This window comes from Lissotriton vulgaris, chromosome 7, assembly GCF_964263255.1.
Source record: "Lissotriton vulgaris chromosome 7, aLisVul1.2, whole genome shotgun sequence".
In the NCBI taxonomy this organism is placed as follows: Eukaryota; Metazoa; Chordata; class Amphibia; order Caudata; family Salamandridae; genus Lissotriton; species Lissotriton vulgaris.
This window is the reverse complement of record NC_141695.1, coordinates 990,142,853-990,214,941: the sequence shown is the minus strand read 5'-3', so window position 1 is coordinate 990,214,941 and position 72,089 is coordinate 990,142,853.

The window sequence follows — 72,089 nt, the reverse complement described above, 5'->3', positions numbered from 1 at the left end:
TTTGGGGCCCCCACCATTGGCCCAAGGATATGCGACCCACCCCTCAGCCCACTACCGTAGTACGCAATCTCGGGTTTCTCATCGATGAGAAACTCACAATGAGACAGCAGGCCGTGAAGGTGGCCTCCATTTGTTTTGCCAGCTTAAGATGGCTTCAAAAAATCCTTTGGATGTTGCCCTCCTCCACTCAAAGAACTGTAGTCCAGGCGTTGGTTGTGTCCTGCCTGGATTACGGCAACGTCCTTTATCTTGGAGCCGACCTGTCAACCATAAAAAAACTCCAGGTAGTCCAGAATGCGGCTGCCCGGCTTCTCTGCAATGTTCCCAGGAGAACATCTGCCTCTCCCGCACTTTGTGACCTTTACTGGCTCAAAATCCCGAGCCGAATTAAATTCAAAGCCCTCTGTCATGTCTTCAAAATTAAACAAGGCATAGCCCCCAAATGTCTCCAGGGCCTCATCCAGGCCTATAAACCAAGCCGAACTCTTCGATCATCTGGGAATGGCGATTTTTCCATTCCCAGATTTAGGCTAGCAAAGATGGTAGGCCGCTCTTTTGGCCATTTGGGTCCTAAATTTTGGAATGTCCTTCCTGTGACCCTGAAGACAGAAACCAATCTTTTTCGTTTCCGCAAGGAACTTAAAACTTGGCTTTTTCAGCAGTGATTTGTGGTTCTCTTTCAGTAAAGTTAGCATGCAAGTTCTTCTTCTTTAGTCTGTCCCTGAGCGCCGGGAAACCCACTGTGGGTAGCTGCGCGCTTTACAAGTTTAAATAAATAAATAAAATAGTTGACCTAAGATTAAAATGTAATCAGTCAAAACAGAGTTCCTTCAGAAGTCGTTCTCTACAACCTGAGAAAGAATTTTGCTGGCCAGATGATATTGAGGGTTCCACTAACTTTACTTGTAAAAGGAGCTTCTGAAACACTCCATAAAATCGAGGTCAGATGTAGAACCAATTCAACACTGAAAAGGAAACCACTGCACAGGGGCTGCTCAGAAGCTTAGCAGGTATCAGAATGCAGCATGCCACTATGAATTTCCTACTAATTAAACCAACTACATTGCATTTAAGAAATCATTAAAAAATGACTCTGCAATTTCAGTAGATGTTCTAATCTTTTGACCACTACATTTTACAAAGTACCCCACATGATGATTTTTCCACTACACTAATCCTTAGAGCTATTGCTTTTTGGGGCAACTGAACATATTATTGTATTTCCAAAGTTGATGGTGATACTTTTGCCTCTGCCTGCGGTATAGTTTTTAAAGAATACTTTCTAGACCTGACATTCTTCTTTGTGTTGTCTTCCCCCAAACCTTTAACCTTCTTCCTCCATCTTTGTTGATTTTGTTTCTTTAGGCTTTAGAACTCTGTGCACTTTACTGCTGCTACCCAGTGCTAAAGGACTTTTGCTCTCTCCTTCCACCACGGTACAATCGGCCTACACCTAATTGGCATAAATAATTTAACTTGATACATGGGTCTCCAACCTTTTCCATAGTGAGAGCTACTTCTGATCACTGAAAATCATTGTGAGCTGCTGAAAGGCTAAACAACTCATGCATTGTTACCAGATTCCCCCATGCCCACCTTAATTGACTTTACAGCTAATGTCCATAGAGCCAGATACTATTATTTGAAAAAATGATTTGATTAGGGCCACTACGACTGGGCTGCCAAGTGTGTCAGTGAGAGTATGGTCTTTGGAGATTTATGAACATTTGTGCATATGAATGGGATATATGTGTATGAGTGACTGAGAGCCTGCGTCTTATGTACTTGTGGCACAGAACATACCTTTTGCATATGTGGCACAGTTACAAATTTAACATAAACAGAGCCATTGTTTAAAATGAGAGAAATTTAAAAGTGCAGAAAAATGTTCTGAAAAAATATTCCAAATATGGAACATTCTTCAGCACTTTAAATTTCTCCCAGAAATGACTGTATTATCCAGTTCTTAGTATGACACACTGCTTACCAGCAATTAGAAGCAAGAGCCCTGCTATATGTAAATCGGACATTTAGAACTGGGAGATCATTAAAATCAATAGTCAACTTACTCATTAAGACAACTTTTCATTTTAGTTTTCTCCCATTTAAAAGCATTACAAACATTGTTTTGTTCCCACGCTCCAATATTGAGTTGACAAGGACTTTTATTTAAGAGTTAAATACCTCAGTGCTTCAGTTCTTCACCTCTATCCCCCAACCTGAGTCATAAATCTGACTGAGCACTGCTCATTATCAGGCCTTGCTATCTGCAGCCTGATGACAATAATGTAAACTAAATGTGATCTTCCCTTAACTGTAAAAGGAAAATGTGACCCTGTACTTATTTTATTAATTAACCAAAGGCTGCAAAATACTCTGAAGGTGTCTCAGAGCTACTAGTAGCTCGTGATTGACTCGTTGGAGACACCTTCCCTAGTATATGGAACTACATTTTCCCAAGGCCAGTAAATAAATGCTACTAGTGAGCATTCAGAACTCGTGCAACCCACTAACGTAGCCTTTTAAAACATGACTTAGGCTTCCAACCATAGCCTGTAGTGCAGTTTTAGACTGCCACTTTGGTCAGGCATAAGAAACCTTTTTCCAGGCCTAAACCTTACTTTTCAATACATATAAGTAACTCCTAAGGTACTCCCTAAAAACTTGCAAGACAGTCTGCATTGTATTAAAAAAATAGGACATTTGTGTTTAGGAATTTTTCACTACCTGCACTACAATCATGTCGTTCACAGGTCGCGGCAGCCTTCCCAGACAACACCGAGGTGAAGCCACATGAACTGGTCCCGGGGGACGTTGTAGTCGTCCGGAATTTCGACAGATCGAGCCCTTTGGAGCCCCGCTGGAAGGAGCCGAAGATCGTTTTGTTAACAACCAGGACTGCTGTAAAATTGGAGGGGCGGAAGGGTTGGGTGCACTCCAGTCACGTAAAAAGATTCCATGGACTTCCGCCAAAAACTTATTCCCAGAACTCTCACATACCAGTGACTGATACCAAACTCCCCCTTCTAGAGAAAACTCCCCAAGAGGAGTACCGACAGAAATTGAGGTCTAGTAAGACAGACAGTTTAATTGTGTAAGTCCCCCTCGGGTGAAGCGGTTAGGCAGTTTCTGACAATGTACAAGTTAGACCCAAATAGAGAGAGAGATAGACAGGAGACCAAGAAACAAAAATATCGTAAAAGTCTCCGGAGCAGATGCGTCTGCACATTGCTTATTATGTTTTTTCTGAGTCTTACGATTATTGCTATGAGTTGGATGTTATATATGAATTTTCCTCTTGCACATTCTTTTTCTAATGACACTGTCGAGCACACGTTTAGTGCTCTTCCTCCACATGAATTGTCTTATCGACTTGCGCTGCGCAACAATACATTTATTCGTATGTTACACCATTCTCACCATATCAATAATGCTACTAATTGTTGGATATGTGGCCGACTCCCTCCCTATCAGAACTACAAGGGAGCTCTGCCCCTCTTTCCCTACCCGTTTACACATAATGGTTCCTGTGGTGCATGGTTTAGTTTAATATCCTCTGTAGACACCGACTCTAGGGTTTCCCAAGACAATTGGATATGGGGAAATCTGAACACAGTCATGAACAAAGCATGTTTCCCAGACGAGGAGGGTCTTCCACAAATGACAGGGACAGATCTAGAAAATGAAGTGTATGGATTAGGCAATTTTACACTTAACCTCATGATTCTAAATGTTCAGTCAGAAACCAGTCCAGACTTACCATCCATATCAGTTCTACCAGCGAAAGGTGTATTGTGTGTCAGAAAGAATGGTTCAGTACATCTAGGTCACAGTGACTGTACTACTGTGGTCGAATTCAGTGATAAAGGCAAGTCTACATTCAAAGCTTCCCGACACTCCTACTTTATTTGTGGTTAGACAGCTTATGTCCGTTTACCTCCAGACTGGGATGGTACCTGTTTCATTGCGTTCTTATTGCCACCTGTATTCCTAGCCCCATCTGACTATCACAGGAATTCCCGCCTTAATATTGTTAGACACAAGAGAAACCTCCCAATAGTTGATCAGACTGAAACTACATGGGAACAATATACAGATTTCAATAAAGGATTCTTTCCCTATCTAGGCACTGTCTCCAATAGTAAACTGATACGCAAATTAACCAGAATACTTGAAGCCGTAGTGAATGAGACTACTTCTACTTTGGGCAACTTAACAGAGGAGCAGTCTGCTATGAGACTTGTTGTTCTTCAGAACCGCCTTGTCCTTGACGTCATCCTGGCCGATAGGGGCGGAGCTTGTAGAGTCATCGGATCCAGTTGCTGCGTGTTTATTCCAAATAACGCGCCATCAGTCTATAAAGCCATTACCCGACTTCACGAAATTGCCCATCTGATACACCAGAATCCAGGCTCCTGGACTTGGTCCGGTTGGCTCTGGAGTGTAATCACAGCCTGGGGATGGAAGCTACTGTCATTCCTACGAATCATATTGGCCATAGTATTCAGTTGTTGTCTTTGTCTGCTATGTGGGCCAGCGATTTGCGGCTTGTGCGCCACAGCTTGTGTTCCCCATCCAAGTTCACGTTCCCATTCCCGAAGAAAGAAAGAAGAGCAGATGATGTTATATGAACAGATTGATGGTCTCATGAAAATCGATATATCTTGAAGGGTCCGTAGGGGACAAGGAGGGAATGAGGTAATTGAAATTTTTTATGGTCAATTGTGTCCCCTAACGTGTACCCCAACGGCTCCATGTACGAGTTTCAAGTACATGTAATTTCCCTCCACAACCGAATCTGAAGACGCAAATACATTTGCGTCCAACGTTAACATGTCCTCTATCAGATCCACCATGAATGGATCGATAATTCAGTTCCTAAGTATGCCGTGCCACCGTCTTTACATGGTGCACTTTCATGTTTTTCCTGGCTCTGCCGAGCTAGGCCCTGATTTCTGTTTTCAAGCCACGTCTGTCTCTGCCTCTGAAAGCTGCAGCATGGAGATGCATCCCTGACCTCTGCCTTACTTCCTGCCAAGCGAGCGGTGCCCGGCTCGGCCTGGTCTGCCTGCCAAAATACAGTATTTTACCTTCAAGTTATCAGCGTAGCCAGCTCAGCTCCTCGAAAACACATTCCTGTCTAGTGATTTAGGTAAACATATCCCCAGCTGCAGAGCAAAGAGCAAGTCTTCCTGTCTCCGTGCAAGTAATTTACAGTTCCCGTTGCCAGAGTAGGCCCATGGCCCCGCACGTAGACACGCAGACACCTATGCACGCACTAACATTCAGTATAGAGTAGCCTCTGCCCAAGAGACCTTTTACTCTAGATTAAACATCCTCCAAATACTAGATATCAGATATGTTATAGGGACAGGTCGATCTGACATGCCAGACTTCTGTCTCCTCTACTAGTGCTAAAAGTCAGACCCTTAGCTTCCTCCAGATGTACGTCAATCACACGTCATATTAGCTGCGCGCGCATTCAGGCCACAGGTTTCAGCTGACTCTGCAAGAATTCTCTAAGCATCCACCCACTTGTGACACTTTTCTGTGACGTTTCTAATACACGCCTCTGTGCACACCCTTGTTCACGCCTTTTTGCTACGCACATGTGTTCTTATCATATACATTTCACTTGTCACGCCTACTGCATTCAATGCTACTGTGTCATTTTACTATATATGTCATGTACTGTTAATAAATCGTTGACATCTTTCCTGCCATCATTGCATACCCGAACCCTTGTATTGATGGAATAGATATCCATGACTTGAGTCATCATTTATGATTAAAGCCCTTATGACTCAGACACCACGGACTCTGCCTCTCATTTGATTGAGCTATTTCTTACTTGTCCGAAATTATATGGCAAACTTGTATACGGTAAAATATTTACCACACAAGACATATAATTTTTTACTAGTATAAGGCCTATTTTCCCTATTGACTAATATGGGGCTATGAAGATAAAGCACCCAGTTCACCCAGGTGGCGAGCAGAGGAAATGGCCACTAAAAAGAAGGTCTCAAAGGACAAAATATGCAGGTCCACAGAAAGCAGAGGTTCAAAGAGAGGTAACATCAAAGCATCCAAGACAAGAGACAGATCCTAGGTGGGAAAATGCCGCCGAGGGGCAGGAAGAACATTACCCAGACCCTTAAAAAGCAAGCCATCATGATCCGAGAGATTGCCCCAAGAATTCCAGAAAGCCTTAATTGCAGCCCACTGCAAACGAAGGAAAGAAACCTTCAAGCCTAACACAGCACCATCCTGGAGAAACAACAGCACCTCAAAAAAAGAAGAGGAATCAGGATACAGGTTTGTGTCACAACACCACCGACGGAAAGAACACCAGTGCCTCAGATAAGACTTGTTGGTCGGAGGGAGCCTAGCCGCTAGCAGAGTAGAGGTCAAACCAGCCAGAACCCCTTCACGCAGCAAACCTAAGCATTCAACCTTCATGCCGTCAAGCGCATCCTGGCCAGAACATCCTGCTGCAACACAGGGAACACCAAAGGGGATGGAGACAGAGGCAGGAGCCACTCTAACTCCGACCTCATCTCCTCCAGGAGAGGAAACCAGGAGGCACGAGACCAAGTCGGAGCCACCAGAGGAATCTGAGAAGAAGGGGAAATAGAGGAAAAGCATACAGACGCACGCAAGGCCAAGGGCATGAGAGAGCATCCACTGCCCAGGCCGAACACTCCCGACAGCGGGAGACAAACCGGGCCACCTTGGCATTGCCAACACTCGCAAAGAGGTCCACCACCGGTACACCCCAGCGCATCATCGGATTCACAAACAACTCCTGACGGAGGCAGAAATCCACTGAGGACAGAATGGCCCTGCTGAGAGCATCCACCAGGGAATTGGACACCCCCGAATATGAATCACCAAGAGTGCGGCCAGATGGGATTCTGCCCAACTGAACAACTGCACTGCCGCCAGAGACAAAGACCAGGTCCTCCCGCCTGTTCACATAAGCCATGACAATGACGTTGTCCGTCCTGACTGGAAAAACGGAACCCCGCAAAAACTGGGAGAACGCCCTCAGAGCCAAACGGACCTCCTCCAACTGCCTCCAATTTGATGACTTCCTGCTTAGCGCGAGGGACCCGAAGCCCTTGGTCTGATGAACCCCCAACCAGGCCCCCAACCCCGAGAGGCTGGCGTCTGTGGTGACCACCAAGGAGGCCGGCGGAGAGAGAAAGACCCCCTGCAGTGGGTGGCCTCAAACCAGCCACCAACCCAGAGCCTCCCTGATCTGAGGGGACATTGGAATCGTAGAAGAGAAGGGGAGACAATGGGGAGACCAATGCGCCAGAACATGAGCCATCAGCTTGCGTAAATGAAACCGGGCCCACGGAACCAAAAAAAACCATGGCAGCCATATCTCCCTGCACCTGGAGCCACAAGCCACCACCTGAACCAGGCTGGACAGAAGAGACAGAACGTAAGATTGTATCTTGTCCTCCAGAACCTCGGGCAAAGTGACCATCCCCAAAACTGTACAAAATCGAGCCTCAATAAAGAGATGATCTTGGGAGGGAACAAGGAAGGACTTGCTCACATTGATAAGAAAGCAGTGCCCCCTCAAAAAGGCCAGAACCACCTCAGTGTGACTGAGAGCCAACTGGAACGAGGGAGCATGAACCAACCAATCGTCCAGGTAAGGATGGAGAAATATCCCCTGATTGTGAACCAAGGCCATCAATGGAGCCAGAAGCTTAGTGAAGACCCGAGGAGCGACCTTCAGCCCAAACGGCAAAACCACAAACTGGAAGTGGCAGTCGCGTATCGCAAAATGCAGAAATGTCTGCTGATGCTCCCGAGCAAATTTTACATGCAGATAAGCATCCTGCAGATCAATAGACGTCATGAAGTCCCGGACCACTACCAACGGAATGACAGACTGCAAAGTCACTATCTTGAAGTGAACAGTCCAAACCCAACCATTCACCCTCTTGAGGTCCAGAACCGGCTGGAGCCCCCCGGACAACTTCTGGACCGGAAACAAAACAGAATAGCAACCTTGTCCCTTTTGCGCCAGGGGGACAGGCATGTTCACCTTCTTCGACAGAAGATCTTGAACCCCCTCCAGAAGAGGCTTCCGCTTCGTCGGGCCTTGGAGACAGGAGTACGGATGGTGCCCCAGCTGGGAGGAAGAGCGACAAAGTCAATAGGACAACTGCTCCTGATAACACTCAAAGCCCAGAGATCCCTCACATCCAGAATCCAAGCCTCTTGAAAAAACAACAGCCTCCCATCCACAGGCCTTGAGGCCTCCTCGCCATCGTTGTCAGGACGTACGTTTGAAGGCATCCGATTGACCCTTGGGACCCGCCATGGCAGACACCTTCTTGAGCTGGAACTTGGGCCTTTGGTCCAAAAAGGGTTTTGAGGACTGTTGGGAAGACTGGAAAGAAGAAGCGGAGGAATGTGACGGATTCCAGAAGCGACTAGAGTGAGAAGTAGACGCCTTACCCTTGTAAGGCAGAGAATGTTTATGGTCTTTGAAGGCCTTCATGATCATACTGTCCAGCTGCTAACCAAACAGCATTTTGCCATCAAAGGGGATCTTAAGGAGAGAAGACGTCTCTGAAGAATCTGCCTTCCAGTCATGTATCCACAGATTCCTAAGAGCCAGGACCAAGGAACCAGAAGCCATGGCAGAAGACCGAAGCACATCCGAAGAGACTTTAACCAAGAGCTTGGCCTGCTGCTCCATGTGGACAAGCAAGCCAGAGCAGTCCGTCTCCTCCTGAATAGCCGCGACCGTTTCTCAAAGTCAGACACCAACGACTGCGCTACATATACAGAGTAAATGTCAGCAGGCATTGACAAGTTATTAGCAGAGAAGGCTTTATTCAGCGCCCCATCCACTTTCTTATCAGTTCCATCAAAAGGAGAATAATCCTCCGGATTGATCACCGTATGACCAATCTGAGTGGCCAACATGGTATCTACTTTGACAGAGTGAGGAAGAGAGACTCCCCCCCCCCTTTCAGGATGTACAGCTTTTGCAAAAAAAAGGAACCGATGAGCGCTCCAGATCGCGCCATTCCCCAGAAATCAAGTCCTTGATACGACCATGAAGAGGCATAGGGAGCACAGGGGGTTTAACATACTGTGGAAACATGTCATCCGACCCCTCGAGAGCAGAGAAATGTGAAAACCCCAAGTTTTCCCTAATGTGCTGGAGAATCTCTGGAACATCCTCCCGATGAACAAACTTCCCAGAAGAGGTAGAAGGCCAGGCAGCCCCCATAGCCAAAGAGTCCTCAGAGGGCGAAGTCACTGGACCCACCGCAGAACGAGAAACTTTGCGATTGGCCAGAACCCTGGCAGCCAGAGTGTGATCCACAGCAGCCTCAATCATGACCTGCACCTCAGAAGCCGCCAGCAGGGCAGAAGAATCCCTTGGATCCTTGGACCTACTCCGTCGAGCCGGTATTGACTCATCATCTTCAGAAGCGGAGGACAACACAATTCTGCGCTTGTTAGCATGCTTCACCATAATGACACATCAACAGAAGAACAGCAGGCAGAAGTTCAAATAGGGATGCACCAAAATCCATGGATCAACCAAAATGGGGCAAAAAACTGGGAGGATAAAACACAACCCAATCAGCAATGAACATGAGTGAAACAGAAAAGATTAAAAAAAAAAAGGCCTCACATGAGGCTCTTACTGAAAGCAGGACCGTCCCCACTGCTGCCACTTCCCCTTCCGGCCTCCAACCTGGAAAGATAGCCCCAGCAAAACAGGGCCGGTGACTCCGTCATCTGGACCCCTCCCGCTCTGCTGCCCAGAGTGCACTGCGACTCCAGACACAGTGAGGGAAGGCACCGCGCTGCCCAGGCTGTTAGCTCCAGGGCCTGCAGGTATAAAACAACGGGGGAAAGACCCCCATGAATACATCCGACGATGAAGAAGACCGCAGCACCGCAAACGGCCAGCGCCTGGTACGCGCATCTCAACAGGCGAGACAAAGAAAAAACAGGAGGTTGGTGGGGGGGATACTTATAGTCCCCACGTAAAGAATCACGTGGTATGGGTGCCTGGTGAGGCAGGGATACCTCATAGTGTAAGAAATGGAAGCGAGGGAAGGACGAGGAGGTAATGCTTTTAGGCCGTATATCTACCTACAACTTTAAAATAGACTATCACCATTTTGTTCTTTTGGTTCCATTTTATTTATTACAATTTTCTCTATTTTTATAAAACGGTTGGCATTTTTCTTGTGTAGTGTTTTCACTTTATTACTGTTTATGTGCTGCCTAAATACTTAACACTTTTCCTCTAAGTTAAGAACAGGTCAATTTCCTGACTTTTGTGGTTCACCCTGACAAGGATTGTGGTAGTTGCTTGAGTAGGGCTTATACTCCCCTTCAACTAATAACCACATTTCTTACATGGTTAAGCCAATTTTTTTTATAGTAACCGATATTGTTTTGTCATGCAGTGATAACTACTTTTTTGGTCTTGATTAATTCTTGCCATTAAATTGCGGGGACTTGCTGTGTTGAGATATTACAGACTGGTACTAGTTACCCGCACATGTGGAAATTAGGGCCTCCACATCAATGAATATTGACTACTGTCCTGGGTAGTTTTATTGTGGTGACCTGTATGGCATCAACCTTCGCTTTTTGCTGTGGGTTGGTTAGAAAGTCATTCCTTTTTGTCGATGTGATGAATGCAATTTCACGGTTCATGTGCAGTAATGTCATCAGTTGCCTTAGAAATGGCTAACATTGTTAAATGTGCTAGGAAATTGGTGGCACTTTTAAGTCTTGACATTCTTTAAGCCTCTTGAGATTGTGTTTCCTTTACTATATCTTTCCTTACTGTTTCCTTTCTTGATGAATTTATATATAATGGAGTGTGTCAGATATGTATATGATTTGCCACATCTTTGGAGGGGCTGTCGTTGCATAGGGCACATTGAATTGTCATGTGGTTATTAGTCTTTACTCAACTCATGCTTGTTGAATTGGAGCTTTTGTGAAGAGCTGGTATCATGCGAAAGTAAATGCTAAGGTTTTAAAAAGAGAAGAAGCCGGAAGTGCATTATGGACAGATGGGATGGTTTCCAACCTCTAGGTGATCAGAGCAGAGGAGTTCACGTAGGATGCCAAAATCTAGACTGCTGTAAATGTAGGTGTCTTTAGAGACAACCAGGTGAAAAATAAGGGGCATTCCCAAGGGAAAATGTAAAAAGTGCTGGGTCGGAAAGAAATGACATACAGCTTTTCACTTTTGTCCCTGGATGAAAACTTCCTTTCGCGAGATCTTTCGCTTGCAGCCGAACAATATACACACATTTTCTAACTCTACAATGAAGTTAATTTCCGTGATCACATGAATGCAAACCTAAACTCAACTGGGAGATGGTAGCTCTCAATAGAACGATGTTGGATGCTTGCTTTAATTATGCAGTAAATATATCTGAACCCTTACCAGGAAAATACATTACAACTGATCTGGTACTTAAAATATGCTTGCTCGTGAAATTATGAAAGATGAATTTTCATATCATGATCTGCATGCAATATATTTTTTATTTTTTATAGCAGCTGAATTGCTATGCGCTCCAAACTGGATTAAAGAATTAGTTTTTAGGTCATACTAGATTGCTGGCTTCTAGGGTTGCATTAATTAAGGTGTGTGACTCCTGCCCAGTACTTTAGCGGTATCTTATCTGAGGTGCTGGCTTCATTCCTAGAATCATGTTAGGAAAAAAATACCTAGTAAGATGACTCAATTAGCAAAGCTTTCAGAGTGAGTCGAATGTAAGGCTATATGATATTTACTGAAAGAGAAAACCTTTTCATTGCATTTATCAGCTTAGATTGATTTTAGGGTAAAACTAAAATGAATTTAATTGGTTTATCCTAATTGATGGAATAATACTCTTTATGGTGGTCAGCTTGCCCACGTGGCATTTTTGGACAAGGAATAATTATAGGTATAAGAAAGAGTCTTTAATGATATTGGAATCTTTAGCGCCATTACAGAGAATGCAATTAACTAGCAACATAAACACAATCGAGAAAGTCACAGCACAGCCAATTCAACCAATAAAAAGACTGCTGCATGCAAGCTCTATGTTTTTCAGCACTTTACTTGATTTTCATTTGTTTTCAGCACTTCTCTCTTTGGTGAATGCATATTATGTGCATCTAATACAAAGATTCAGCAATCTAATGTCAACAACATGTGAGACTCATACAGAAGTAGAAACGAAAGATGAACCCTAGAGAAAGTTTAAAAATGGCATATTTTTTGTGATGCTCATTTCTCCATATGTTTATTTGGTGAGTTAATGCCAGTTCAGTGGTTTGGTAAACGTGCTTCGCTCAACGTACATAACGTATATTAGACAAAGAACACTAGGCATGGGCAAGCAGAATCTATCAATACCCGGATGGCACGAAATTCTGTCACAAGAAAGTTAGGGCCATATTATCAAGAACGGTGATAACATTATTGCCGCTTTAGCGCCAGGAAACTGCCACTAAAGCGGCGATAAGGGGCTTGATAATATGCCCTTGTAATTACATTTGCATTAGCAGTTCCAGTTAACTTAATGTCTCCAACACGCAATCTGCAACAGAGAATTAAATCTCATCAGGAAATCTCTGGTTGTCCCCTTTGGTACACATACCCTATCTTTTGTAATTCCAAAAGGATTTGTGCATAGCTGAAAAACAGCACGAAAGACTTTTCAAATACTCTAAATGGAATTATAAAATTACCACATTGTGTTTTATTTGTGAAGTAGATAAGGCAGGAAACGGAACAATGCCATGTAGAGAACAACAAAAACCAAACTGCTAGATTTTAATACTCGCAATATCAGAACATATTTAATGTTCAAGAACTGATTATTTAATCAACTGATAATTATTCCTTGCATAGTGATGAACAGTAAGACATGAGTTTTCTAAGATAAACTTACAACATCCGTGATTGGATGTGCTGGTTGGCTTTGAATGACGACTCAGTAGAAAAATATGCTCACTGGAATCGAAGTAAGGCATCATTTACTGCTGAGTGCTTTGTTGCAGTGTCCAATAGTGAACTTGGGCATCTAGCATTTAAATAAATACTGGGATGGCTTCCACCATTAGTCCGCTTCAGCTCTGAGAGTCACCCAACACCGTCCATCATACCATTCTTGTTTTTTTCTGTACTCCATGCGCCATAACAACGAATGCCCTACTCACGAAACAGTAAACAGGATGCAATGAAAACAATTGCCTGACTCATAATTACATGGCGTGACCAGGGTCTAGCTCAGGTTTCCATTGCTCCGCTTTACGTGGGGGTTAGGATAACCTCTAAAAGGTTACCCCTGATGCTAGATATGCGGATGCGGATGGTGAGGTGGCCAATCCAAGTTGGGAGAGAGGCCACATTCCCTTCTATTACTAGTTACAGATGCAAGCACCAGCTTGTCTAAATTCCATTACTTCAATTAGATGGAATGCTTAAAAGATACACAAAAGCACAATAATATGAAACGTGGATATACACTATAAATAAGCAAAAACCATTGTAGTATTTTAGGATATACTCACCCAACAAAGATATTGTTAAACCTATTCGAAAAGCATACACACTTTACATATCAAATCAAAAAAGCACATCATATTTTGTAAAATAGAATTACTAAATTGTTTCTGGGATGCCCCTATTTGTGACATATTAGATTTTGATGACTTTGGACTGACTATATCTGGAGGACATCGAAATAATATAGATGAAATTGTGAGGGAAAGAAAAAACACCTCTGAAACTTAGAATACGGCCCACAACATCCCAGCCGCTGATTTGAAAAGAGAACATTTTAGTTGGTTGTTTGCATATTTGGTGGCTAGTGTCACGACAGAATTGATATGGACCCTTAGCCCTAGAGGTTTTCACATATAATGCTCAGAGAGCAAGTTATGTCATTGACAAGATCATTGTGAAAATTGACGATTTGCAAACAGCTAAAAGTTAATGACACAGATTAAACATGATCCCTTTCCTCTATCAAAAGTCGTTGAAGCGAATTGCAGATTTCATCTAGGAACTATCATTAAGTACCAACGCGAGTGGGAAATTGCCTGCACTGTGAGAGTATGGTAGGGACCTGAACTTAACGAGGAAATAACTGTTTTGGTCATAAAATCCTGAAATCTAAAGTTCTTTACATAACCTGTGTTTCTAGGAGTAGAGGAAATTATACTGAAAACGAAATGTCACTGATCTTGCTAAAATTGTATACAGTTCCTCTGGAGGCAATACAGCAATGGAGATTGAAGGAGAAATTTCCAATGAAAATATTCATAGCTCCTGACACAAAGGCAGTGCATTTATAGGACAAGAGAAGAAGAAAATGTGCCATACCACAATTCATCAAAAGATGAGTTCTCCTGCACCCCGTGGTAAAAACATGAGATTCTCCAAATGAATAACTAATTATTGAAAAGGATATACAACTATTAGAAAAAGAAACATCTACAATAGACCTTATGGAGAAGGACTATAGATACAAATGTGGCAAATGTTTCTGATTATTGACTAGCAAGAAAAGGATCCTGAACTAAATCCCAGATGTTCTAATTCCTAGATCCCTATGCACTTTTTCGATCACAATTGGTACCTCCTACCCTAATTTAATGAGGTGCCTTCTCTTCTTCCAGCATCAAAAATTGTTTTCCCTCCTGCTTGGTATGTGACCAGAAAGTCTGGGATGACTCTAGGAATAAATGGGAGCAGATCCTGATAGCCTTATTTGGCATTTCCAAGTGAAAACAGGAAGTGTAAAGTCTGTCCATCGTTTTGCCAACTGTTTCTGCTCACCTCTCAAATTACTTAACCCTGTTAAAGGGCAAGTTGTTGCCAACAAATCTGTGTTAATGGGCCCAGAGGCAGAGCCATTGGCCTCTGGCAGCTTGTCAAACAATTAATCAGTTAATGAATCAATCACTAGATTTGTACAGTGCTACTTGTCAGCTATGAGGGTATCCAGGTGAGGGCAGGATCCAGTTGATAAGCCTCATAGATCTTCAAGAACTTTCTGAACTTTGGAAGAGATGGGAAGGTCAGTGGATGAAGAATAAGTGACCTCTGCATCTTCTTCATTGGATGCGGGGGTTGAGGGTTAGAGAAAGAGATACGGAGCAGAGGTGTATAGTTGGTTGATGAAAGTTCAAGGATTGGTTCAGGTTGGCATGTATGATGTTGTGTTGGGCCTTATATGCATTGGTTGGGAGCTTGAACTAGCATGTTTTCTGTACAGGTAGCCAGTGGAGTTCCTTGAGGTGGGGGAGTAGGGTTCATCTAGGGAAATCCAGGTTGAGTCTAGCTATGGTATTCTGTATGGTCTGCAGTCGTTGGAGGAGATGAGCTACAATCCCTACATTAAAAGTGTTGCCATAGTCCAGTCAACTGGAGGTGAGGGCCTGGGAGATGGTGCATCTTGATCTTTCGGGTAGCCCTTTGAATATATTACAAAGCATGCAGAGAATGAAGAAGGAGGAGGAGGAGACAGAATTGACCTGAGTCGTCATGGTTATCTAGTTGTCCAGAATGATACCTAATTTCCTAGCCTGGTCATGGGGCTAGGAGTATTTACATGTTCTGACAGCCACCAGGATTCATCCAATGGGTAGTTCTTGTTTCTGCAAATTAGTACCTCTGTCTTGTCTGTGTTGACCTTCAGGCAGTTGTCCTTTATCCAGCTGGTGACATCTGCCATACACTTGTGGAAGTTGGTCTTGGTGCAGTCTTCAGAGACGGTGGGGATGTGTTGTGTGTCATCAGCGTAGGAAATTGTGCTTTGTGATTTGGCGATGCTGGTCAAAGATATCATATGTGTTTAAGAGGGTGGGGCTGAGCAAGCGTCCTTCGGGTACTCCACAGATGACTTATTTGGGTTCTGAGGTGAGAGGGAAAGGCAGACTTTTTGCATTATTATGGTGAGGAAAGAGGATCCATCTAAGAGCGGCTCCTTGGATGCCAATGTTGTGCAGCATGGTGATGAGTGTTAGGTGGGAGACCATATGGAAGGCTGCTGAGAGGTCTAGGAGGTTCATAGCCTCAGTCTCTTTGGTTGAGTAGAGCTCGGATGTCACCAGTAGCCGCAATGAGGGCTGTGTTGGTGCAGTGGTTGTTGCAGAATCCCGATTGGGAGGGTTCTACTAGGAAGTTCCATTCCAGATGTGATCAGAGTTGTTGGCTGATGGCTTTTTCTAATGTTTTGCCCAGGAACAGGAGCAGTGAGATCTGTCAGTAGTTGTTGAGTTTTCTGGGGTCTGCAGATGGTTTCTGTAGAAAAACATTGAGTTCTGCATATTTCCAGTCTTCAAGGAAGGTGGCCGTGGAAGTTGAGATGTTGAACAATGTGGTGAGTACATGGCTGATTCTGGCTTCAGCCAGGTTGAAGATGTGGTGTGGGCATGGTTCTGTTGGGGCCCCTGAGTGGATCGAGTTCATGATGGATGATGTGTCCTATAGGGCGAACTGTCTCCATTCGGTTAGTCAGATGTTTGTGGTGATAGTGGGGTTATTGTGTTGCTTTAAGAACTTGGTGGCCTTAGGCGGGGTATCAAGTTTCTGCAGATGTTGGTGATCTTGTTGTAGAAGAAGTTTGTAAGGTTGTAGGAGAATTCCTGCAACCAGGAGTAATGTAGTTTGTTGCAGCTAAGGGGTTGGAGAATTCTTAATCGATGTTGAAGAGTTCTTTGCTGTCAATGAAGTTTAATTTGATGTATGATGCTAAGGCCTTTTTCTTCCATTCTCTCAATGGTCTGTGGTAGAAGTTGAGGGATGTCTTGAAGGCATTCTTTTGGGTTCTGTCTTTGCTGGTGCGCTATCCACTTTCCAGTTATTTACAGTGTCATTTAGCGGTTCTGAGGTCTTCAATGTACCAGCTAGCCTACATGGTGAATCTTCTGTGGGTGTTGTTGCCCATGGAAGTGCCGGTGTCAGCACAGAGGAAGTCGTATGTGAGGGTGGAGATCAGTGGTGGCTAGTGACATTTGAAAGCGGTGAGGCGTAAATGTAGGGCACAACTTTTATATAGCGAGTGATATGAACAAATTCAATGGACACACCTAAAGCCCAGTATGAGTCCTTCTCCAGAGAAAGAAATTTTAAAAAAAGATTGAAAAAAGGTGCATTTTAAAGTAAATGAACGTAGAGATAAAGCAAGGTTTATAAAGCAATGGGAATGTATAGTCTTCAAATATTAAACACACTAAAAACTGCCCATATCTTCCTGCATTATTATGTTCAACAATTACTGTAATATGTAAGTTGTACAGAATGACATATTTAGCCCTTAAACATGTAAGCTTTCCCAGTGTCTTGCACTACATGCAGCATTAACTTTGGAAAAATATACTCTAACCAGTCTTCGAGAAGTACCCACAGCTGCTGGCTGCAACCAGGCATATAGAAATATGTGCAGACAGGTCTCTTAGTGGGATTTAAAAAGTGGGGGCTCCCTATAAAAGAACATGTCAAATACATTTCTGTGATTCCCATAGTGTGCTACCTGACTGGTATTTTGGTTTCTCTTTGAGAAGTAATTATATCCAGATAAATGACACAACAGCTGGCTGACATACACCTAAAGCCTATATATATATATATGATTGGCTTTGTCAATGGGTGTTAGCTGTTAGGACAAATTAGTAACAACAAAGATTTGTTATAAATAATAATCATTGAAAATGTTGCAATTCTGAAACTGCGAGTCTGGGAAATAAATAGCATTGAGGTCTGTGGAAGGAGGTTTGTCCTTCGGCTATGTGTGCTTTATGTTAGATATATATCATTTTTCTGCATCTGTTTTCCATCTATACATCTCCAACCACCTACCTTTCCTCTTCAGCATCCTATTTCCACTCTTGCCTGAATGCACTTCTTCACATATATGTCACTTCACCACCCCAAAACATACACTACACTCCCTCAAAAGTACGCACTTTATTTTCTCTTATTGTTGCTTTGCAAATATTTTGACATATGTGTACCCCCTTCACACACATATCCACATAATTTCAGTTGCAAATGGAATACATAAATATTGTTCTGTGTGCTTTGCAGAGAGGCCAACCCATTGACATGCACTTTATTTGGCTTCAGCCTTAGCACCTACATGCTCAATCAAAGCTCCTCATAAACACCTGGCGTGACTCAAGCCTCAAAGTATGCACAGAAAAAAATACAGATAAACAACAAAATTATAAAATAGCTAACTCTTAAGGAATGCAAGATTAGGAAAAGTATGTGAAATAAGAGTGGAACTAAATCACTGAAATGCATTCCCCTAACGTTTTCAACATTCATTGTTTGCAAGTCAATCCATGTTTTTGCCATCAGTGTTAACTTAGGGGCATGAAGACACGGACAGTTTTAATGTCATACATCAGAGAACTGTCCACTGTAAGCACACATTTCTGGCCTTGCTTGACTCGAACATTTGTCACAAATATAGATTGAACCACGAATTCCAAATTCAAAATTATTTGTGTCCGTCCAATATTTGTTATTATTAAGTCTCTTTCTTCTTCATTTATAGTAAAAGCAGCCAAGCAGCCAAGCAGCCAACGCGTTTTGTCCAGCTTCAGTAGACTTCATCAGGGCTGAAGAGCATCCAAACATATAATGTATAATACAACACAATAACACACAAACGAATTCACAGTAATACATAAAGCCACCACAGTGTTAGTACCACGATTCCCTATAGAAAATCTACATTCAAAACTCACATGAAAATGTTCACATTTTAAGAGTCCAAATATAGATAGTCACAAATAAAAACAACATGTGCAGATTAACTATAAAAAGTCACATATAAAAGACAGGGACAATCCTGGCATATGTATAATCAACAAGGAGTATTGTTTTATGGCTAAACTAGCATGATAACATAATGTAAGGAAAACCCGAGGGAAAACCAAATAGTATAGAGGGATATGAAGAGAGAATAGGTTGTAGTATACTGTGTATTGTCAGGGAGATTGGAACACCACGTTATAGTGAATAATCCAAAGATTAGTAAAGAAATTAGCAAGGTAAAGTCCTTGATGGGATTAATGCTCAGAAGTAACGGTCGCCAAAGTAACATCCCTTATTATCAACATTCGTTCTCCTATGATTGTAGAATATTGCAACAACGCTGTCCGTTTCAATGTGTCTCCCACGTTTGAACTGTTCCCTCCTGTACCCAGGGTGAGTTCACTATTACTCGGCTCCTGTGGTTGAAAGGTGTATAAAGTTCTAAGATACTTGAGGATAAAAGAGGATTAAATCCCCATCTCGACTGCTAATCCCCATGACATAAGGGGATAGATAGGAATATTCATATGAGGTATTGGTCTCTATTTGAACGTACAGCAACATGTCCTCAACAAAATCCAAACAGTTCAAAATGCAGCCGCTAGGGTTCTTTCAAAACTTCCCAGACATCAATCTGCATCTTCAACCATTCAACAGCTTCACTGTCTACTGGTTAGAACTAGAATCATTTTCACATCACTATGTACAGTCTATAAAGCCCTATAGATCAGGGCCCTACTTTCCTGTGATCGGCTTTCTCTTTTGCTCTCCCATCAAGATCTCCATACAAAGCCTCATCTAAACATCTGTTGGTTCCTCGATTCACCCTCCCTCTTCCCATTAAATCCCTACCCAATTGCTAGCCTTCAGGAAGGTTCTTAAAGCATGGCTTTTCACCTCGCACTAATCTAGCAGTCATTGCTTTGTTTGTTCACTCAGCTAGCACCAAGACACCTCATTGGTATTCGAGTGCTTTATAAAATCATAATAGGATCCATTTTTAATCCTGTCTAGGAAACCCATAATAAAACACAGAGGGAGAATCCTAGATTACTTTTATTGATATTATGCACAGTGGATCTCTTTGAGTGCTTGTTTTCAAACTACAAAGCAAAATTATTATTCCACCCTTAGCAATGGTCTCAGCTGGGGTGCTGCAGCAAGTCCAATGATGAAGCATGCTACTATTAGGGGTGAGGGAAATTGTGTAAAACCATTATTGGTTTCCCACAGAGGGTGAGTACCTTTAGATCTTACCTCCTCATCCTCTTTTGTAGTGATAGGTTTCCTGACTTCAGTAGACCACCATCCCTGTGACCGTTGCAATTCCTAATGGGTTTGCAAATTGCGACCTACCTCATTAATATTCACGAGGTAGGTCGCAATTTGTTATCCACTAAAAATTGCTATTTTAAAGACATAAGTTTTCTTACATCAGGTTTGCGATTTCCTAATTGTGATTCCTACCAAATGACAGTTCTAGATTTTTGTATATCTGGCCCCAAGCGCCTAGTTAAGATGTTAAGGGCTTAATTTTGATTCAGATCAGAATAACGAGCTGTGTGGTAATTGGTGTTTAACCAGAATATCGGGAACAGAAATAGTGTAGGCCAAAGCGTTGTGTCAAGAATAAAGAGTGCAAAAAGAACAATTGATGGACAGAATGCAGAACAATGTCACACATTCACCCCCAGTACAGAGATCTGGGCCTAAATCCATCTTTTTTTGCTCACCATGACATTCAAGTTGATTTAACCCAGATCTGCGACGGGGGGTGAGTGTCTGAAAAGTTTCAGCGCTCCGTCCATCATCTCCTTGTGTTTGCTTTGTTCGCCCTAAGTTGGCAGGGTATGCCAAGACCTGGGTCCCTTACTCACTTTGCCACTGGATTCAAGCTAGCCTACTGATGGAGGGTGTTACCCAGAAACCGGTTCCAGGATGCGTGTTTCCGGTTCGGGGAAGACCTGGCTTGGCAGTTCAGGCTGGACTGTTCCCATGAGGCACAGGGTCAAGACTGATTTGCATATAGCTGGGTCTGAACTGAGGTGGCAAAGTGGGCTAAAGATTGATGATGGATTCAACCCAGATCTGTGACTCGAGTGAGTGTCCGAAAAAATTCAGCGCTCCGTCCATCATCTCCTTGTGTTTGCTTTGTCAGCACCAAAATTGACAGGGTCTGCCCAGACATGGGTCCCGTGCTCACGTTACCACTGGATTCACGCTAGCCTGGCTGATGAAGGGTGTTACCCAGAAACCGTCCCAGGATGCTTGTTTCTGGTTCAGGGAAGACCTGGCTTGGCAGTTCGGTCCGGACTGTTCCAATGAGGCACAATGTTAAGACTAATTTGCATATAGCTGGGTCTGAACTGAGGTGGCGAAGTGAGCTAAAGAATGATGATGGATTCAACCCAGATCTGTGACGGGGGTGAGTGTCTGAAAAGTTTCAGCGCTCCGTCCATCATCTCCTTGTGTTTGCTCAAGAATAAAGAGGACAAAAATATTGTCAAGGTGAGTTTCAATAGGTAGGCAAAGTTTTAATGTATGTAACTGCATATATTTACTTGACAATATATATATATCTTCAAGGTGTGTTAGGTGAAGTTAAGGTATGTAAATCTATGCTTGTCCATTTGAACTTGCCTTCTTGATATTTCGGTCCTTGATATGTTTGATACAATATCATGTTGATATCATGTCCACACGATAGGACATGGATAGGGTCCAGGGCAGAACAAAACAGCCCAAAGGTGGGGCAAATGTACGCTATTGACCAACAAAAACTAAGAAATTTGTAAAGGCAGAAGAAAGAACCAATAGAAACTGCTGGGCATGTTTCAAGCTCATAGACTGAATACCACATCTCTCGATGACAGGCCATGCACTGCCTAGGTGGGATGAGAAACTAGCCTCTGCAATTCACCAGAAAAGACCATCATGATGTAGCCACATGCGTCAAAATGTACTTTTAATCCGAAATTTGATCTTGCTATAATGCTCCTCTAATTGACAATGTGCTGACAACCAATAATAAACACAGCATTATAGCAACCCACTTCGTCTCTGCACCCTTACGGGTTATTTTCACAAAATATGCCAATATAGCAAATGAAAATGTTAAGTAGCTTATCACAAGTGTGTTATAATTAGCTAGGGTGCTAGGAAACCATACTAATTGCAGGCAAGTACAATGCAAAATCAACCACAATAACATAATACAGCAGTTGCATCAATACCATATGCTCCCTTGCTTCTTTGCATTCATTTAGTACGAAAAAACACTGTTCAGTGCAGAAATACTTCCTTGGCCGTCACGTTTAGCATATTTGTGACATTGTTTAATATGTTCACTGTAACCTTCCTCTAAGGGCTCTGTTCTCCTCTGGTCTGATTTTGTGCTTCACCAATTAGTTAAAAAAGAAAAAGAAATAAACAATACTGCGAAGTATAAGTGCTCCTTCTTCCCAAGTATATTGTACATTATAATTTATAATTCATGTTCCCCCCTACCAAAGAAGCAAACCACTCAACTAAACAAACAGAGAGCATCAGGTTTATTTATCCTCTATTACAAGTGTTCACCCAGAAAAAAAAGTTCAATCAAGCAGTCGTATACCTGCAGCAACCCATATTATAAATGACAAGGAGCTCAGAAAATAACACAGCCCAATATTCACTTATCAGAGTACACCAGCAAAACTTGTACAAGAGACCGCATCAGCCCACCACGTGCAAGGAAACTAGAACACACCCTCAGACAGAAACGTAACGCATAGATTCTTACAACAAATACATTGAGAGAGCGCAATTTGAATAAAAAATATGTATGAACCATATTTACAAGCATATTGCATAAACGTGGAATCTATAACGTGGAATCTATAACACTTGTAGCGTAAAATTAGCCGATGTAACCAATGTAATAGGAAATGTATCTGTATCTATTTTATAAAGTGTATTAGAGTTGAGAAGCCCGTATACGTAGTGGGCTAATGTAGAAATGTATAGTAACGCTTAAGAATAGTAGAACGTGCAAAACTGAATAGACGTGTGTAATCATGAAATGGAGAAAACGGCGAAACGTAAAGTGACGAAATGTGCAGAGAATGTATAGCACGATGTAAGCACGAGAAAATAAATGTTGCGTTATATGTAGGATGTATTCACTTATAATCATTGCTTTACTAAATTCGATTATATATAAATGTGTGTTAAAGGTTATACTGTGTAGAAAGCTTTTGTAGGAATGTTAGAAAAGAGTTTGGTCATATGTGATTTTAACCTAACTGACCAAGAGTTCGCAGGAGTGTAGTCCGCTGTATGTAATTTTGTGGGCTCACAGGAGTCGTGAATAGCCTTGATCTGAATGTGCGAGACAAGAGTCAAAGGTCTTGCTAGATTTAAGGTGACAATGCTGGACGAAGTTTATGGCCTAAACGTGATAAGAGACGCTTGGAATTTGAGTCTTGTTTAGAAATGACCGTTCACAGGACCAAAGAAGGTTAAGAATATAGTCGTAAAGAGTAGAGTTCTGCTGAGGTGATAGACTTTTGCTCCGAAAGTGTCAAATGAAATGTCAATGAAGTCACCAGCAAGAAGACGAAGATGGCGTCTAAGGAGAAGGGTCAACTTAACGGACGACGCGAAGAGATGAAGCCATGGAAAGAGCAAAGAATGACATCATGGGGAAAGTACGTGGTGGGCGTCGAAGGGGCGTTCCACCCAAACTGTGATTGTGTATTTTAGGGACAGTACCCCGGGGAGAAGATAGCGCAGATGACTTGAGCAGATGGCCTGAGAAGTCAGAGAGAAAGAACAAAGCGCGAGAGAGCAGTAGGCCGAGGACCCTTAGAGAGCGGATGGGTAGGCAGAGAGGGTACTGCTTTTCAACATAAGTTACCATTAGGGGATAAGAGAGTTTGAACTTCTTTGGAAGTCAAACTGCTGACACCTTTTTAGGTAAGGAACTTGCGAAGTAGGGATGTCACCTAGTACAGAGTAGGGACAGAATTAACTTGTTTATTCTTTTTGTAGATGACGCAACGGAACCACATTGTGTCGATGCTTTTTAATCTGCTGATTTTGGAATTGACTTTAATTGTATTCTTTTGTAGACTGAGGTTCTTTAGGGAATTTATGTTCCTTCTAGTTCCTGTATACTTGTTGAATCTTATCCTGAGAGGATTGTATATGCACTTAATTCTGATTTTATATTAAACTTTTAAAACTTCATCAGTCGTAAGTGGTCCTTCAGAGTTGCGTCAGTTTATGGGGTTAATTTAACCTATGCGGGGTTTGTCTTTTACTCAATGACAGAAAATAACCGATCCAAATTGATGAATGAGATTAGTATCTAAGTGATCAAAAAGGGTATCAAAATCTCATTCCCCGCAGTTGGTAGCAGAGAAAGATGGTTTTCTTCTTGAGGAAGACAACCTAGGTCAGGTTTAGATTACCCCAAGGTCCCTAGTCATCGACAACCAGAAGAAGAATCCCTGCCGAAGAAGGTGCTGACGGTGCGTTGAGAGAAAAGCAGCAGAGTCGGTCGAGAGTGAGTATAAGGGTCATGCGTTGTAAGATTGCGGTATTTTATGTTGTACCTGTGTTGTAATGTCAAGCGGAGTTGAATGCCTGTAGTGTGATTGAGGGAAGGTTGTGAGCTCGCGCAACCGGATAAAATCTTAAGTTCAAGGAGAGCTTAAGTGGTTCGGGTGTATCGAACACCCAGAGTAATTGTTCACCATTGTAAAGGGGGTCATGAGGTACCATTGATCGCCCGTAAGACCGATGATAGGGGGAGCGTAAGAGTGAGTGTATGAGTAACGGACACTGGTCGTACGTTTACTGTGTGTAAGTAACCTATCAGTTAAGGCGAGCGTCTGACCGTGAGAGGAAAGACGTCTCGTCAGTTGAGGTGACAATTACAGTTAGACTGTGGCCGTACAGTCAGAGAAAAGTGATCGCTTGGACGGAAGTAGTCATTTTTCAGCGTATGAATGAAAACGCATGCAAGATCGTGAGACGAGTTGAGAAAGGAGGGGAACTGCTGCAGAGGGGACGAGTGACGTCAGCGTAGAGCCGCGCTGAGATTGGTCGGTCAGCGTAGAGTCGCGCTGGGATAGGCCGATTAGCGAGAGCCGCGTAGGGATTGGTTGGTTTGTTATCAGGAAGTAAATAAGGAAGAGAATTAAGGAAAATCGTAGATTCTTGAAAATGAAGTGTTTTAAACGTTTAAGGGCAATCTTTAAGAGAGATAGAGGAAACTTGTATGCCGGAGAAGAAGCTCCACCAGAAGGCACACCAGCTTACCATATGGCAGTGAATGTAGGCTTACACTCGATACTATGGATCTCTGAGTGGAATAAGCTAACAGAAGGGAATAAGGAACTGACATTTCCGAGATACGGGACGTTTAAATTAGAAGTATTGAACCAACTGAAAGCAGTAATGCTTGCAACGAGACCTCTACCGAGGCCAACACAGTTCGAAGCCCTTAGTGCATGGTTTAGAACGGCACACGAAAAGAGCTTGAATAGGCGCCAAGAAAGAGTGAGACGATCGGTAAAGGCAGTGCAGGATGCTAAATGGGACGATGAAGCTAAAAAGTGGAGGGTGCAAAAGATAGAAGCAGACAAACTGTTCACAATGCTAGAAGCTACGGGAGAAAAGAAACCTCTAGAAGAAGATGAGGATAGCGAGCCAGATGAGGATCTGATAGAGAGACTATTAACAGATAGACCACCTCCGTACAACAGAGAAGCCGAAAGTCCCGAACTACAGCAAGGGGACGGAGCTAGATGGGGGGAATATAAACCGCTCCCAGTATCAGAGTGGGATTCCAAGAAAGGTGAGGAAGTACCTCAATCTAGTCCCGAACAGAGAGTAGTGGGAAGATTCGTGGTCCAGAAGGTGCCAGAAACACAGCATGCAAGGTCGTATCAAATGCCCGACGCTTTACAAGTTCCTGTTACCATAGGCCCTATAGTGTCAATCTACAACCCAGAGGGGGTCCAGCAGGAGGAACAGGCACGATGGGACAGAGAGAGGGCAGAGATAGAGGGAAGGAATAATACGATCAATTCCCAGAGGCAGTTGCTAGGACCAATGAGTCGGAGTACCCCACTAGATTCCGCAACGGGTCCCTGGATAGAACAGGGGGGCCAAAGAGGACAGATGGATTTGAGGGGACCGAAACCGAAATCCTATAAGGAATTAAGGGAATATTTGAGAGAATGGGACGCTGCCGAAGAGACTCAGAATAAAAGATTAGAAACAGGAGCAGAATGGAGTGACCAGGATAACAGGATCCTCTCTCACTGCGGAGCTGGCGAAAGCAGCCCTGAGTGGGAGGGAGGGAGTCAAGGAAGCCGAGGAGATACTTGCCATATTGCCAGTGGCAATAGGCAAATGTGCGACGACAGGAATGCAGGGTGTGGGGGAGTGCCTCGCGTCATCCTTAGTGAGGGGGAACGAAAGACGCAGGAGTACCGAAATAGTTTCAAGTGCACTCACCATGCCCCGGACAAAAATGTGCGACATTGGAATCACGGGAACATGGAGAGTCGCGAAACGTCTCGCCATGCATCCGGTGATCACGGACGAAGTCAGGGGAATATAGGGAGTCGCGAAACGTCTCGCCATGCATCCGGTGATCACGAACGAGATCGCGGGAACATGGAGGACCGTGGAGGACCCTTCATTTTATTGAGCGACACCAGACAGCAAGGGATTTGCAGTGATACAGAACAGCACGGAGGATCCTATATTGTATCTAGAGAAACCGAGCCGAAAAGACAGAATGTAGTGATGGGGAATGGATTAACGTTCCACCATACCCCAAGGGAAGATGGAAAAGCTTGGGATCTAGAAAGGTGGGAACAAAGAGATGGAAGAAGAACTCCTCATAACTCACCTGTGCTTAGACGGAGGGCGCAAAGTGGAGGTGAGAGGGGTGTGAGTGAACAACCTAGGACTGACGTACTGAGAGCTGAAATAAAAGCAAGACGGCTTGATGTAACGAGTTTAAAATCAGACTTGGATGAGATAATTGACGGCACAGTGGCAATAGAAAGGTTAGAGCTGTACGAACCGGATGAAATACTGTTTTTATCTAAGGATGTTACTCGGAAAGCAAGGGCAGCTCATGAAAAATTATCTGAATTGGCAGACAGGTATATGATAGACATGTCACGGACTAAAGCTTTACAGGCCAACCATAGGCTAAATTGCACGGATCAGGATCTAGATGAGCGTAGGACGATTGGGCTAAGAGTACACATAAGGGAACTAATCATGTGTATCAGAATATGGAGGGATCTGGATAGATGGGAGGAAAGATGGTCCAAGAGGGGGTCCGTCAGAAGGAGTACACTTGCGAAGTCCCAAGATGGAGAGCTAATGCGAATGGAAGCTTTCCCTTTGCGAGAAATCGCGAACGGAAGCTACGTGCATGTACCCTGGAGTAGGGGGGATTTAGCGGCATTTACTAATTCTTTCCCCAAGTTAAGAGAGAACCCCGTGGAGTGGTACAAGCAGGTAGAGAGGTTCGTGAAGATCTCTAAGGTACTGTGGATCGATTTGAACACCCTGTTTGATATCGTAGTACCCGGAGATTTGTGGACGGCATGCAAGCTTAGTGTCGAATGGCCAGCTTGTGAGCCTCCGAGAGATGCCAGGACGAATGGTCCATCAGATAGAGTCATGGAAAAGTACGAGAGAGTAATAGCATGGTTAAAGGAGAAAGTGCCAGTGCAGGACATAGACTGGGTTAAGATAGATCGAACAACTCAGGAACCTAAAGAGACAGTTCACGAGTTCTATGAGAGATTGCTGAAAGCATTCAAACAGTATAGCGGGTTGGATGTCATGGATCCTAAAGACATAGGACAGTTTGTGTTGAAGTTTGTTCTAGGATTGAGACCAGACATAAGCCTAATGATTCAACAGCATTTGATTTGTTGGCAGAACAAACCGTTAGATGAGATTCTGAGGTATGCGAGGTACTGTAGCGACGAAATAGACTCAAAAGCAAAGAAACTTAAAGAAAAGCTGATGTTGGTGCAGATGCAATCAGCTGGAAAGGGTGGACAGCGGCAACAGGGAACAGGAACACCAGCAAAGAAACAGAATAATCAAAACAGAGATGAGGAAGAAAGACCGAGACCGAGAATAGATATCGCGACACTTAAAAAGACAACGAGGTGCCATCAGTGTAACGAGGTGGGACATTGGAGACGCGAGTGTCCCTATAATGTCGAGACGGGAGAGTTAGAACAGGAGGAGGATGAGGTTCAACCCAGCATGGTAAAGGGAACAGCAGTCCCGAAGGGAAAGTTTATCAAAGGGGGGAATCAGACTCCTCGAGCGCCGTTCCCTCAACCGCCTCGCATTACAAATGGAGGGAAAACCTATAGACAAATGCCATTGTTCGTAGGAGGAGAAGAATGCTACTACGTTGATCCTCTTACAGGGCAACGAGTGAATAGGGAAGAAGACTGTACTCTAGGAGCAGCCCTGGAGGTAGACCAGAGAGGACCATATGTAGAAGCTGAAGTAGCTGGATGTCCTACGACCTTTTTGGTAGACACGGGGGCCACTTGATCCACTTTGAGATCGGCGGTAGTCCCAGGTTTGCCAATGTCGGGAGAAACGATTCAGGTGGTAGGAGTCGCAAACAGGAGAATGATGAATCCTCTAACAGAACCAGTGTCAGTGAAGATAGGGAATTACAGTGATGAACATCAGTTTGTGATCTGTGATTCTAGCCCTGTGTGTCTGTTAGGAAGAGATCTGTTGTGTAAACTAAATTGCACCATATATTGCACACCTGAAGGAGTAGAAGTGCAGACGAACGACGATGATGCTGATTTTAAGGTTGTAAACTCGCAGGAATGCGTGGAACTATATCCTACCCTAACGGTGGAGGAGCTTCCACAGGACTTGAAGGAGACAGTGTCAGCTGAAGTGTGGGATTTTACAGGAGAAGAAATAGGACTGATCAAAGGGGTAGAACCGGTAAAGATCATGGTAAAACCCAATGCTGAGTATCCAAGAACACCACAATACAAGTTGACACCGGAGACAATTGCAGGAATAAAGCCTGTGATCGAATCCATGATTAAACAGGGAATACTGAAGGAGATCGTGGGAAGTCCATGTAACTCCCCGATTATGGGTTTGCAGAAGCCTAGTGGAAGATACAGAATAGTGCAGGACCTTCGAAAGATTAATAATATCGTTGTTTCATGTTGTCCAGTGGTACCGAATCCATCAGTGATATTGTTTCAGATACCGTTCCAAGCTGAATGGTTCACAGTGATAGATGTGTGCCAGGCTTTCTTTTCGATTCCTTTAGATGAGGAGAGCCAGTATTTGTTCGCTTTAAAGCTGGAAAATCGCGTTTTAACATGGTGTCGTATCCCTCAGGGGTATACAGAAAGCCCATCGATTTTTAACCAGCTGCTGAAGAAGAATCTTGAAAGTCTAGTACTGCCCAAGAACTCGGTTCTAGTCCAGTACATAGACGACCTCCTAGTTGCGTCAGAAACTGAGGAAGCTTGCAGAGTGGACACCATTACCTTACTAAATCACTTGGCCGAGAACGGACACAAGGTGTCTCCAAGTAAATTGCAGTATTGTCTCACCGAAGTGCAATACTTGGGCCACAGAATTGAAAAGGGAAAACGGAAGGTGTCTCCAGACAGAATAGAGGCGATTATGAAAATGAACGCGCCTAAAACACAAAGAGAAGTCAGGATGTTTCTAGGCATGGTCGGTTATTGTCGACAGTGGATAGCCAACTTTTCACTGAAGGCAAAACCTTTACTACAACTGACGCACAAAGGAGTGTGTGATCCGGTACCATGGGACAAAGATTGTTTGATGGCGTTTTTGCAGCTGAGGGAGGACTTATGTCGTGCCCCGGCTTTAGGAATGCCTGATTACACAAAACCATTCTTGCTTTACTGCTGCGAAAGAGAGAGTTGCGCTTTAGCAGTTTTGGCCCAGATACACGGAGATGCGCGTAGGCCAGTTGCTTATTTTTCGGCTACATTAGATCCAGTAGCCGCAGCGTTGCCCGGATGTCTCAAATCCGTAGCTGCAACGGGTGTCAGCATTGAACGATGTGAAAGTGTGGTAATGGGACATCAGTTAGTGGTGTACGTACCGCATTCTGTAGAATTGTTAATGACCAGGACTAAGACTCAGCATCTGACGAATAGCAGGCTCACACGCTACGAGCAAGTCATATTGGCTGCCGAGAATGTGACCCTAAAAAGATGTTCTGTCTTGAATCCTGCTACGTTGATGCCACTTCCAAATGATATTGATGATGAAATTTGTACAGATCATGACTGCCTTGATGTGACTGAACTATGCACCAAACCGAGACCAGATATCGTAGATGAGCCATTGACTGACCCCAATGAAATATTCTTTGTTGATGGTTCATGCGTAAGAGACGATATTGGTCAGCTGAGAGCAGCATATGCAGTTTGTACTATTACCAGAGTTGTGGAAGCCGCTTGCCTGGAAGGAGTACATTCCGCTCAGGTAGCTGAAATTATTGCTTTGACCCGTGCCTGTTTAGCAGGTAACAAAATTCGAGTCACCATATACACCGATAGCCAGTATGGTTTCGGGGTAGTTCACGACTATGGGCAGTTATGGTCTCAGAGAGGTTACATGACCTCCTCGGGTTCTCCTATTAGGAATGGAGAATTCGTGAGATTATTGTTAGAGGCATTGCAAGGTTCGACAGCCATAGCGGTCGTCAAATGTGCCGCGCACACGAAGAATGTAGACTTTGTGTCGCAAGGCAACCGTTATGCCGATGAGGTAGCACGTTACTGTGCAGAACAAGGTTATTCTCACACTAATGTAGAAGTGGGGGGAATACAGGAAAGAACTGAATTGACAATGTTGTTAGATACTGTAGATACATGGGATGAGTTGAAATGTGTTCAGGAAAATGCACCAGATGATGAGAAAAAGGGCTGGGAGACAGCTGGATGTACAAAAAGTGAAATTAACTTTTGGATCTCTGCAGATGGGAGAGCAGTTTTACCAAATTAACTCGTTAGTCCAATGGCAAGGAAATTGCATGGATCAGCACACATAGGTAGAGATGCCATGGTGAGAGTATTCAGACAAACGTGGTTTAATCCGAAGTTTAGAGTAGCGGCAGAAGCAGTATGTCAGCGTTGTGCGATCTGTCAGCAACTAAACGTAGGAAAGAGAACTATACGAAAGATTTCATGAAAGGGATGCAAGCGATTCCTAATGTATATTTTGTATGTGGAAGAAATGCCTATGTAAAACTGCCTGACAATTGGTATGGTTCGTGTTACTTGGCAATTGTCTTCCCCAAAATATATCATGCAAAGGATTTAGCGATCATAGAAGGAAAGGCTTCGACAAGAGCAAAAAGAGAAGTAGGAGATGCTGAAGTAGTTGGAGACATTTTTGGAGCAATGTTTCCTATGTTAGGTTTAATACTTAACGATGTTAAGATCAGGAGACTAGCTACAGTTGTAGATAGATTATCTGCAAGTACTGCAAGGTCATTAATGCTAGTAGAAGGAGAGATGCAGTCGATTAGAGCAATGGTTCTTCAGAACCGTCTTGCTTTAGATGTACTGCTAGCAAAAGAGGGCGGAGTCTGCAAGGCTTTGAAGGTCCAAGAATGTTGTACTTACATTCCAGACAATTCAAAACCACTTGAGAAAGTCATACAAAACATTACAGAGATACATAAAGAAATCCAGGATTTATCAAAAACAAATGTTTGGGAGAAAGTAGGTCATGGAGTAGGAAAGATTGGAAGTTGGTTTGCCAACCTTGGTAAAAGCATTGTGTGGTATATATTAAAACCTGTATTGATAGTATTGATTTGCATAATCACATTATTAGGGTTAGTTAAATTGTACAAATGGTATAGGTCGAACCGGTTACAAAGATCCATGAGAGAGCAAGAAAGGAGATTAGCTGCTTTACAAGATCAACAGTACAAGAGTTTAAGAGCTCTCGAAACGATAAAAAGAGGGAATATTGTAACTAGTTCTGTGTAGAGTGTTATTCAAATTGCATTTAGTGATGACCCCTAGAGGTCATCAAAGGGGGAACTGAGAGAGCGCAATTTGAATAAAAAATATGCATGAACCATATTTACAAGCATATTGCATAAACGTGGAATCTATAACGTGAAGTTAACACTTGTAGCGTAAAATTAGCCGATGTAACCAATGTAATAGGAAATGTATCTGTATCTATTTTATAAAGTGTATTAGAGGTGAGAAGCCCGTATACGTAGTGGGCTAATGTAGAAATGTATAGTAACGCTTAAGAATAGTAGAATGTGCAAAACTGAATAGACGTGTGTAATCATGAAATGGAGAAAACGGCGAAACGTAAAGTGACGAAATGTGCAGAGAATGTATAGCACGATGTAAGCACGAGAAAATAAATGTTGCGTTATATGTAGGATGTATTCACTTATAATCATTGCTTTACTAAATTCGATTATATATAAATGTGTGTTAAAGGTTATACTGTGTAGAAAGCTTTTGTAGGAATGTTAGAAAAGAGTTTGGTCATATGTGATTTTAACCTAACTGACCAAGAGTTCGCAGGAGTGTAGTCCGCTGTATGTAATTTAGTGGGCTCACAGGAGTCGTGAATAGCCTTGATCTGAATGTGCGAGACAAGAGTCAAAGGTCTTGCTAGATTTAAGGTGACAATGCTGGACGAAGTTTATGGCCTAAACGTGATAAGAGACGCTTGGAATTTGAGTCTTGTTTAGAAATGACCGTTCACAGGACCAAAGAAGGTTAAGAATATAGTCGTAAAGAGTAGAGTTCTGCTGAGGTGATAGACTTTTGCTCCGAAAGTGTCAAATGAAATGTCAATGAAGTCACCAGCAAGAAGACGAAGATGGCGTCTAAGGAGAAGGGTCAACTTAACGGACGACGCGAAGAGATGAAGCCATGGAAAGAGCAAAGAATGACATCATGGGGAAAGTACGTGGTGGGCGTCGAAGGGGCGTTCCACCCATACTGTGATTGTGTATTTTAGGGACAGTACCCCGGGGAGAAGATAGCGCAGATGACTTGAGCAGATGGCCTGAGAAGTCAGAGAGAAAGAACAAAGCGCGAGAGAGCAGTAGGCCGAGGACCCTTAGAGAGCGGATGGGTAGGCAGAGAGGGTACTGCTTTTCAACATAAGTTACCATTAGGGGATAAGAGAGTTTGAACTTCTTTGGAAGTCAAACTGCTGACACCTTTTTAGGTAAGGAACTTGCGAAGTAGGGATGTCACCTAGTACAGAGTAGGGACAGAATTAACTTGTTTATTCTTTTTGTAGATGACGCAACGGAACCACATTGTGTCGATGCTTTTTAATCTGCTGATTTTGGAATTGACTTTAATTGTATTCTTTTGTAGACTGAGGTTCTTTAGGGAGTTTATGTTCCTTCTAGTTCCTGTATACTTGTTGAATCTTATCCTGAGAGGATTGTATATGCACTTAATTCTGATTTTATATTAAACTTTTAAAACTTCATCAGTCGTAAGTGGTCCTTCAGAGTTGCGTCAGTTTATGGGGTTAATTTAACCTATGCGGGGTTTGTCTTTTACTCAATGACAGAAAATAACCGATCCAAATTGATGAATGAGATTAGTATCTAAGTGATCAAAAAGGGTATCAAAATCTCATTCCCCGCAACATCATAAACATAAGAAATAGGTTCCGGTTCAGAAACAAGTTTATTTAAACATTTGTCCATAAAACATTCTACAAGAAAAAACACACTAAATAATTAAAATATTAAAGTAGTTAAAAACATTTAAAAGGATCCCCCTCCTAGCTACCCTCCCCCCTTACACTACATTTCATGATTATGATTTTGTTTTACAGATTGTAGAAACCGGGCAATGCCAACTGTCACATCGAGATGACGCATTTCAGACAATTACTCCACAACTTTCTCCCTATGGAGAGCATCATATTTAAAAAACAGAGGTCTAAAAAATGTTATTCTATTTGTAAAATAAAAGGCACATAAGAAATAGATCTTCAAGCAAAAATGAAGAGAAAGACAGTGATTTAAACTGTCCTTATTCATTACTGAAGTGGCCTAATGTTGCTGGACCCCATACTCCTGTGTCTGGAAACACTGGATATAGTTATACCAGGTCAAATCTACACCCAGCACAACCACAAGTGTCACAGAGCAAGGACTGTTGGCAGAAGTACAGCCCAGCCAACCTGCATTACGAGGGAGGGGTGAGACAAAGCACCGCCAGCATTGCCCTGCTCTACCAAGCCATTTATCATATGTTCAAAGCAGGTGATCAATGACAGCGGTAAAAGACAAATCATTGCATCAGCAATCTAGAATGACATGCAGACAATTACGCAATATTGTCGGGCCCATGTGTTGTTCCCGATTCACAGGGCTTAGTTACTTTATATGTCTGTTATGTGGTGCATATGCACAACTGGCAATCAGAGATTCCAGCCCCCCTATATCACCTCACCAAATAACAGGCAACTCTTAATGAAGGCCTTAATAACCGAGAATGCATAACAGCAACTGTCAGTTTTACATTTTACACAACACTTGAATGGTTGAAAGAGAGGTGAGCAGCATATGACACAGCGGGGCTTATTTACAAGCCCCTATGGCCACCACAACGTCACTTTTAGTGACATTGTGATTGCGATAGAAGCTTCACCTTATTTACAAAGCAGCGTTAAGCCACTTAACGTGGCTTAACGCTAACTTGTAAATAAATCCCTCTTTCACGCTACACTTAGCATGAAAGGGGTGGGTCGTGGGTGTTTTGGTGGGCGTTCCACCGCAACACCCATTGATTTTGATGCTGCCCCCTGTTTACAAGAGTAGCATAAATAGGAGGCGGCGCCAATATTAAGACCAAGGAAAACCTTGTCTTAAACAGGCAAAATGAAGAGAAATGTTTTATTTCTTCTAATTTTTGCTGTTTCAAATATGTGTTGCCCAAGGCAGCACACATAGAAACAGCAAAACGCCAATGATTGTTTAAGTGCAGGAAGGTCCCCCTTCCTGCACATAAACAATCATTTTAAAAATGCTGTTTTTCAACTTCTATGCGTGCTGCATTAAGAAGCACACATAGAAGTTACAAAATGGCATTTAAAGATTGTTTTATGTGTGTTGGACTTGGTCCTTTTTGCAGGGTCATCCCAGACCTTTTTTGCCTTCCTCTTGTATTGTTTCTGACCAGTTTTTGTTAGCTGTATAACTCTGGACACTTTACCACTGCTGATCAGTGCTAAAGTGCATATGCTCTCCGTGTAAATTGCGGCTATGGATTAGTGGTTCCATGATTGGCATATTTGATTTACTTTTCAGACCCTAGTATAGAGCACTGTGTGTGCCCAGGGCCTGTAAATCAAATGCTGCTAGTGGGATGCAGCTCTGATTGTGCCACCCACACAAGCAGCCTATAAAATGTAATTATGGCCTGCCACTGCAGATCCTGTGTGCAGTCTGGGACTGCCATGTCGACTTGGCAAGTGTACAGACTTGCCAGTCCCTAACCTTCCCTTTTCTTACATGTTAGTCACCCCTAAGGTAGGCCCAAGGTACCCCTGTGGACAGGGTGCAGTGAATGTTAAAGGTAAGACATGCCCTGATGTGTGTGGCATGTCCTGATAGTGAAATACTGCCAATTGCGTTGTTCACTATTGCAAGGCTACCTGCTCCCATAGGATAGAATGGGGAGTTTGTTTATAACATATGATAAACATAACTACCCTTGTGAACAAGATATGAAAATAATGATATGCCTGAACTCAAAATGTTACAATGCATCTTTTAGTGAGGGTGATTTTTATATTCTGTGTTTGACAATACCACTTTTAGAAAGTAGGTATTTTCATGCTTAGCCATCCAGTATGCCTCTGCTAGGTTTGTGTATTGCATGTCTGGCTTTGAGGTGTAAGTGGCTGGGGAAAAGCAGTAGGCCCAAAGAGCCCAATTAGTCAGAGCTGGGCTGAATAGGCCTGGTCTGCATTTGGACTGGTGGGAGGAGTAGCACAAGCACCTGAATAGGGCTGCACCTGCCTTCAACAACGATGGCTCGGCCCCCATGTTGTGTGTCTGGAGCCAGGGTTCACACTGACAATGGAGGGTGTTGTGCACTTGCAAAGTGCCCTTAGAATTGGTTTTGGCTGGGTGCAGACACTCTCTGCCTTCAGCGAACAAAGGATTTTGGGGTGTAAAAAGAGAGGCGCAGGCCCCAGACTTTTAGATCACGTCTGGGGAAATCAAGAGGAACCTTTGACAAGGAAAAGAGCCGGTGAAGCTGAGGAGGGATTCTGCCCCCGTGCAGTTTGCTGTCTGGGGTTGGCCTTTAGTGGCTATTTGCTTCCAAAGAAAGGAGAAAATGACTTTGCTGTTTGCTGTGTCCCCTGCTTGAGCAAGGTCTCCAAGGGCTTGAAACTGAGCTTGCCGCCTGTCTCAGGGACACAAAGACTTCACTACCAGCTGCCCTGACCTTCCTTGCTGGGAGTTCTGACTTGCACAAAGGTACCTACTGTTGTTTTGGACTTATAGAGACTGTTTCCTGCTGGGAGCAAGAAGAATCCACGCATCGTCCCAGGTCGTTGTATCTCATCGAGACGCCAAGTTTGTCGCTTCGTTTGGGGACGCAGTAAGAAACTGACTCATCCCCTCCCCACGCAGTTAGAAAACGACGCATCACCTCTTCTCCGGAAAGGAACCAATGCATCACCTCCCCTAGAGCAAGGAACCAATGCATCACCTTTCCTGAGTGTACGGAACCGACGCATCACCTTCCCTACAGCCCGTTTTGTTTGTTTGCATGACGCATCCCAGGTACTTTGTGTGAAAGGTTTCACATCTGCAATTTGCTTAGAACTGAAATATTTCTACCACCTGAAAGTCATATTTTTATTACTGTATGTCTTTTGGTCTTGTTTTGGTTTAGATAAAGATTACTTATTTTTCAAAACTGGTGTGGGGTCTATTTGTAATGTTTTCACTATATAACTGTATGTGTTCACAAATGATTTACACACTGCCTCTGAGATAAGCCTGTCTGCTCGTGCCAAGCTACCAATGGGGTGAGCAGGGGTTATTTTAGAAGTGTATCCCCTTATCCTGACTAGAAGCTAGGGTCCCTATTTGAACAAAGGTACCTGCCTCTAGAGACTAGAGACCCCCATTTCTAATTATGTGCAGGGAGGGGGACCTTCCTGCACATAAACAATCTTCCCCTCAACACAATCATCCTCGCACTATGGAGCAAGGGTGCGGGTATTGGCGCTAGGCAGCAAAATGTAGCACTAGCGCAGGGGGAAACGCAGGGCTGCACCATATTCCAGTAAATATGAGGCAGCCCTGTGCTTCTAAAGTGACAAAGCATGTTGTTAGCCTTGATGGCTTAACAACACGCTTTGTCACTTTCTTGTAAATAGGCCCCAGAGTGCGGTGAGAGAAAGAACACCCATCCGGGCTTGAAACACTTCTCTATGTGATCAGTCTTTTTTAAAAGTTTTCAAACTGTCAAAGCCACACAATGGGGCACATGTACAAGAACTGAACGCCACCTTAGTGTACATTTTTTGACATTACGGGGGCTTTATTTTATCGCCGTATTTACAAGTTGCTGCTATCTGCAGTTAGCTGCACTTTTCCAGGGTAAACATCAAATTTCTGGATCGCAACATTTGTTAGCGGGACTTACCGAAAATGAGATGCCAAGTTGCTGCTCCCGCATTAATTGAGTGGTCCCACATACGTGAGGACCGCTCGACTAATGCAGATTTTTTTAATTCAAGTTAAGGAACCAATGTGCATTTAGAGTCACCATGCGACTGATGGCTTGTCCACGGTTAACCCTAGCAGCATTGATACTGCTTCGGTGAAGTTGTTTGGATTATTTTCCCTAATTCTGAATGTTCATCACTCTCGCCCATACCTTTTGGAGCCTTTGATGCCCACTTCCGTCTCTAACGTAACTTTGTGCCTTCTAGGCCTCTATCCACACTAGATACGGTGCCCCTCTGTCCTCACCCTCACTTCTGTCCTGAGGAAGACCCCATCTGTAAGGATTAGAACCAACCTACATGTTGTTTATGGCTCGAAACGGCGACACAGCATTGTTGCCAGTATTATCACCAGTGCAATTCACACTGTGACTGTAACATTGTACATGGCCATGGAAATGAGTGTAATTTGTTTCATGTGATTTATATTAGGAATATGTGTCATTTAGTAACATGCCAAATAATTTGATTGTGGTATTATTGATTATTATTTGTCACTTACCTTCTTACCTCACTCGAATCACTTTCCTTCCCTCTCCCCACTCAGTTGGGCACACCAACATAACATATGAATGTCCTTTGTCAACGGTTTTCATAAAGAAATGCGCAGTGTAGTTAAATAACACTGTAGCACCCATTATTTTTTCTGTGTTATTTGTTTAAAAACGTGTTTCACTGTTTTGATGCAATAACATTGGGACCACCACATTATATACTGTTCTACACCCAGGTCCCAGTGATTTTGGGTAGACCCTTCTTTGTAACGTGCTGGTAAGTATAGACCGAACACACCACACACCTCAGGGCCCCAATCATGGAGCTCAAACATGTGATAATGCACATGTAGCAAACGCAATATGACATAACTTGTAACTGGAACAACTACTATACACAAACACCTTATTCCAAATAATCCACACATTTTAAAGTAAGCCCAACAAGGGAGTAGGCCAGATATTCTCTCACAAACCACTGTGTAGCTTTCAGAATATATCTTGCAGAACTCATCAGCCAAAAATTGAAATTAATCAGTTTTGCATTTTCCACAAGACATATGCTTGCGCTGGGCTACATCCATCCTGAAATAAACACATGTGCCATATGTAGAACAAAATGACAGATCACCCTGCTATCCCCTATGATGGTGCACAATTAGCTGACACGCAAAACAAAAACCAATGCACCATGTTGCAAGGGTGCCTGCGTCATGGGGAGGGAAGTATTTCTGCATGAAGGGACAACCAATGGCACACAAACAATCACCAAAGTTGATTAAGCATCACTCTGGGTCGTGTCAGAATGTAGCATGCATAGAAAGAACATACAAACAATAGACATGTAAATCTCACAAAATGTTGGGCATCCATATGACTCCACCGGTGAGGTGTCGCAATCTGATGCACAAATATGGCCAAATAAATGTGTGTTGATTGGGAACATGCAAGGCAATATCTATGGGTATAACCCCAACATGCATACAAGCAGAGTCAAAGTTAACATATGCCCAAGGACATCAATACACATATCCGTTGTCTTTACATGTTCGAGAAAGTCAAGTGCACCAGGTAGCAGTGCTACTGTCACTCAAACACTGACCCACCTTGGGGTCAAGGTGGATGTAAAGAACCCACAATGAGTACAAAGTTTAGCATCCAAGTATTTCTGCTTTCACCTACCCTCAGCACACTAACTCCCAATGATGTATCTTGCTGATGTTCAAACATAGTAATCTTCCAAAAATCAAGGTGGCTGCTTCACAACGTGCATGCACCACCGGTCCACCATATACATTCTGTGCATAAGTGATGTATTGTTGGTGTAATGGACCTGTAATTAACCCCATTATTTTTTAGCAACCCATACATCCTGACAGTCACAAAATGGAGGTATTACACAGGACCTGGCCAATGGCATCATGGTGATGATTTGGCTGTTAAGTACAGGTAAGTCAATTTCAGTGAAGCAGGTTAATTGGCTGTACCACCACACACATTAAACCACTTTGCAAACAGAGCAGGCACAAATACTTATATACACATCTGACCATAATCTGTATTGTATTGTATTGTATTGTATATAGTTCTTGTATAGCGCAACTGCCACCCTACGGGTATCCTGGCGCCTTTTGAGAGAACCTAATCAGATGGAGCCGGACGATGGTAGGGCTGAATAGTGGGTACTGAAATCTCAGATTTTGGCAAATAGCCAGGTCTTTAGGCTCCTTCTAAAACCTATCAGGGAGTCGGCTTGCCTGATGTTCTGGGGCAGCTCATTCCACAGCCGGGACGCTACTGTGCAAAAAGCCCTACCTCCCATCCTGGCTCTCTTGAATCTGGTAGTTGTTGCTAGACTCAGACTAGAGGAACGAAGAGGTCTAGTGGGCTTGTACCATATAAATTTCTCCTGCATAGGTAGGGGGCCCGTACTGTGCAGTGCTCTATAGACAATACACAGTGATTTAAATGTGACTCTGTCCCTCAGGGGCAGCCAATGGAGGTCTCTCAGAACCATTGTGGTAGAGGAGCTATGTGGTCTATTAAGTCTGTCTAAGTACTTTTGTTAAAAAGGATAGGGCTGATCGCCAAGCCCTGTGGCACTCCATGGTGAACCAGGGATTTAGGAGAAGCATACAGAGTCATGTCACTACCTGTTGTCTACCTGACAGGTATGATTGTAGCCATGTCAGAGCTTTGCCCTTCACCCCCAGTTTCTCCAGTCTGCCTAGCAGGACTGCGTGGCTTACCGTGTCGAATGCGGTCGACATATCCAACAACACGAGTATTGATGAATTACCATTGTCGGCTCACATTCGCAGTGTATCCAGCATGGTAGTCAACGCAGTCTATGTCCCCTGGCCTGGGCGGAACCCAAACCGATCCTTATCCAGTAGGCGGTTATCTTCAAGATAGCTCGACAAAGATCTACTAACAGCCTTTTCCAGGATTTTTATAGGGTAGGGCAGGAGGGATATAGGCCTAAAATGAGCTGGGATAGTTGGGTCCAGTGAGGGTTTCTTAAGTAGGGGAGTTACCGTTGCCTACTTCCATATCTACAGCACTACTCCTTCCTCCAGTGACTGGCAACTGGCAACTTGGCCGCAAAGGACTCTCTGCAGTCCCTGCAAGATATATGAGGGGGCACCTAAATGTAGGAAATTGCAGTAATCCATTCTGCATAAGATTATACTCCTTACCACCAGGGTCCTGGTCTCTACGGGGAGAAGAGGGAGAATCTGTCTAAGTACTTTTAGCAGACCAAAGCAGACGCTGATAGTTTTTTTAGGTTGCGATACCATTTGAAGATCTTCATCAAACAGTACTCCCAGGTTACGCATTGTCTTAACTGGGACACATAAATCAGCCCCCGGGGAGAGCCTAAGCTGACACTGTGGCTGCTGATTCAATTTCGCAGTCGAGCAGTAGACTATCTCTGTTTTCCCCTCGTTAAATTGTAGGGAATTTGCATTGAGCCAACCAGAAACCCGACACATGCATTCCTGGAATGTGTTCATAGACACTGCATGTTTCCCTTCAAGAGAAAACACCAATTGGGTGTCGTCAGCGTAATTGATCAGGTTGATCCCATAAGATTTTATAATGGGGATCAAAGGCCGCAAATATTTGTTAAAAAGGATAGGGCTGATCGCCAAGCCCTGTGGCACTCCATGGTGAACCAGGGATTTAGGAGAAGCATACAGAGTCATGTCACTACCTGTTGTCTACCTGACAGGTATGATTGTAGCCATGTCAGAGCTTTGCCCTTCACCCCCAGTTTCTCCAGTCTGCCTAGCAGGACTGCGTGGCTTACCGTGTCGAATGCGGTCGACATATCCAACAACACGAGTATTGATGAATTACCATTGTCGGCTCACATTCGCAGTGTATCCAGCATGGTAGTCAACGCAGTCTCTGTCCCCTGGCCTGGGCGGAACCCAAACCGATCCTTATCCAGTAGGCGGTTATCTTCAAGATAGCTCGACAAAGATCTACTAACAGCCTTTTCCAGGATTTTTATAGGGTAGGGCAGGAGGGATATAGGCCTAAAATGAGCTGGGATAGTTGGGTCCAGTGAGGGTTTCTTAAGTAGGGGAGTTACCGTTGCCTACTTCCATATCTACAGCACTACTCCTTCCTCCAGTGACTGGCAACAGATCAGTCGCATCCAGGGAAATAGCTCTGGCCCATACTCCTTCCAGGTCTTATGAGGAAGGGGGTCCAAGGGGGAGCCAGAAGATACACTAAGAGCAAGGCTGTTAAAAACCTCTTCTGTGAGAGGTTGAAACTCTCAATAGATGATACTGCCCATGGTTCCTCCTCGACAGTCAAAAGGAGAGTGTCCTGACTGCTGGCTTTATCCTGAACAAGTCCCCCCGTGATGTTGGCAATCTTTTCTTCAAAGAAGATGGAGATTTCGTCACAGAGCTTTTGTGTTGCAACCACCCTGTTGCTCGTGCAGTCCGGGTTGGAGAGGTCCCTTATAATATTAAAGAGAGTTTTTGTGCTGTTCGATGACTGAAGTATAGAAGTGGCATAAAAAAGAGCTTTTGATTTGACGATGGCCTCTTTATATTTATTCTGCGCTATCTTTAGCAGTCTCTTATCTGACTCTAGATAGAGCCTTTGCCACTTCCTTTCTGCCTGTCTACACTGATTACGTAGTAATTTCAGCTCCTCACTGAACCTTATCTTTTTCAGGGGGACAAGTTTATCAAGGGTATCAGTGATATAATTACAGTAGGCAAGATAATTCTGACCCACCGAATTACCTGGAGCAAAATGGGTCTGATTGGCGAAGGTAGGATCCGTTTTATCTTTTGGTAGTTTAGACCAGTCTCTTCCCATTCGGTAGGTTGCAGGACAGGCATTTTTATTTCCATGAGTGGATATAGTGATCTTAAAGTGGATTAGGGAGTGGTCAGTCCACCATTGGGGTAGTATGGCAGTCACCTCTGTCTCAGTCTGATTAGCAAACACAGGATTCAACACATGTCCACCTGCAGAGTGGGTAGGTTTCAAAACCAGCTGATCAAGGCTGCAGTTCTCACATATATGTTGTAGGTCCTTCAGATGACTCCCTAGGGTCCCATTGTCCCATAGATTAAAATCACCTAGGAGCAGCAGTCTGGAGTGTCTCAAGGCCAGGGCGGCGATTATGTCAAACAACGCCTGATACTGTGGAGGCCTATAGCAAACCATACCGGTTAGCACCCTTCCTTTAGTTTCCTGCAGGGTGAAGTCCAGCAGTTCTATCCCTGCGACCTCATCGATCTGAAGGGGAGCAAAGTTCCACCTCTCCTTAAATATGACTCCGACCCCCCCTCTTCCCTGGGACCTGGGTTTATGAAACATCTTGTACCCTTCAGGGCAAGCAAAGCCCAACTCAACAGAGGAGTCAGCACTGGTCCAGGTCTCTGTGATAAAGAGAGCATCCAGGTCCATATCTTCCAACAATCCCGACACCTCCTGATGGTGTTTGACCAGGGATCTACTATTAATCAGGCCACAGGCCAAAATAACAGAGGTCTGTTTCAGGTGATCAAGGATATGCACTGTCACAATGGCTAATGACCCCCATAAAAGTGACCCACACACAGGCCCAGAGATACTACAATGTTGCATTGGGACGCACAAGGGCCACCGTTGAATGGACTTTTGGAGTCCTGAAATCAAGGTTCTGGTGCCTTGATCTGTTGAAGGGGGGATAATGGTTTGTAAAATCATACTGACTTGTTGCATTTTTCACAACATCTGTGTACAGACAAACACACCATTTCCAGTAGACCAGGAGGAGCAGGACAATCTGGAGGATGGCCAGGATGAAGAAGCTGATGCAAGACACACCACAGCTTCTGGTGCTGGAACAGCAAGGAGGGTTGCCTTCATCCGCAATATTTTTACATAATCATCATCAACAAATGTACTGTTACAAGCCTTTCTGAAAACAAAAGTCCACAGATTGTTGTTGTGAAAAATAAAATACCACTATAACAATGGCTTGTACGCTTGGTTTGTGACTTCAGAAGTTGATCAATCATGTAAGTTAAAGTTAACAAAACAACAGTGCCACACAGCTCTCACACCTAGCAGGGGACATGACACCAATTAAAGAAAGAGTGGGAATGGAACAATGTATTGGGCATCTGATCCAATCACTGTGTATGGTCCATCATTGAGAATCAATAACTGTGTGTTGTGTCTTCACAGGAGCACCTACAGGTCTGTTTTCACACAAGAGTTTAGTATACCATGCACTGCATGGCTGATGCATCATTGAAGCTGTGGCCACATCTCTATACCATCGTAATAGGTTAAATACAACATATCTGTCAATTCCATGCTATAAGAAAAAAGGTACATGACAACAGTGTCAAATATAAATTATTAGTCTGCAGAGGATAGTACAGATACAATAACTGATGTATCAATACAGTGCAGGGAATACTTCAAACACCAAGCATACCCAGTCAACCAACATCAGAAAGTGTCAATACCTCCAAAGATGACACATGTGTCATTGGAATGACCAATAAGCATATGTCGTGCATCAATAACATTGTGCATTGATCATCCATCAACACTTCACTGATATGACAGTGCTACAGTTATATAAGCCCAAAGAATGACATATAGGTCAGCCATGGGACAACTGGAAAGACATCAACACACAACAATGTGTATGTAGTACCAGGGACCTGCCAATGCAATGTCAAGAAAGTGTTGACTGGCAATTTTTATCACATTAAAGATTTGCACATGCAGGCAAGCAGTAATAGGCTGGCTAGGAGGTGGCTCCCCAATTCTGTCAAGCCGGGGAGTCAAATTCATGGGTGAGGTAATAAAACTGATACAAGAAACTGAACAGACACCCACCACTTAGCATACACAGTGGTCAAGGGAAGGAAGAACGCGGTGGTAGACCGGTCATGCTGTGAAAACTCCGCCACGGTCACACACTTTGTGTTTTAATGAATGAAACATGTACAGAGAGGTCCTTTCCTTGGACAGAACCGTTAGACTCTTTTTAGTCCTTAAAACAGGTTATTTTACTTTTTCCTTCTTTTCTGTTTTCTTCTTTTGTTTTTATCCTATTCGAATATTGTAAAATGTTTTACTAATCAAACAATAAAAAAAATGATGATGATGATGATGAGAAAGTGTTGACGTCACATACACAACAATATGAGTGTGTCATGGCGATGAAGGTGGAGAATGGGCTACATCCTCATCCAATAACTCTTGGTCTGTGTTGACACCCCAAGACAGAGTACAGCCATACACATGAGTGAAGTGCAACAGTGAAAACAATAAGTAGAGCCAAAACATGAAAACAACATACAACCTATGACAACAGGAATGGACATTGTATAGGGTCACAGGGACTTATCACTATAAGTTTACTCATATCAATTGCATGATGTGTATAATTTTGATCTCTTGAGTGTCAGCACAACTACAACAATCACAATAGCCACACATTTGCAGGCACAGTTGAACACATAGACAAACATGCTTCTAAGAATAAATGGTAATGTCAGACAATGTTGTATCTCTCAAGCAATGTACAACATACTCCTCATAAAACAGTGTTTGGCAGGCTGGCCAGCCACCATGTATGGTTTATGTTGTAGTCTAATCAGGAGCATGCCAGTCAGAAACCTCTGTCCCGATAGCATCCAGGGAAATCCACCATACACCCAAGACCTCAATTACATGTGGGTATGAAAAGCTGCATCACACGGTTGCCTCATGAATGGCAACATTGGAAAGCAGATCCCATGTTCCATACTCTCCATGGAGATCTGGTTGTTACAAGCAGTGTGTTTATGGCTAATGGGCAGATACAAACCTTGGGCCTCCTCTGCTTCATACTCAGCCATCTTCCAAACTGGAAAAACTACATCAGGCCTCAAACTACACCATCCCCTCTGCGTCACTGACTCAGCCAGCCTAACCCTCTGTCACTCGAGATTATACAAGCCTGGGTATTCTATGTATGCATGGGAACATACAGATACAAGAGATACAAGTGGATCCTCTTAGTTGCCTACCCACAGGTCCCCTGTATCACAAGTCTGGTTGAGTATAGGGGCCTCCCTTCAACATCAATGGACAGCACAAGCTACTCAGGCATAACGACGTTGAGAGGCACAGCCAAAATACAGGATGTCTCCCCTCTCACCCCAGTGTCCTCTTGGTGCGTGAAATGTAATGCACACCATCCTGTGTACATGAACAGGAGACCCTTGTATGATTACCATAACAAGTTGGACCACATGTACTTCTCATGTCAGCAATGTGTAAACCTTTAACATGCCAGGCCTTGTCACCAGGTAATGCTTATTGCTGACGCACCAATGGCAACAGCCAGGGTCTACCGTCTCAAGCACAATGCAGGCATTGACGTCAACGTCAGTCTGCAGTAACTCTGCAGTGACTGTGTCTAGCCACCTGGGTCTCATACAAAAGCACAGTGTGGTCTCCAGGCCATGCAAAATGCTTGCACTTACAGGCATTGGTTACTTTTCTGTTGCAAGGATTGTGCAGCGCAAAGTGATGCTTTGCTGTTCCAAACCAACAATGCCATGTTCACTTGTGAATCTGAGTCTACAACATGTTTGTACATGGCTCAGTGGGGCTTGTGGTACTATGCATATTTTGGCATTGGCTGCTCCATTCTGCAATCGGTCACACACATTCAACTATATGTTATCAGAGGTGTCCCTGTGAGCTCTTGTAGCCCTTAAATAAATGTGCTCCATAGCAAAATGAAATGTTCCAGCATAGAAGACAGCAGAATAGACAGGAGCTGCTGCTGTATATTGTATATTTTAAATGAAGCCATGATTGGGCCAAGAGGACTGCAATTGAAGGAGAGTAATAATAACCCCATCCCCACATCAAGTGAACCTGGTTGGGGTCTGGGATGTCATGTTACATAAGTAATAAATACTGTTTTGGACACACCATGTGTGTCTTTCTTCGAATACATTTAATGTTGCCATTTGCTCTTTTTTAGTCCTGGGGAAGTCCTGCCAGGATGTATAGGGAATAACACTTGATCACCAGGTAGAAACGTCAAAACATTACGTTATGTCCTATGGCAGCTATCCTTGGAATATGTAAAGAAGATAAAAGGATACACTGAACAAAACATTTTTGGGACATATTGAGTAGTTGTTGTTCCAAGGTCTCATGTTTGTGTATGTGATCACTGGGAGTTTTGTGATTTTCACTATTTATTTGTAAAACTGATATATTGTTCTTTATATTCTCTGGACAGCTTTTGAAAACAGAAATATGAAAAGAGATAGATGTACATGTGTTGATATATGAGAAATAATATATTTAAAACAAGTTAATGGTTGTGTTTAGACAGTGGTTTTTGGAAATTATTTTTCTTTAAAGATTTGTGTTTTTTAGTAGAAGTTTCACCCATGCTTGAGGAATCATTTATAGGCACTTTAGTATCAAATGTTTAATGTTTGAGGAGATTTTGTTCACCCGACTGAATTGTTTGGGTGTCAGACAAGCACAGCTCATCCCAACTTGTATTTAACGTGGATACACACATGACCTGCTGTACCCCATGGGAGACCTCTGGGGTACCTTTACCCTGGTACATGGGTACCATATACCAGGGACTGACAAGGGTACCCCAGTATCCAATCTGGGATGTACCTAAGTAAGCAACACAACAATTTAGGGAGAAAGCAGACAGACTGAGGTCCTGAATATCAGAATCCCAGTCACACTAGTCAAAACAGCATCACATCAAGCAAAAAGTGGGGGTAACCATAAGAAGGAGATCCTCCTTTCCTACATATATGCATAACTAAATTTATTGTGGCAGACTGACTAGAAATCAAGTGAGCTAAAGAATGATGATGGATTCAACCCTGATCTGTGACTGGCGGTGAGTGTTTGTGCAGCAGGAAGTAGGAATGGGAGACTGCTTGGGGTTCCGTTTGAGATGAGCAAGAGAAGGCATATTCCTGCTTTAAGGAAAGGCACCACAGAAGAAGCACAATTGTGGGTGTATATGAGTTGTATGTAACCCTCAACTCTGAGTCATCATGAGAGGACATTCCAGATGCTGGATTGCAATAGGATTTATGGAACAACAAATCCACTTACATGTGAAAGCAGATACAACACCAAATGTTCCTCCACGATATTGTGCACATACCACATAAATGCTGTTTAATCACCTGTAATCTGTGAGCCTTGCTGCAGGAGTATTTATAATGAGTCAAAGTGTGTATGATCAACAACCTTACTATCGCCCCAAGTGCCTAAATGATCAAAGCCTTTGTATATTTGAAATAAATGTGATGTCTGACTCAGTCTTTCAACCCCAAAACATGTGCCAAAACATCTGTGTTTATCTGATTAAGAAATGTGGCATTTTTGTTAACCAAGATTGTCTCGTTTGGTTGCTATACCTACAGGGGGTTATTCATGAGAGCCTTGCATCACATTTGCACCATGTAAAGTGGTAAATGCATGACGCAGGGCTCTGAATCAGAGTCATGATGCCCAGCAAAGCCACCCAGTGTGGCTTTGAGGGGCCTCATAAATCTTGAGTATGGCGTTGTAGCACAAATTTCTTGGGATGCATTCCATGAGCTTTGCTGTGGGTGTTTCCACGCAATGCACATGAATTTTAATGCTGCTCCAATTTATATAATCTTGTAAACCTGGGAAAATGGTAAGTCCTTACGCCTCCCAAGGTGAGGCATAAAGAGGACAAATATATTGTTTTCTCCTCGTTTTTTCCTCTTTCTATGTATGCTGCATTCTGCATCACACACCGAAAGAGGAAACCACTTTGGATAGTTTCTGTGCAGGAAGGTGCCCCCTGCTGCACAAAAACAATCCTGCATGCAACGGAGGCCCCCTTGCACCATGGTACAAGGGTTCCTGCATTGGCACTAGGCTGCCAAAACGATGTCAGTACAAGGAGAAAGGACAGGAATGAATGCACTGTATTGCATAAATATGGTGCATTTCTGCCCTTTTAAATATGGTGCATTTCTGTCCTTTTACTTTGGCGTAGCAAAGTGACTTGCTGTGCTGCTCTACTAAAAAAGTATGCAAATGAGGACCACAGTGTTTTACCCATGTCATTAGCGGGCATATTTATGACTCTTGTGGCACAGGGCAGTGCATCCAACAACCTTGCTGTGCTGCCATGCATCAAAGGGAAAGGGCAGGAATGCGCCACATTTATCCAGTATGATGCATTCTTGTCGTTTTCTTCACGGTTTTGGTTGCATAACTCTTTCAAGGGTGGCTGTGTTATAGGCAGGGTTACTTTTGTGCAGGGAGGGGAACCTTCCTGCCCAAAGAAAGAGGCTGTTTCCTCTTTCCATGCGTGCTGCAGAAAGCAATAAAGATATTTCTCACCCAGAGGTGTATCTTTTTGACTGATATCCAGGTTTACCTGTTCTTGTACATCTGGGAACACATCAAAATACATGAATGTTGCATGGGAACACCGATACAACATCCATGGTAATGCCTCCCTGGCACAGAGTAATGCAACACAGCAAGTTGTGCTGCGTTACATTACTCGAGATTTATGAAACCACACAGAGACACGCAAAGTGGTATTGCATGGCTTCATTAATCTCATTTTACATTTGCACCACTCTTGCACTACAGTATGTGGTGCAAGAGCGACACAAAGGGGCTCATAAATATGTCCCTGTGTGTTTAGAATTGTAGATATGTTTAACTTCTACTATATTTTCATAGCAGTAACACGTATATTGCAATACAAGAGAGTTCTGGAGCAAATTTACCTTAATTGGGCATAAATCTATATTTAAATTAAAAAATGAAGCTGAACTATTTGAAACCTTCTCCACCTCTCCATCCCAGCAATGTCAGTGGATTGGCTAAGATTACTTTACCACTCTACGGCTGCTGTAAGGTATGTAGATATTTATGTTATATGCACAAAATATGACCAGTCAAAGACATGAACTGACATTTGTTAAACTTAGGTCTTCCTCAATACTGCACCCATATATCTATCACTCATGACTTCTCTTGATTCGAATCGTAAGGAATGGACTAAAGAGCACTTGAACAGCTAAAATGGAATGGTTTCTGTTGCACAGAAAGAAAGTCATTACAATGAATAAGTTAGTCCAAAACTCCTTGTTCGCAACAGCGTGAATTACAGCAAAAGAAATGTCTTCCCACAGAATCACGGCTCACCTGCTGCCTACTTGTGAAAGCACATATTTTAATACAGAAGGGTCCTAGACTGTAAACCATAGTATTCTAGCAAAGACAATTGGTGAGGACCGCGTAAATGTCTGCCTTTGGAGTTACATTTATAATGACAATGTGCTTAGATATGACAGTATTTAGGAAGCTTTACTGGTATGAGTATTTTGAAAGCTGCAGGTTGGCTGTCTCCTGTGTCTATGATCATGAACAATACATCTTTTCTAAACTCATTAAAGTCGTATGTTGTATCCCTTTTCCTGCTCGCTACATAATCGACGTTTATGCGCAAAGCACAGTCCCTCTAGTTGTAATCACTCACATTTAGATACCTAAGCTGTCAGTGTTTAAACCTTGAACTACATTTACCCAAAATGGACGCTGCGTGCCCCAATGCCTAAACCCAAGTAAATTCATTTATATGGGTCGGTACTGCATTTTTCCCTTCATGCATTGCACTTTATACAGAGACACATATGTATAGGATTATTTTTATCATAAAGGGCATGCATCTTACAATGCATCAGCTTCAAGCATCCACTTTCCCGTTTCCTGAACAATTGATTTCTTTGTAGGATGCCCCCTTGGCCATTAGAGTCAGCTCATTTCTGTGTCTTGATCTAGTGTTATTGCTATATCTTACAGTCAACAAGGGGTGCTAATGGATACATCTGCTAGCGCTGTAACCCTTCGGGGCGAAACAGTCCCTTTACACTAGCCTGAGAATCAGCAGCTGAGTGTGTGTCTGCAGTAATGGCCGCTAACAGATCACAGTATCATTCCACTAACCTATTTGGATCCCATGGCAATTGTACTTTGCAACATGTTCAGTGTTATTTTTGCAGAATAGAGCCAAGACAAACATACTCGCTTCATTTTAACATACATTAGAAGTAGTCACACTGGAATTGCTATTCCACGTTTACCAGTGAGCAATGGTTTTAGAAAGAACCCCTTCCGGGCGCGCTCACGGGGTGAAAATGTTTCTGGGTTTCTGCTTGCTTACAGAATGTTGAGATACAATTGCAGGCAGGTAGATAAAATATTAAATGCACAGCAGCTCATATTGCTCTGGTAGTGTAAAAATGTTAAAATATTTGTACTAACTTGTTTTTTTTCCTGCCACCTGCAGAAATGGTGGGCCTTTTCTGAATGTTTTTCACTCACAGGGGCAAGATGTGCTAAACATTTATATGGTCACAAATAGTCCATATTGTAGTTTGTGACCTCAAAAACCTTTTTTCCTTTGTACTTCACGTATTTTCGGAAAATTGGGTTTGCCACTTCTTACTGATTAAGTATTTGCAAGAAGCGTGTTGTATGCATCCCTTCCAAATACTGACTCGGTATGTGGTTTATGAGTTTATTGAAGAGCAAGAAATGGTCTAGGCGAATACTGCCAAATCTCAAAAAAAGTATTATTTTTTTTTAATGCGGCACGGTTTCCTTAATTTAAAGACAATCACAGACATGGTGGTCTTCTGCCCCCAGCAGGCCACCACCTTTTGATGGCCACCAATCAGAGTGACTTGGAATTTGTAACCTGCATCATGGACATTCGCAATGTAGATCAAATTACAGCCCACGCGGAACTGACTTACTAGTAAATATTATTGCTAATTCATAAAATTATGAATTGGGTGCATTTTTTTGTTGTTGCAAACTGTATGTAATACATTGGGCACCCTGTTCTCTATGCCCGTCTCCATACGTCCTCATTCAAAGGTTCCCCCAAAGTTAGACCCGGCCACTATTTTGCTACTTAAGTTATCAGTGAAAGAGTGTGAGCATTTTTACCACATTTATTTCAAGTGTGCTTTATGACTAATAAAAAATATTAAAACACCTGTTTTTCTTCCTAAATACGTATTCTACATTAAAAAGCCTTGTTTAACCTATTTACCTTTTCTATTGGTCCATTGTAAATGGTGCCTAAGGTGCACCTATGGTTTGGAAGGTCAACTGTCATATGTGGGCTGCAGTGCGTATTCACAACACCCACATATATATCAATGTTACAGGTCTGCCAGAAGCACTGTGGTACTTTGGCTGAGCTGTAATTAGGCTGTCCTGCTTTAGGTTTAAACCTATAATAATTGATTAAACCCTCTGAAATGGAAATAACTCTCAACAGTGCAAACACTGATAAGCCTGCACAATCACAAATTAAAGTGCCAAAAAAGAAGTGAAAGTGAGAGAAAATTAGTGATTTGTATTCCTTTCTGAGGGGGCCTTTGGGATCTTCGCTCATCCCTACTCTTTTTAACCTCTATGTGACCCCCTTGGCAAAATTGGAGAGATAGTTGGGGTTCCAGGTGCTCTCCTATGCCAATGACACACAAATCATTGTTTCCAAAGTTAATGATTTGCAATTGGTTGCCCAAAAGTTCCGTCATTGTATGTCCAGCATTATATGCTGGATGAAGGATAATTCATCAAAAATAAATTCGGACAAAACCGAAATACTGGTCTTTGGCCCAGAAACTTCCACCTGGTTTACTGCCTGGTGACCTGTAGATTGCGGTCCCCTTCCAGTTAAAAATCTCTTTGATTAGAGCCTGTCTTTTGATGCCCAGGTGAACAGTACAGTCAGCACCTGCTTTTACATCCTTAAAATCTTGAGGAAAATATTGCCATATATCCCATTAGAGCTACATTGGCCCACAATCATTGCACTAGTCACCTCCCGGCTGGAATACTGCAACGCTCTGTACCTTAACATCAGCGCAGTCTCCCTGAACAAGCTACAGGTAGTACAGAATGCTGCGACAAGGCTGATTCTTAACATCCCTAAGTATCAGTCAGCCAGGGAAGGAAACCAAGCCTTGCACTGGCTTCCCATCAGGAAGCGCATCTCCATCCAGGTTCTGAACTTGGAGTACAAGGCAATGCTTAGCAACGGCTCACCATATCTTAAAACCATGTTTCAGTCATATTCTCCAGGGAGATCCTTGAGATCCTCTTCTCTAAAACAAATTGTTTCTTCCAGATTTCCCAGGTACAAATGGGGTGGCCGCTCATTATCTGTGGCAGCCGCTAAACTTTGGAACTCTTTGCCCCTTCCCATTTCCAAGGCGGACTCACTTCCGGTCTTCAGGAAACCTTTGAAGCTCTGGCTCTCTGCCTCCTAGCTAGTTATTGGTGTTCTCACTCCTCCTTGTTCGCTTAGCGCCTTGACACCATTTGGTATAAGTGTGCTAGAAATAAATACTATCATATCCTATCCTAATATAACTTATGTTATATAAGATAACAGCAAGAAAGTTTAGTCCAAGATTATCATGCTTGAGATTTGTAGTTTAGGGATGTGACTAGATTTCTTCCATTTTGCCCCCGCCAATGTTTGCGTGCTTAGATTAAAGGTGCCTGGTTTAGAAGCAAGTTTTAGGTCTGCTACAATTATTTTAAAAAAACTGTAGATAATCTGGAAATAATGAAAGCATGTTTGATCTTTTGGCAGTGTTTAACTATTTCACAGATTGGTGAAATGGTGGCTCATACGAATCTTGGCTAATATGTACTATCACATTTCCTCACAATAATTGAATGGGTAAAACCCTTTGATACATTAGCCCCCTTTTCTAACAAGTAAGGGCCTAATTACAAATCTGGTGGTCCAAGGACTGCCACACACGCAGGGACGCAGCAGTGGCGGTCCAGTCACCACCGCATCTGCAGTCTGGCTGCCATATCACAACTTTTGTGGTCTGTTCTCCATTGCGCCCTGCAGCCACCAGGGAACAGCCATTCCCTGATGGTGGTGCAGGGGTCAGGGCCTCAGTAATATGCTGGTGGTGCAGCTTCACCACTGCCTTGCATGGTATGAGCTTCAGGACCGGCAGCAGTGCAATGGAGGTCTTTACTCCATGAAAAGGCTGGCGGTCCTGAAACAAAGGGGGCCTTGCCAATTTGCATAGGGATGCATGTGGGGGGCACAACACGTGCCACTCTTAATCTGGCGGGTGGTGAGCACACAGGCTTGGTGGTGCTGTAGCGGACTGCCGGCATGGTGGTCTGCTCCAGCACTGCCAAACTCGTAATGAGGCCCTTAGTATTGAAAGCATGTCTCCTGCAAAACATACCAGGCTCTAAACATTCAATGCAAAGGAGTGACAAGTTCCTGATGAAAGAGAGCTGTCTCCATGCACAAGGGATAGTGGTTAAAACATGACTCATGACTTTCCACATCGCAACAAAATTCATAGCTGCAAGGTACTACACTGATATGTGTGATACCTCAGCTAATCCTTGCTTTTCGCCCAACCCCTGAGGTTTTTGAGGCCAGAGTTCCATTTGTTAACAGCGAGCGTTCGAGTCCCAGGGTACAATGTGATATCTGTTAAAAGGTGATGACTGACTTAAAGTGATACATTTGCCATGGGGACACATGACAGCCTTGAATGACCACACAGCATCAGCACCACCTTAATGTAGTCGGACAAAAAGTGCAGAAAAGGAGTGCTAAGCATACTTAAAGCATCAAGTTTCAGATGCCTTTGAATTCGAGACTACAAATTAAACTGATATTATTTAACATTCTAAAGCATTCACAAGGTACTATGCTGTTAGCAGGGTTTGTCACCCCTACAATATCACAATATTCTGCATGCAGTAGGTGAATGACACTCAACAATGTTCTGAAATTTGTATATTAACAGTTTTTATTATTGCATTCCTAGGGGCATAATTGCAAGGATTTAGCGCCAGAGCAGCATCATTTTTCTGATGCTGCTGTATTTTTTTTATTGTCATATTTACAAAGTGAAGCTGGAGCCGTCAGTTCCACTTTTCCACTGTTAGCACCTATTATTTCCAATGCCAGTTCGACTCATGGCATTTACAGAAAATGGTATGCAAAATAGACATCCCCTTGGAAAACCACATGCAAAAGTGGCACTGCCGTATGTACAAGGATTTCCCAAAACTCCGCTCAGTTTTCAAAACTACAGCTAGTTCCTATTGGCATTATTTTTGTACTACCCAGGGAAAAGCTGGTCTTCAAAATGGCTCTAGCACACTGGCACTACAGAAGAACAGACCCAAATCTCTTTATCAATCAGAACAATGTCATGGATCTACTGCTATTGCAGCTAGGAGCACCAAGGAGACCACCACCACAGAATCAGTACAGGAGAAGGGAGCAGATATACCACCAGAGGATAGCCCTCATTGCCCTCAGGAGGAGGAGGTCATTGCCCCTGACAGGTTCAGGAGGGAGTCCATAGTTTGCCTCCTGCACCAGATTGCACCACGGTTGTAGGCAACATTGCAGCATTGCACCAACATCCTTCCACATGCCAAGCTACTAATTTGAATTTGAATTTAAAAATATTTATTGAGCGCTCGTACACCAAGCGGTTTCATGGCGCTGTTGAGGAAAATGATACCTGAGTGAGAGGGTGATGTGGCTTAGATCTTAAAAACCTGTGCAAACAAATTGGTTTTCAGGGTGCTCCGGATCTCCAGATATGAGGGTGTTGATCTCATTTGGAAAGGCAGAGAATTCCAAAATTGTGGAGCAAGAACGGAGAACATTAAGCCTCCCATTCTGCTCTTCTTGAATCTGGGCACCACCAGTAGGGACAGAGAGGAGGATCGGAGTTGTCTGCTGGGGATGTAGGGGATGATTTTTGACGTGATAAAAGATGGGGCTGTTCCTGCAAGAGCCTGGAACGTGATACATCCCATCTTGAAGAGGGCCCTTTCTCTAATTGGGAGCCAATGGAGGGATCTGAGAAGGGGAGTGGTGTGGTGTGACTTGGATAAACCATAGGCTAGGCGGGCAGTTTGGTTTTGCACCAGTTGGAGCCTCCGGATGGCGTAAGCGTGGGCGCCGTTGTATAGGGCATTCCCATAATCCAGCCGGGAGAGGACCATGGCCATCAAGATCAATTTAAGGGCTGAAAAGGAAAAAAAACGCAAGATCTTGCGAATGGTGCGCAAAGTAGAAAAACAGGAAGAAGCCACTGTGCTGATCTGAGAGTGTAGGGTCAGTTGTTGGTTGAGGGTGATTCCCAGTGTCTTAACAGCGGGGGAGGAAGAAGGGGGGGGCCAAAGGAGGGGGACCAGAAGAGGGGGGACCAAGGGTTGAGTTTGCCCCCAGTGAGAAGAAGCTCGGTCTTATCAGGGTTGTGCTTGAGGTGGTTAAAGCACATCCAATCCCTGATAAAGACCATCACCGACTGGAAATTGGAAATAGAATCGGGGGAGTTAGAGAGGCTAAAAATGAGTTGGAGGTCATCGGCATACTTAAACACCGTGACCTCCATCCTCTGCAGAGCACAAATGAGCGGGCGGACGTATACATTGAAAAGAAGGGGGGAGAGAGAGGAGCTCTGAGGGACGCCACATAGCACTTTGCGGGCCTTGGAGGAAAAGTTTGCCGTTGGACTGCCTGTGAGCGGTCGCTCAGGAACGAGCTGATACAGGCCAGGGCAGAACCTCCAATGCCTGCCGCCTCGACACGGGAAAGGAGGATGGTGTGATAAACCCTGTCGAAGGTGGCCGACAAATCGAGGAGAATCAATGCCTGAGGGTTATTAGCATCTTGCCCCGCTCGGAGTGTGTCAATGACAGAGAGCACCACTTTTTCGGTGGAATGGAGGGGGCGGAACCCTGCTTGGCATGGTGATAGATAGCCGCTGTCCTTTATAAAAAAGCTAAGGACTTTGGTTACGTGGCGTTCAAGGACTTTAGCCAGGTAGGGGAGGAGGGAAATGGGCCGATAGTTTACTAGCGCTGTGGGGTCTGCGCCTGGTTTTTTCAAGATTGGAATGATGGTGGCTGATTTATTACATGAAGGGACAGTGCCTGATTTAAGGGTCTCATTGAGAAAGGTGAGGGGGGGGGATATCGGGCAAGATGTAGGCCGGGCAGATGTCAGCGGGGGATCCCGACTTGACACATGGGAGCAAGGAGAGGAAAGTTTCTTTAGATAGTGGGACTATGAAGTCGAGGTGGCAGGTGTTGGGTTGTGGGTCCAGGTTTAGGAAGGCTTGGGAGGGTGGAGGTATATTGGCCTTAATATCTGCAATTTTATTGATGAAGAAGTTGTTCAGCGAGTCGCACAAGTGCTGGGAAGGTACCGGCTTTGATGAGGTCCTGTCCGAAGAGGCTAGTTCGAAGACTGTGGCAAAGATTTCTCTGGGTTTGTTCTCTGCCTGGAGGATCTTGTTTGAAAAGTAGCAGGTTTTGGCATCAAGGATGGCTTTCTTGTATTCTGCCTGGGTGGAGGAGTACAGTGATTTGGAGGCTGTGCAGTAAGTGCTCACTGTCCTGCACATGCTAGATTCTGTAGCTTTCCAACCCACCACAGCCAGAGTGGCAGGATTGTCCCAGGCCTCCTTCTCCAGGTACCTCCCAACTATCCTGGAGGCCATCATAAGCCTCACGCCTCAGTAAGTCTACTTCCCCAACACAGTGCAGCAACAACAGCAAAACAAGCAAGGCTTTTATGTCATTGCAGGATTCCCACATGTGTTTGGGGCAATGGACTGCACCCATGTGCAACTTGTGCCTCCTGCGGCTACATCCCATATCTACCTCAACAAGAAGCACCGCTATTCCATGAACATTCAGGCAGTGATGCACTATCTGGTCCTTTTCGTCTATGTCCTTACCAGGTATCAAGGCAGTGCACATGACTCATATATATTCCGGCATTCTGCCATCAAAGAGCGTTTCCATAATGGGACCTAAGAGAATCGCCTTCTGGTCAGTAAGTACATCTCAAGCACATGACAAACCACGAGGTACTCAATCATGTAGGAATATATTCACATATCTGTCTTGGGTTGAATAACACAATGCATATGTTGTTGATGTTGCCCCATGGATTTGTCATATACTACAGGGCATATATGCAACACATTTCCTACAAGTCAGAAACGTCAACACCACCTAAGTCAATGTGGCCCCCTCGTACATATTAAATAGGCTGATGAAGTATCACCAACAATGATGCTCTGGTGGAGCAGCCACCCAAATCATGTCAATTTGGCAATGCTAAGTATGTATGCATGATATGGCAAGTCCTTATTGGTATTCTGTACTGCAAGCCACAACCGAGTGCATCTTCAATTCACTCTATGTTAAGGATGTATACCATGGGCCTTGCAGTGGCATTTGCCATCCAACACCATTGAAGATCACACTCATTTACACACATCCTATGTACATGGACACTGTGACAATGTGCAATTAGTGTGCCTCCCAAGGGCAGGTGAAAATAGGTCACATAATCATGTTTCATTCTCATGTCCAATCACAATGTGTTCAGCATTCCGCATGGCACATTGAAGGAGGGAAAAGCAGAGATTGTATGAACGTGGTGCTGGAATGTGTCCCTTAAATGATGACTTCAATTCTGGACACTAAGCTGACACCTGTGCACCAAGGCACAAGGGGCGGAGCTGTTGCCATTATTCACTATTATGTGAGTTGGCGAATTAGAAAAAAACATGGATGTGCTGTATGTTAACATATTGGATGCGGGTTAGCACAGCTTTTTCACATGATGCCCAGTCGTACAAATGCTGCATGAGGCCCTATGTGTAGCAATGCATTGTGCCAAAGATCCTCACATATGTAAAGAAAAGTTCATTTAGGCTACCAAAAACATTGTTGAAGCAAGGCAATCCCTGTGTGAAATCTGTGTACACATGTCAATCCCATGGGCAGGTGTCATGAAGCTATATAACTGAGAAAGTGAGAAATATGGGCATAGATAAAGCTCCCTGGATACACTCAACTACGCTGCTTTACAACAAATATCATATACACACATCACATCCAATGCAAGCAACATGTATATGTTTCTGTTGCAGAAACCACTACAGCAGACATCTAGGATGCCAGACTGTGCAGCAAGGCATCCTCTCATGCACAAACTACATCCCCCATGCCAGCTAACGATACAGTTTTCAGGGAAATAATATGACTGTCATGGAGATATGCTGTACAGCTTCTGCCTGTGCAAACACACAACCATGACAACATATCTACTGACCCTTGTACTGCCATGTGTATACTACCATCTCACATATTCACATACTCCTACTGTCCTTACCTTGGCTGAACAATGAGAAAAATGCTTACTAAAACTATTAATACAAAATATATGTGCCTGACACATCACCAGCTACTGTTACTTGTTGTCCAATCCGACAGGCATCAGTTCAGGATTTGCTATAGTAGCCAAAAATGTACACAATAGATGATTATGAGACATGTGCCTTCTCAATGGCAATGACACTAACCTCATTGGTGACAAATCATTACCTGCATGGCATTGGCATTCAGCTGATTGACAAAAACTAAGTGTATATCAGAATACCACACACTTGTATGTGTAGCTCTGTGTCCGTCATTGCCAATACCAACTTGCCTGTATGCCACACAATATCATAGCATGTCCATGACAGTAAGCAAGAGGTATGAGGTCAAGCTGGTCACAGACAGATTGCAAATTAGTGTTCTGCTAACTCTTATCATGACTCCTAACCAATAGTACATCTAATTTATTTTCAGTAGAACAAGGTTACACTCTGATGCCTTGAGTCTTGACTCCTGTAAAGATCCCGCAAACAGAAGCACAGGAGAGCTACAACCAAGTCCTTTGCTGCACCAGGTCCATTGGTGAGCAGACATTGGAGTACTGAAATCACACTTCCATAGCCTTGAAGTATCTGGGGGCAGATTTCTCTACTACCCACCTATGGTCTTTAAAATGATCTTGGTCTGCTGTATTTTGCATAATATATATATGTCAGGACCAATGTGTCATGGCATGATGAGATGGGGAATCACAAAAAGCTGGATAATAAAGAGGAGAAAGATGAGGAGACTCAGCAGACTGAAGCATCAGATGCAGCAATACGGCATAGGGCCAATATCATAAAAACATTCTTTGCAGAAGCATAATTTTCATAATTTTCATGTCCAAAGTAATAGGAAATATTTTTGGAAACATTTAACATGATAAATCTATTGAGAAATATGCCACACAGAGTATGTATGTAGGAATATGCACAAAACTGCCTGAAACATCATCTGGGACAAGAGAAATAGTGTGCATGCCAACTACCTGTAGCAGATAGTCCTCCATAGCCAGCCATATTGACCATGGTGTGGTAACGTAGATGGTGGGGAATGACTGTGAGGCTTATTCACAAGCCCCTTGCACCCCTGGTGCATCGCCTTTTTTGACACACAGTGGAGCAGTGTGCAGGCCCATGTTTACAAGGCCTTGCAAAGCATCCCTGCATGACTTTCCATGGCCTTTTAACCACTTGGATGCTAATGACAAGGGTAACTTGTCATGCACTGCCCATTCATTTCAATGGAAATCTCATTATAGGGGCCTCAGTCCCTTAGCGTCCAAGTGGTTAAATACTTTGGTTGAAAGGGGTGGCCATGGGTGTTGCTGTGGGTGTTCCCATTCAACTCCCATGGAGTAAGGAGGTGCAACAAGGAGAAATACTTTTATTTCTCCTCCTTTTGTTTTTTCTTTCTATGTGTGCTGCATTCTGCAGCAAACAGAAAGAGGTAAACATCATCAATGATTGTTTTTGTGCAGGAACATATCCCTTACTCTCAGCTATATGCTGGAGGACACACCAATGCATGAATGGTGACCTACCATACCATAATCATCATGAATGAGGATCATGGTGGCCACAAATGATGACACTGTCACTGTCCTGTGGAGTGTGGCCCTTGGATATGAATGGCACATATGCAAACAATTGAATTGCCCCATCCATACATACCCTTTCATGTGTTTGCAAGCAATTGCTAAACACTTTCACATTTGAACTACAACCTGATGCCATCACTGTGCGACACAGACCTTTTTTTGCTAGGGCAGAGTAGTCGTAGAAGTGGTTGTACTGACCCCATGGCAAGGGTAGCATCTGGCATCCCAGGGGGAAGCGGATAGAATTTCAAAGAACAAATTCGATTACATTCGACTACATTTGAAGATGGAAAAAGAAAGGTGTGCATCCTGTATTTCTTTAAAAAATACAATGTCAATGGTTGACATCCGTCATTTAGCACACTAAGCATGAATGGGAAAACGTGCCATTGTGCTACCACAGTGTTTGCACACTATGCACAGTGTGGTCCATGAACTAGATGATCACACACATGTGTACACTTAATTACACACATATGACACATGTGCAAACAGTGTAAACAGATCAACTCTACCCATCATTCAGAAAACTGCATTCTCTGTCAATATTTAATGAACTACAGATCTCAAAACCAAACAAAATACAAAGTAGACCTCCTGCATCCCCCAAAAATTAAGCTACACCATTCTGCGTGAAAAAAATCAGTTGCAGTGTAATTGAAGTGTTCAGTGTTCAGTGAAGGTCAGGTTATCACAAGGTGGATGATATATGATATATGATGTGTAGGGAGCATACTGACGTGCCATTACTGGTGATGTCGATGCACATGTTTTCACAAGAGGATAGTGTGGGGGATAAGGCTCTATTTACTGAGATGGTGCTCCTGTGTATGCATGCTATTCCTTCCCCAGTTTTTTCATTTCTATCGAGTCTGATGATGTTGTAGTTTGGTGGAACCAGAATGTCCAAGAGGGGTGAGGAGGATTCAGTTAGCCATGTCTCGGTTAGCACAAGCAAGTCAAGCTCATGGGAGCTGATGAGGTCGGCGATATCTACTGCGTGTCTAGCGGCCGATCTACCGTTCAAGAGGGTGCATTTAAGACGGGGTGTAATGAGGGATGGTGTGGGATCAAGTGTGAGTGTGATTCTTCCAAGATTATTGTTGATGATTCCTCTATTGTTGTGAGTGGCAGATCTGTGAGGGTTGGGGGTAATAGCCAGGATGGCCGTGTGTGTGGTGGCGATGGGGTGATGAGAGGGGGATTGTAGGAGAGTAGGAGGGAGCAAATATCATTCTCTTAGAATGGGTTGGTGCTTCGGATTGGGCGGGAAGGGAAATTGAGGGATGGAATGGAGTTCCAGGAGAGGCAATTATGGTTGGGGGTGTGTGAAAGGCGAGTTGGGGGGTAGATTTATCTAGATGGGTTTGCAGGTCTGATGTGCATTGGTTGTCTAGCAATCATCTTTTTGACAGTGTGGAGTTCATCTTTGATTTGTAGGAGTGCAGACATAATCCTATCGAAACTGGTATCTGGAGCTATTGTGAGTGGGGTAGATGTGTGTGAAGATTCATCCATCGTGGTATCACGGGCGGATGGGAGTAGAGAGGGTGACTGAGATATGCATGCATGGGGTTGTGCCATAGCCTGGATGGGCACATGTAGAGTAGTGGGTGGTGGTGAATATGCGGGTGGGGGGATTGTTAGTGTGGGTAACAAAGGTGTTAGGGTAAGTTGTTGGTGAATAGAAGTGGTGGGTGTAGCTGGGAGCGGAATGAGGGTTGGAGGGGGGGCGTGTTCGGGATTAGAGTGGAAGGAAGCCGACAAGTGTGTCAGCATTAGATCTGTGTGGTGGAGGTGGGGTGCATTTGTATGTGCTGGTGCGTGAGGCGTGAGGGGTTAGGTGGGAAGGGAGGGTTGGGATGTGAGTTGGTAGATAGAGATGGGATGGGGTGTGTTGGAGGTGAGGGTAGTCTGGGAGGTAGGGGCATATGGATCCGAAGCCTGAGGAGGGTGGGGAGGAGGGGGTAGGAGGGTGATAGAGGGGGATGTTGATGTGGCGACAGATGTGTTGTCAGAAGGGGTGGGTTGGATAGAGGGGGAGGGTTGTGTTGAAGTGAGGGGATTGGATACATGATTTTTAATGATGGGGAAGATCTTCTCTAGTAAATTTAGATTATGATTTGTGGATTGCATGAGGGTAGTGCAATTATTGTAGATTGTAATTGTTGCTGTAGCTTGGAAGAGCTTTGATGGTGCAATAGTGATTGCTATTGGAGATTTTCTAGTGGAGGAGATCGAGAGTAGTGTTAGGAATGCTTTCTGTCATTGGGCTCTGCGTTTGGTGTGGAAGATGATGTCAGAGGTAATGTGACTGTTGTGTAGAGAAAAATAGGGGTCAGTGAAGAGGGTTTCGGGGTGTAGTTTTAGGAGGTTGTACTTGAAGCGTTTGAAGGCTTTTTGTGAGAGGTATGGGGGGTAAATGATATTGAATGTATGTGTGCCTATGGGTTCCATGTTGCGTGTTAACAAAGTGAGCAGTGTGGGGTGATGTGGGTCGTCGTGGGAAAAGCTATGGGGGTCAGAGACTCAGATGGGATGGTGGTGAGGTAGTGAGGTAGGAAGGGGGAAGGGAAGGAGGGTGGACATTCGCAGATGGCGATGGCTGCATCAGAGGCTAAGAACAGACTGGGCTTAGGTATGAAAGTGGACCTGTGTCTATAGAAGAACGATGTATGGGGGTGGGGAAGGTGAGGTGGGAGGGAGGGTGGTCAAGTAATCTGGGAGATTATATTGAGGGTAAGGGGTGAGGGTGGTGGTCTAGGTTAGGAAGTGATGGCATGTGGTGTAAGGGGGCATGTGATGGCATGTGGTGTAAGGGGGCGAGAAACCGACCTGAATATGGGAAGCCTCATATTCCTCTGCATAATGTGAGGAACTGCATCCATTGTTACATGTCATACCTAGCAATTAATCTGTATAAGTAGCAATGCCTCCTGATTTGGCTCCTTGCCTTATCAATTACTGAATGTTGTGAGGCAAAACATTTGCTGTCAAGCCATGACTAAATGTATGAAAATGCCCATGGCATCAAGGCCATTGCAGGATGGCAAAAGTTCACTAATACACATTGAAGCTGAAAATGTGCAACATTCAATGGTTACCTAAAATGTAAGTCTCGCTACTCTAACCACTGACTCCTCACAGATGACAGCAGACACCTGCTCCTCCAAGAGATCCAGCTCCTACTGTTTCACTGGACTACCACCTCCAGTCTACATTTGCTGCCTGGAGATTGGTTGCCAATTTCTCCATAGTTTTACACTTGGTAATGTGCCATTGCTTCTTACTGTCTGTCACTGTCCTCTTGACTTCAGCTACACAGCACAGCTTGTTCATTATGGACTGCCATATGGCCTTTTTGGTCTTTAAGGACACCTTTGGAGCTAACAAGGAGCTGGTGCTCTCTCACCTCTGAGATCAAGATCTCATTCTCCGCCTGACTGAACCTGCCTTTCCTCTTCCCCTTGGGCTCTGGTTGGATATCCTGGGTGGTAGCTTGGTGGGGTTGATGTCCTATATTGTGCTCATTCCTGGCTGCTCCATTTTGCATTCAGGTAAGTTTGACTTGTTTTTCTACTTAGCAGCATTTTTGTGGAGCGTTTTTCCGCTAGGCGTAGAAAATTGATATTGGCTGTACGTTGCTTTTTGTACCATAGCATGCATTTTTATATCGACTTGATGCTCGTGTTAGCGTAATTTTTTCCTGGTATTATCCATACAAACTCCATGTAGCGCTGTATTGCGAATACAATGCTAGGTGTTAGGAATTGCCATACGGCAGCTGCACATTTTTTTTCCCTCCACTGCGTGAAAACAGCAGAGTGCCATTTCTTGTAAATATACCTCCTTTGTTATGAACACATGTTGCACAACTTATTGGAGTGGTACTATGTAACCATTTGGAGTTCCACACCGAGAATGGTGGATATTAACATAGCATTAACTATTTTCTTCAGGTAAAACCTATCTCGATTTGTGCAATACTGTACAGACTGAATTTTGTTAGGGAGGTAATAACACACAGCAACATTTGTAACCCAGAATATCAGTAGCTGCCATTTTCAATATTAGTAACCGAAATACCAGTAACTCTTAATAAGGCCCAATGAGCCATTATTTTGCCAGTGACGATAATCGCGAAAACCCACCAGAGAATGTGCATACAATTCATTAACTTTGACTGCCTACATTTACCAAGAAATCAAACAAATGTGTACCCCTGAGATGGCACCTATGTGAGTGTGCAATAGTTTTAGTCAAGACAAAAGATCATTTCTTTTCTCTTTTTGGTGCACTTCAAACACGTTCTCTACAGAAAGTGAATACTTCTTGCCGGCTCGTATTAGAGAATTGTTCAAATTGTTTGAGAACGTGATCAGTCGAATTTCTTTTTTCCTCCACGGTGTTATTTATTCAAGAGGGTAATATTGCACAACCGCTAACTGACAGGTCTCTCATGATCTAATCGCATTTAAGACAGGGAACGACCTCCCGCAACATATCAGCGCCTTCGCCTCACTTCTTGAATTCTGCAAGAGCTGAAGCCCTGGCTCTTGTATAAGCACCCTGGGGACCACACACCTTCTCCCCAAACGCCTGGATGCCCTCTGGGGTTGCTATACAATCAACATAACAGAACATAACATTGAAAATGTAACATCTGTATTTAAATCTAAACATGCTGTAATAATCCAACGTCCGTATTCCAGTGCGCACAGGTCGAAAGTTGTTCCTCTAAAATGTATTTAGTTATTCTTAAAGCCTGCTCTCTGTCATTCTAGTGGGACAGTGGATTTATTTGCTCATGATGCTTTTCGGTGGTAATACTGTGGGACTCTGAATTCCGGCCTTCTTTAAAGAGAATTTCCTATGTGATTCAGTTATTATGGTGCATTATTTCATAAAAACAACAATTGGATAAGGGGTTCAGCCTAGCACGGACAAACTGTAATGTAGCACCACCAAACCAGCGAACCTTGCCTGGGAACCCCGTAACAAGTTTGCTAAGATGAATTTGTGTTTCATGTGTTATGTGTATGTAAAAATAATAAAAACTAGTTGAAATCAAAAAAAATATAGGGGGATTAGGAGTCTGGTTTGAATGATACGATGAGCCAGCCAGGTATGGCTTTCGGTGAAGCTATTAGCAGAAAGAGATCTAGTCGAATATTTCAACGTGAATCTCAAGTATGTTTTATTATCTCATCTTAAAACGCTCATCATTTTAGCCAGCCTTTTGGAAGTATGAAGGTAATTGAAGTGATGTGTGCGAAGGCCTGAGTCTCACAGCTGTGGGAACTGCCAATTAACCTTTCACCATAGCCTGACAGATGGGCCCCTAAGACTTTCCGAATCGAAGTTTTGCAGGAGGGCAGCCTTACTTCAGCCTTCCTTTTTATTAAACGTCTTAAGGGCTCACTTATCAAGTGGTGGTTAAAGGTTAAGTGGCACTTACCGTGGCTTACAAGTTGACTAGTTGAGAGGATTTAAACTGTTTGCTGAATCAGCAACCCTGTGGGAACTGGGGTTCAGAAAGATCATATACATTTGGCGGTGGTAAATGCATCTGTTCTTTGTAATGTCTGGGTAATGCAAGTTGTGTAGCAACATTCAGCAATCGTAAGCAGGATGAGACTATTGCATTGAACGGTGGAAGGCAGAAACATGACCATTTTCATCAAAAGAGAGCCATTTTGAAATCTCCTGAAATCGCTTGCAACAGCACTGTTGCACAGCTGTTGTACCTTTAATTTTCTGTAAATGTTTTGGTTTGAGGTATTGTAGCCTTATAAATAGACTTCAAAAGTAGAAACTGTGATGCTGGTATCAATACACGCGAAGGCTAACCAACCTGTGGTGCAATTCTGCACTTAAAATGCTCTTGTAAAAACATTTACAAAACCAATAGGTTGGTCTGTTGTGATCTCTCAAAATCCTGAGCATCAGCAAAGTCATATCCATCCTGATTTTTAGATTGAGTACACTGGAATCCGAGTTGTACGTGCGTATTCAAGCCACAGTTCAAATGGTTAAAATGCTGAGACTAAGAGCACAATTACTATTTAATGTGTTATTATCAATATTTAGTCCTGGGGCCTGATCACAAAAAATGTTTGAGTGGTGCTATTGCATGCCTATGGTGGTAAGTGCGGCAGTGCTTTGAGCAAACATTGGTTGCTTATGAAATCAAAGTCATGCAGGCAGTAAAGCTTGCCAAAGATATTCATGAATATGTGGGATGTGTTGTTTTCCATACACAGCAAAACATCACATAGTAGATACTTTCAAGAGGATCACTACAATTTGTTGCATCTTTGTGACAACCTGTGAGCACACATCTATAGATTGTGGAAAAAAGTTAATCCAACACCATATCATGACTGCATTTTAAAACAAATTAATTTACAAGGCCAATTAGCTAACAGCATTGTAATTGTATGGTTGGCTAACACATTGAAATTACAAACAGTTCCTAAAAAAGGCGTACATCATTGTATGAAAATGACCCACTTTTTCACATTCACCCCATTTTGTTGCAGAATTTTATTTCTGTATTTAAACTCTGCACACTGGGGCAGGGCTGTCCAGTGCCCAGTATATGTGCACTTACCTCTTAAACATGTTAAAAGTGGGTAAGCCCTGATTGGCCTATTAAATGAGGTGAGAGACAAACTCCACTCCACCAGCAGAGTTTGCGTAGTATTGCAACTCTGTGCTCCGCAAAAAGCGCGGAGTTCAGCAAAAAGTCTGCTCACTGGTTTGTAGTGGAGTTCACCAGCATTCAACCCTAATTGGTCCCAAATTTGATTGTGAAAAAGGCGAAGGCGCTCCACAACACTATAGCACAACGCTTGTGAAGAGGTAGTTCTCATTGGTTGAGACTGAGAGAGACATAAACTTCACTCTGTTGTAAACCAATGAGGAAGCACATCAGTGGGCTGTTGAAAATATCGAAGGCACGTCTTCCATTGCATTTTGCACTCAAGTTCTAAGGAGTCTGCACTGCATTTTGAACAGTGTTACTGACGAGTTGGCATGGTGAGAACGAAGGCAGATACTGTCAGCAATACAGGTGGCTACCACAAAGATAAGCTACTTGGTATTGTTGTTGTTCAGTTGATAAATCCATCAGCAATCATAACACACGCACATATGTATGAAAGTAATGTAATGCTTTATTGGCAAGAACTTCAAATGCAAACATTTGGCAGAAGCCTTTCCTCTCCCCCATCTCCTCCTTCTGTATCTTTTCCTTCTACCTTGCCCATTATCCCTCCCCTTTCTTCCCCTCCTATATGCCAAAGTTGTAGACTGAGCTGGCTGTGTGTCCCCAGTCTAAAATGGCGATTTGTGTGCACTTCTGTCTCTGTTGAGATCTGCTAAGGCATCTCCTTGAGCGGGGTGGGGTCTCTAGAACGATCTCTCAGACTAGGTGGTCCTAGGAGTACCGGTATGCATTGGTTAAATCACTCGGGATATATGCATAACATTCATGGGTGTGCATTCTGTCGCATTTTGCGTTCGTGTTAGAACACGTTCTAATGTTAGAACAGAAATGAAACAGCAAAATTGGTCACTTGTGGGAATCGATAGTTGCCTAACTAAGCCAGTAAGCTTAATAGTCGGTCACTGGTCTGGTCAAGACTTACAAAGTGTTATTTATTAGTCTTTTAACAAAGCAACTCCCCAAACTCCTAAGCAGGGGTGCAAAAAGCAGTGTATCTACATATATCAATGACAAAACAAACATCTATTCACAGTACAAAATGAGACATACATTTAAAACATTTTACATAACTCTTGTCAAAGCAGCACATCCAGAAGAAATCAGAAAAGTTTTGAGAGGAATGCTAGGAATCCCGCCAGTAACAGGACATTACAAGTATAACAACTGCTCAGCATGCCATATTACAAAAAATACTAAATGCACTTTACATCAAAGGAAAAAGACACCTTCAGACTAGATTTTCAAATGGCAACACCAAAAACATTGTTTACTGCATACAGTGCTCATGTGAAAAGTTCTATATTGGTCAGACCGCCCAATCAGTAAAATCAATAATCCTACAACATAGGTCTACAATAAGATACACAGTGCAGGGTGCACCTTGAGTCCAACATTACCTAGAATGTAAACACTCAGCAGGATGATATCAGTTGGACAGTGGTACTTCTAGTACAGAATAATCAACAGAGGTGTTATGTAGAGTCTGTACTAGATAGAACTGAAGCAAAAATGATTGAGATATATGGGACAGCCACACATGGCTTGAATGAAGTTGATGAGCGATGAGCATTATTGTAGAGCTATGCACGGTATCGATAAATTGACTTCCATTAACCATCTAGATGTGAAGTTACAGTTACCAGTTGTTTTTATACATTTTTATACATTGGATGCTATACATTATGGGTATATGATATTGATATGTAGATATTTGACCTAAATGTATTTGCAAGCATTGTAGACCTCCAAATTCTTCCAAGTTTTCCTTGGGCATGCAATTGTTTTGTGATTTATCATGGATTTGTCAATAGTTTACAAAAGTCTTTTATGAGGGACTTGGGAATAATCTCTAAAGTCTTTATGAGGTCCCTGGGGACAATTTTGGTATGTTATAATTAAGTTGAATCTATACTTATAGCATCCTTTAATCTGGTATGTGATTAACGACTCTTTTGCACAATATTATTATGCCACATGAGTATGCACATTATTTATATAGGACTGGTTCAATATCCTCTAAGTTACTCTAAGATGGCTCCACTGATTAAATTATCCACTTTAAGACTAATCATGGACTTTACATCATTTCTTCTTAAGGCGCATGTGAACAATTCACTATGATATCTTTTGGTTCAATTTACACAAAGAGCCATCTGTAACTTGGTATTGCGCTAAGGGATTCTTTGCACCGTATGCCACTGGGGAATAAACATCATTTATATAGTTCCCAGTGCTTTGTTTGAGATGTCCGACACAGTTTTCTCCAATTAAGTTACTCTAAGATGGCCGACACGTGTTCCACTGAATAAATTATCCACTCTAAGATTAATCATGGACTTTACATCATTTCTTCTTGAGGCGCATGGGAACAATTCACTATGATATCATTTGGTTCAATTTACACTAAGAGCCATCTGTAACTTGGTATACCACTAAGGGATTCTTTGCACCATATGCCACTGGGGAAGAAACGTCATTTATATAGTTCCCAGTGCTTTTTTTGAGATGGCCAACACAGTTTCCTCCAATTAAGTTAACTTCACCCTACTGCCTACATGCCCATGCCATTCGCACATGTGCAAGCATTTTTGAATTTTTATTGCCAGAAGAGCGCATGTGCCTTCAATTCCGGAATTGGTCCATGGCAATGTTTGACCTGATTCCAGAGACGGCAGCCAGCGAGGAGGGAAAATAAATAAACAATAACCTTATGCTTGGTAAGCTGCCCTACCTGCTCATATTATTTTAGCACCATGGAGAGGCTGCACTCGGTTGACAGGGTACCAGCAGCTGCCATATTTAGAGTTTTTTCTGTTCCACTGTAGATCAGACTGCAAGTTTTTGAATCAGGACAGTCACTCCAAACTGGACAGACCCACACAAGACTTGTCCATAGTGGATGGTGTTCCCCATGTTTTGTTATGACCAGTAGAGAATCTATGACTTACTACTAGGCACTTGGGGCCAGATGTAGGTGGCCAAATACCGGTCGGTAACGGCCAATTTCGGCCGTTACCGACCGGTATTTGGAGTTTGAGATGTAGGGGGCTTACCGATTCTGTGAAATACTGATTCGGTATATTTACCGAATCGGTAAATGTAGATGTAGGTGGCACTGAAAACAGTGCCACAGGCCCTTAAGACTTCGTTATTTACCACAAAATAATATTTTGTGGTAAATAATGAATTCCAGTGTACATGCACATCTGTGCATGTACACCTGTGCCTGTGGCACACATACATGCCCTAAGGGCATGCATGTGTGTCACATGGCACACAAGCCAGAATCAGGGGTGCAACAGGGTGTCAAAGTGACACCCTGTCCCCCTTGACAATTCGGTAATTTTACCGAATAGGTATTTACCGATTCAGTAATTGCCATTGATTCCTATGGGCCTCTAGGAATCAATGGCAATTACTGAATCGGTAAATACCGATTCGGTAATTACCGAATCTTAACGATTCGGTAAATGTTACCAAATATTTACCTTCATGGCATTTACCGATTTGTAAATACCGAATCGGTAAAATTCGGTCTTTACGAATTGGTAAATGCCATTTACCTTCATCTGGCCCTTGATCTTCTAGCTGGCCAAAAACCTCTGGCTAAGTCTTGTACCATAAACTAGGAACAACTTGAGTATCGCCCACTGTGTATAAGCATGCTTATTGCACTATGGATTAGACACAGTGATGGCTATGCACATTTTTACTCACTATATAAATGAATCATAATTGAAGTTAGAAAGACAGTGGCACCATAACATACAGAATTTCCCTTTCCCAGTTCACCTGGTTCTCCCGTCTGTTTGTCGATTTGACAAAAAATGTGTCATACATTTCTGGTGGGTTTTTTTCTGGTACTTTTTAGTTGGGGTCCCCTGTGCTGCCTTATGATGACTAGAGCAGCACTGCATCTATAAATAAAACATGCATATATATTAAATGAACGGTTACTCTACTTCCTATCTTCTGAAGCGGCCCAAAGACAAGGGCCAAAATATGCCGACCTCTTTTATGACTGGAGGAGTCTTATTTGAAAACAAACCTAATGCATTTAACGAGGGAGATCCCAGAAAATATTCAAGGATACGATGTTTCCTTATGGGTGTCACCACAAAGGACTATCTCTAATATGGACTGCCTATGATATTTAGAAGTCAAAGCTATAAATTTATAAAATATTTGGAAAAGAGACAGTTCCATTGTTATAGGGAGATTGAAAATATGTGTGCGTTGTTACGATGTATTTGTTTATATTAGTTATTTCAAAGAGTTATGTAAAAAATGTTTTAAGTATGTCTCATTTTGTACTGTAAATAGATATTTGTTTTGTCATTGATATATGTAGATACACTGCTTTTCGTACCCAAGCCTAGAAGTTTGGGGAGTCGCTTTATAAAAAGACTAATAAATAACACTTTGTAAGTCTTGACCACCAGTGATTGATTAATAAGCTTACTGGCTTAGCTAGGCAACTATTGATTCCCACAGGTGAACAATTTTGCTGTTTCATTTATCTTCTGTCCAGGTCCAAGTGGTATTATCCCTATTGTTATATACATGTTCGAACAGAAGGCTTTTGTATTTGCAATGCATTTTGAGTGTCGGCGCAGTGTTCTTGACGAGTCGACATGGTGCGAACGAAGGTAGGTACCTTTAGCAATACCAGCATCTACCGCAAAGCTAAGCTCCTTGGGATCATTGTTGTTCTGTTGCTTAATACATCAGCAATCATAACAAAAAGCA